Source organism: Dromiciops gliroides, chromosome 5 (assembly GCF_019393635.1).
Source record: "Dromiciops gliroides isolate mDroGli1 chromosome 5, mDroGli1.pri, whole genome shotgun sequence".
NCBI lineage: Eukaryota > Metazoa > Chordata > Mammalia > Microbiotheria > Microbiotheriidae > Dromiciops > Dromiciops gliroides.
Genome location: NC_057865.1, coordinates 221,606,323 through 221,667,270, shown reverse-complemented (window position 1 = coordinate 221,667,270; position 60,948 = coordinate 221,606,323). Strand labels below are relative to the sequence as shown.

General features: G+C 47.4%; 4 protein-coding genes and 1 long non-coding RNA gene across 6 annotated transcripts in view; all 5 read right to left on the bottom strand.

The window, feature by feature from the left end:
- Window positions 1–3,907: 3,907 nt before the first annotated feature.
- On the bottom strand, window positions 3,908–8,779 carry HOXC10 (homeobox C10). The gene is made up of 2 exons (XM_043965150.1): window positions 7,963–8,779; window positions 3,908–4,223 (listed from the first exon to the last, which is right to left on the bottom strand). Exons 1-2 carry the CDS (start codon window positions 8,711–8,713, stop codon window positions 3,946–3,948), a joined length of 1,029 nt encoding a protein of 342 aa, XP_043821085.1. The 5' UTR covers window positions 8,714–8,779; the 3' UTR covers window positions 3,908–3,945.
- Window positions 8,780–19,250: 10,471 nt separating this feature from the next.
- HOXC11 (homeobox C11) lies at window positions 19,251–22,640 on the bottom strand. The gene is given in 3 exon segments (XM_043968111.1): window positions 19,251–20,612; window positions 21,967–22,084; window positions 22,086–22,640. Coding segments are annotated over 3 exon segments (906 nt in total). The 3' UTR covers window positions 19,251–20,379.
- Window positions 22,641–24,307: 1,667 nt separating this feature from the next.
- On the bottom strand, window positions 24,308–31,591 carry LOC122729592. The gene is made up of 4 exons (XR_006353340.1): window positions 31,448–31,591; window positions 31,023–31,138; window positions 26,716–26,894; window positions 24,308–25,671 (listed from the first exon to the last, which is right to left on the bottom strand). It is a non-coding gene; the product is annotated as an uncharacterized LOC122729592 (long non-coding RNA).
- A 10,963-nt stretch (window positions 31,592–42,554) lies between these two features.
- On the bottom strand, window positions 42,555–44,229 carry HOXC12 (homeobox C12). The gene is made up of 2 exons (XM_043968543.1): window positions 43,635–44,229; window positions 42,555–42,793 (listed from the first exon to the last, which is right to left on the bottom strand). The coding sequence occupies exons 1-2, from the start codon at window positions 44,227–44,229 to the stop codon at window positions 42,555–42,557; spliced, it is 834 nt and encodes a 277-aa protein (XP_043824478.1).
- A 9,437-nt stretch (window positions 44,230–53,666) lies between these two features.
- HOXC13 (homeobox C13) overlaps window positions 53,667–60,948 on the bottom strand; it is an 8,094-nt gene continuing 812 nt past the window's right edge. The window contains exons 2-3 of one of the 2 annotated variants that reach the window (XM_043968380.1): window positions 55,235–55,583; window positions 53,667–53,740 (exon numbers count right to left, since the gene is read on the bottom strand). In XM_043968380.1, the coding sequence (XP_043824315.1) occupies window positions 55,327–55,583 (257 nt within the window). In that variant the 3' untranslated portion in view covers window positions 53,667–53,740; window positions 55,235–55,326. Of the gene's footprint in view, window positions 53,741–54,990; window positions 55,584–60,948 lie in introns of those variants that run through there. The other variant, XM_043968381.1, reaches the window with a different exon arrangement.

Here is a 60,948-nt window from a genome sequence, read left to right as displayed (position 1 = left end):
AAGAGGTCCTTTGTAATATAGCAATAAAAATAAGTGTATATATGCATCAATTGAAATATATGTATATGTTTCAGTATACATTTACATACATATACACGGAGAGGACCTACAACATGTAAACAGTAAATATGTATCGATAGATATAGAGAGATATACACACACATGCACCACATATACAGATACGTATATATAGATCAATATATGTGTAACTGCATTATATGTTGTGTGTTGAGGAGAAATTTAGTTTTATTTCTTTTCTCTTTCTCACTAGGAAGTTTATAGGATGTAAAAAAAAGAATAATTAATGGAGCTTCTTTTTCCTGCCTTTGTCTGTCCCTATCTCCCTAGGAAAAGGGGGTTCATCTGCCCCATTTTCCCCGTGTCTACTCTACTTCTTGACAGGAAGTCCATGCCTTTGAGAACTCAGAAGTGACCTGGGGACTCCAGGCCAAACTGGGGGATCTGGAGGCAGTGACTTGAGGAGGAGTCTTTGCAAAGTTTTGTATCTCCCAGTGCTCCTTTCTCTACACACTATCCAATATCTCGCTAAATAGATATGCTAATAGATGAAGAGGCAATGCCCAGCCATTTATTGCCTAGACATTTCTTTTAGGAAAGTGGGTCAGATGGACTCACAGCCACAAACAAATAAAAGACACAGCCAATTTCCAGGAAACATTGGCCCTTACTGTCCAGTAGGATTGGGGAAGGTCGCTGTTACTTCTACTTGGACTTGGTGGCTTCTTTCGAATGCAACATCCCTCAAATCAACCCACATTCTTTGATTCGGAGATCAAATGGGGGGGGGGAGTGGTTTGGCTAGAATCCAGAGCTCTCATCTCTTCCTTCCTCGAAGTCACCCCCAACTTTCCTGCCCTGTATAATTATAACTATATCCTTAGTTTTCTTCAAACAGATTCTTTCCTGGGGACATAGGTTGGAGAGAGAAAAGAGAGAGAGAGAGAGAGAAAGAGAGAGAGAGAAACCATCTAGGAGAAACTCTACTCCTAATTTCCGGATCTGATTCTCCCCTTTGGCCCCCCATCTGAGTTGGACTGGGCACCAGTCTCCACAATTTCATAGAAATTCAACAGCAGTTTCTTTGTCTAGTTAGATCATATGGGGGGACTGGAAACAATAGCTGGGGGGATTCATCTCCCTCAACAACTAGGATTGGGTAAACCTGGGGAGGGGCTGGTATAAAAGAGGGGTTCCCCAAGACCTGTATCTTCCGTCCTGGTCTTCTCCCCCGTTTATGCCTCACCCTCCTCAGTTTCCACCAGCTTGAGCCCTGGTGGGGTGGTGGTAGCAGGGTGAACCCCTAGGGAAGGTAGGGGGCGGGAGTGGGGGTGGGGGCCCTCGACGAAAACCGACTGATGTAACTCAGGCAGTTTCTTGTTGCCGAGTTCAAAACTCAATCCCAACAACATGAAACTACCTAAGCCACAGATCAGCTGAGCGAGTAGGGCGGGAGACTCGGCTCTCCGGAGGAGAAGAAGGGAAGGGGGAAAAAGGAAGAAATTCGCCCCCCGTCCCCCCTTTCCACCCCTCATAACCTCCCTGTTCTTATCCTTTTGTGAAGAAAGACTAGCTTGGGGGGGTGGGAGTGCCCAAGCATCCTGATATAACACTCCTGATATAAGAAAATCTCCCAGAGAAAATAATGGGGGGAAGATACCTTCCTTCCTACCCCCAGCGCTCCCCGCCCCCGCCCCCAAACACTGCAGTGGAGAGATTGTTCTGTCTCTGTCTCTAGCCATCTATGAGGAGAGGTGGGTAGTTGTCTTCTCCTCATCAACAGAACCCAGTTCCTAGAGTTGTCCTTCTGTCTAGTTGTCTGACTGTCTGATCTTCCATCTGTCTGCCTAATCGTATCCCTTCCCCCACCCACCCTTCCCTCTCTACCTTTGGCTTCTTTCCCCCCTCTGCCTTTTTTTCCCTTCAGGGCGCACACACTAATTTGCCCTCATTTTGCAGTGCAACTGCAGGCGGGTGGACTGGCGACCAAAGCGCCCAGGGCCGCTCCAACCCGCTAGCCACTCGATTTCCAAACCACAGCGGCCACAGGAGTGAGGACAGAGGGAAAGGGAAAACGTCAGGAAACACCAATTCGACCAAAAGACACCCAAACACTAAACCTTAAACCCCACTGCCACACTCCCTACTCCTTCAGTCCATTCCCAACAGGCGATCAGACCCAGCAACACCTAGACAGAGAATAACAACACAGAGGAAACCCCTCGTGCCCTCGAAAAACCCGAACAATCTGCTCCCAAAGAGGTCCAGTTCTTGCCTCCTAACCCCACCATTCACTGTTGTTCCGACGAAAGGAAGAAAGGTGGAAACCGAGCTGCTCACCGTATTTCCCCTTCGCTGGTAGAAGCTGATAGAAAAGTCCCCCGATGGCGCCCTTACACGGCTCAATCGAGACACCTTAGCCTCTTCCCTTTCCACCTTGCTCCTTCACCTGGGGAGCTAAGCGAGTCCCACACTCAGCTTCGAAAAGGAGAGAAAGAAATCTCTTCTCTTACCTTGGTGCTTTCTGCTAGTGCTGTCGAGGTGGAGGAAGGAGAGAGGGGGGCTGGGTTCTTCGCCCCCCCTCAGGCGGTTAAGTTTATTCCTCTCTTTAGGTGGGTGGGTGCGGGGGGGGGTGCCTCTCTGGGTCCCCCCCCCAGGAGCACTGGGGAACGGCTCCTAGCCCCAACACCCCAGGCAAGCAGATCCGTCTGCCTCTCAAGATTGCAGCTTCGTCTCTGCCTCTCTTTCCCTCCTCCAGTCACCTTTAAATGCATCTTTTACTGCGGCACCACATTATATTTGCAGATCATAAAATCCACCTCTCGCGCGTACCAAGACCGTCCTGACATTACTGTTTTATGACCTTGACTTATTGTGGTCACCTGGATAATATTTAAATCAGCGTTATGGCCTCTCACTTATATTAAACCCGCCAAGAGACGTTCTAGAAGCCTTTAAAAGATGAGTCTAACACACAAAACATACACACACACTCACACACACACACACAAGCTCCCTGGGAGGAGGAAAATGGAGCTGAAAATCACTTTTAAAAAATATACCCATTTGAGGAGTAAGATTCTGGAAATTTATTAGGATTTTTTTTCTCCATTCAGGAAGCTACATGCAAAAGATACAACATACAGAATATCTTTAAATAACACGACGACCAGAGCTGGACTTGTTTAATCTTGGGGGGAGGGAGGGAGGACAGTCATTCTGTCTATGCCCTTTCCTTTTCTTCAGAATTGTTCCTCTGGAGGGACTCTCTGAGATGTCATTTCTCAGCGTGGAGGTGGGGATGTCGGTCTGAGGGCTTGGGGGAGGTGGGAGACAAAAGCTGTACAAGTACAAGACACGGAGCAGATTTCTCAGCTGGACTTAGAGCTACACTCATGGGGTAGGGTGGGACTTGGGGGGGGGGCGTCTGAAGCGCTGGGTGGCTATAGCAAACACACAACACTAGCCAAACTTTCCAAAACGTCTATTACCCTAAATATACAATGCAGAGGAAGGAGCGATTCTTATCGTGCTGCTGGGGATACCTTACATTTTTCTTTTTTTTCTTTTTCTTCTTTCTTTCTTTCTTTTTTTTTTTTGTGTGTGGGCTTTTCTCTCTCTTTCTTTGAACAGTCTGGATGGCTTTAACCTTAACTCTACATGGATTACAAGGATGCTGAATGAGTGTATGCACACACATATATAGTCATAGGTATAGATATAGATCTAGATCTTCTCTTGCTTACATTGAGGTTTCTTCGCTGCACCAACAAGAAGTCCCTCCGAAAGAGAGTTTGAGATCTTTTTTTTTTCCTTTTTGCATACACAGTGTATTTATACTGGGGGGAAAAACTCTTAGCCCGCACAAAGGGGGAGGAGGGGGCGGGGACAGAGAAGGGGGCGGGAGGGGGCGGGGAGCCTGTGCGCTCAGGTGAAATTAAAATTGGAGGTCAGTTCGCGAATTCGATTCTCTCGGTTCATTTTCTTGAGTTTCATTCTGCGATTTTGAAACCAGATTTTGACTTGTCTGTCTGTAAGGTTAATCGTCTTGCTAATCTCCAGGCGGCGCTCTCGGGTCAAATACATATTGAACAGAAACTCTTTCTCCAGTTCCAACGTCTGGTGTTTAGTATAGGGGCACCTCTTCTTCCTTCCGCTCTTTGCTGTCAGCCAATTTCCTGTCGTGTTTTCTGCCTTTATATCCTCTGTTAAAAATAACATTATTGATATAAGTATCCCACTAAGACTCAAAACATCGCAGCTCACTATAGAGTTACATGGACTGCGGTGGGGAATAGGAACTAAGAGGGGAGAGGAGCTGCTCCCCACCCCCCCATCCCCCTCCCAGAGATAAGGTGTCCGTGGCTCTGACTTTAGGACAGAACAGTATCCTTAGGGCTTAGTCCTTTTTCGGGAGAAGGCAGTGGGGAAGGGGACGGTTTTGAGTTTCTGGTAGATTAATTCGTTCTCATTTTTTAGGGCACCAAATTAATGTAGAACTAGAAGAACCCAAGAGGTCCAGATTGGTCTAGGTATTCCCTTCTAAGAATGGTACCTAAGGGTCACCCCTAGCCGTCTGACCCTCCCTTGGCCCTATTTCCCTGAGGAAAATCACTAAGAAAAATCCTGTCCTTGTTTGAGCTGAGTGAGGGAGTCTGGTTTGCCCCCATCCAAGAGACAACTGCAATGAGTCTTTGGCCTCCAGTGGCCTTTTCAGACTCTAACAAGGGAACTTGCCCGAGTCCTTTCAAGTTGGTCATCTCCAGATCACTTTCCTCCACTAATCCTCCATTCCTCTCCCTTTACCCTCCACTCCCCGCCCCATAAACAGCCTCAGACAGGACCCTGACTTTCTCCAACAATACTTTCCTAACTCCTCTTCAGCTCCCCCAACAAAGGTGTGTTGGTGGAGAAAGGGGGATGGAGACTATTGAATCCCACATATTAACACAGAGACATCCAAGAGACACCCGCTTGGGAAACCTCCTTGATGGAAGGGAGCTAAGATGGAGGAAGAGGAAGATTTGGCCAAGAAACAAGCTCAACTTCATGGTCCCAGAAATATATATATATGTATATATATGTATGTATATATGTATATATACACACATATATGATATACACATATAAAATGTGTGTACACGCATATATGTGTATATGTATAACATGTAAATGTGCATATATTGGTGCAATACAAATATTTATATACATATATATTTTACACATATAAACACAAATAACGTTAGTGTGTATACAACGTGCATACATTAAGTTATATAGCCATGTCTATATTATGTACTTTGATTAGATTAAATGCATATGTGTATTATGACATATTTCAAAATACACTGTGCATATTGTGTACTTAGATTAGATTAAAATGTATATACATGTGTGGCTCTGTGACAAGGCTCTATATCTTATATGAACTTTATTTGATTCAATGAAGGCGACCTGCAGCTTAGAGAACCCTCTACCATAGCCATATGCCTTTTAACAAACTAGATCATTACCAGTCCACTACATCTGAATTTACTGAGCTTCTTCGCCAACCAAACCTCCAAATCCTTCTCTCCTGCATGTATGTGTGTTCAGATAAAATATACAGGCATAGGAATATATGCACGCATATGTATATAAAAACACTTACACACAGATCTCTTTCCTTAACATATTGCTTAACAAAAAAGAAGAGAAGGCATTGGAAATTGGGTTGTGGAAAAGCTTGACTATTGGCAAATTCAGAAGTAGTTTTCTGGAAAAGATGCATGTTGCTTAAAGGTATCGGTTTCGCTAAGTTGCAAGTCCTGGGCCCCCTCATTGCACCAAGTAAAGCTCCTATCATTTCTGCCATTGTTTGAGGAAATTAAGGAGAAAAACTAGGCATAAGAAAAAAAACAAACAAACTTGAGTATCCAGGGAAGGAGCCGAATACCAAAAATTGTCTATTGCCTGTTCTTCAACACCTCGACCTGTTTTATAAAAGAGAGGGCCACCAAGCCCAACCAATATCCTGGCTTTTAAAATTTCGATATTGGAGGGCTTTTTTTTTTTTTGGCGGGAGGTGGGGGCGGTGATTAAAACAAGAGAATGGCCTCTACCCTCTACCACAGCCCAGGTAGAAGAGGCAGAAATAGAGTAAATGTCTACATATGAAAAAATGACTGGTTGCGTGAGATATATCCATACAACCATGGGCTAAAAAGGAGAGGGAAGCCTTTGGAGTGGGTGAGGAAGGAGGAGAAGAGAGGGGTGTTGATTTTGGTTTTGGTTTTGTTTTTTTGTTAACCTTGACTTTGCATTGTGTTGGGTTGAGATGCAGCTCCCAACAAAGTATATCTTCCAGTGTGTCTGGGTGCATGTTTGTATCCATGAACTGTATTTAACATGCACGCAAATATTACATTGACTCCCCAAACTTATATATGTGCATGAATAACGCAAATACACACATAACCCTCACAGAGTCTCTCTCCCTTTGGGGATAAAAGATGGACTCTGTCGCCCTGGAGGGCTGGGCTTTATAAAGGCCAATTCAACAAGGTGATTTTAGGATGCCTTTGCATAACGGGGCAGGAAGGTTGAAAGTCTTTTACCACAACCCTTCAAAAAGCATATATGTGAGTGTGTGTATGTGTATGTGTAACACACAGGTCTTCAGATATACATGTACAGTTTTCATTTATATACAAAGCATCATAACCACCCTGGCTCCCGGGCACTCAATATTTCATCAGCCATTATACCCAAATGAGTACCCCTTATATAGAGCCTCGAGCTCACCAGCGGCGTGGGGAGCGGGTTTATTCTTCCCTGTTGTGCTATTCCGATGCATTTCTCTCCAACTTTTCTGAGAAATTCATTTCCCCCACTCATCTAGCACCCCCCTCCCCCTTCATTCCAGCTCCATTTCCTCCAAATCCTTTCTAGGGAGCCAGGGAATGATCATGATCATAGAGATCCAGATTTCTTCAGCACAACTGAATCTTGAACCCTGCACTCCAGCGGAAGGAAGCTTCTATCCCTCCAACCAAAATCACAATCATACCCAGTCAAAGCCACATTCACCCCGGACTGAGAGCAAACCGCTCTCAACAAGCCACACGCCCACATAGCTCTCAAGCCCTCACTTGCAATTTAACCTAGAAGCCAAAATTCAAATTAAAAAAAAAAAAGGACAGTAATAACAAAGAAAAAGAAAATCTCAAACCCCAAACCAAAGGATGACCAAGATCAATTCTCAGTCCCAAATCCCAGCAGTAGCTGAACTGGAGCATGGAGGAAAGAGGGTCTGAGAGCACCTTCAGCCCCTAATAGCCTCTCTCTCTCCCTGCAGCCTCGCAGCCCAGAAAAACAGAACAAAAACCGTTCAGAAATATGCACAAAATATTCTAACGAAAACAACCACGGAAACAACTTTCAACCGGGAAGACGCAACGAAGTGAATTCTCGCTCTCTTCTCTAAGCGCTCTGCCGGGCCACTCACTGCCTGCAGATCGCCATTTTAAGCTATTTTCAAGCCTCTGACCTTAGGTAAAAAATAAATAAATAAGTAAAAATAATAAGCCTCCAAATCGGCAGCACCGAAGAGGTGGAAACGCAAACACTGGAAAGCTAACAGAAAGCCCCCAATAGAAAGGAGCACCCCACCCCCAACCATTCTGCGGGCAGACGCCCAACCCTGCGCCTTCCAACCTAGCCCATTCCGGTTCCGCAATGTCCTATCCGATATTAATAATAACAAGAAGAAGCCACATAGTCCATTCCAGTGTTGTTAATATTGGCGTTGTTATTATTAATTTCGTGGTAGAGGCAGGAATCTGCCTCCTGCCCCAGAGTTTCTGATCTACTCCTCATCTCTCCCCCTCCCCCCCCAAAAAGGTTACGAAGACCAAGTTCCCACCGGTCCCAGCCGGGACCCCTTTCCCTCTAGTCTGGGCTTACCTTTCGCTTCGTTATCCGAATTATCGGTACTGGTGTCTGTATTCTTACTCAGTTCCTTCTCGCTTTCCGAAGGGCTGGTTTTGGGTCCCACCAGGCTCTTCTCCGTTTTGATTTCGTTGGGACTCGGGGTCTGGCTGTCCGACTTGGGAGTCTCCGGGAAACTCACTTTCCCCCCAAGCTGAGGCGATTCCAGATGTTCACTCCGGGGATGGAGGCTAGCCCGGGGTTCGAAACTCGCCTCGAACTCGCTCGCCCCAGAGCAGTGGGGCGGTTTCTCCAGGGTGGGGTAGCTCTGGCTGGCTCTATAATAGCTGGGGACAGGGACTTCGTGCTCCCCGAGGCAGGACTCGGGCAAGGGGTTAGGGTAGAGGGCTGTCTCAGGACCACTTTTTGCCCTTTTCTCGGCGCTATACATGCAACACACATTCTCCTCCTTCACACTAGTTGGGTAGGAGCAGGACGACAGCTGTCTGCCAACAGGTTGTTCTATACGGTACGCGGTTTTGGGATCGCACCACGAGTCCAGCTGCGAAAGGTAAGACGGGTAGGTATTGAGAGAGAGGCTGGGGCTGCCGCCCTCGTCTCTCTTGGAGAGAGAGGGCACAATCCCACAGTTCCTCATCACCCCACAGTTGAAGTCACTCCCGGATTGCATGTACATCCCTGGGTTGGACGTATAGGTCTCCGCTCTGCAAGACGCAGCCAGGGGCTCCAAATACGAGTTAGGAGTTACATGGCGAGGGCATGTCATTTTCAGAGAGAGGGGTTTTTAAGGAGCAATACTACAGCCGAAGAGCTGACATCTTTTTTTTTCCCCATCCGGGGGTGGGGGGTGGAGGGGGAGTGAAGGGAGGGACAAGGGAGGGAGGGGGGAGGGCCTCGGAGAAAATATCAGCTCCATAATTATCCAAGCACCGGGTCCTCACCATGTGACCGCTAGACCAATGGGATTTGAAAATGGCCTTGACGATTCAGACGGCCGTGACGTCAGCGGGGTCAAGTTGTAGGCAGAGAGAGCGCGCATCGTGGAGTAACAGCGCCACCTAGCAGTCGAGGCTAGGTAAGAACATCAGAGACCTTCACGTTGAACAAAGGAAGAGACCTAAGGACTGGTGGACCAACGGGCGGGGGCGGGGATGGGGGGGCTGCGGTGAGGGAGGGGAGAAGTTGAAGGAGATACGGTTGAAGGGGGTGTGGGGTAGAGGGACAGTGGGGTTTATTTACCAATAGCTAAAGTGTATTTGCTGGGTGGGGGGGAGTGAGTAAGGGAGAAAGAGAAAGGCAACTGGAAATAAAAACAAAGTCAAATTCAAATTAAAAGGTCAAGATATTACTTCAGGTACTTATTTCTTTCCCCTTCTTCCTTTTCTCTCCTTTCCCAACCCCATCCTTTCTCTCAATGTATGTGTGTATGGGGGAGGGTGTCTGAGGATCTTGGAGCCATGGGTGACCTGGAAAGGGTGGGGGACCCAAGGAAGGACTTCAAATTGAACTAAACTTTTCTCCTTCCCTCCTCTTTTTTTCTAGATCTCTCCGGGTAGTAATTTGAGATTGGGGCGGACTAGAGTAGCGTTTGTCAGGGAGAACAGTCGAGGGTCAGGTTCCTGCTGGGGTTTGTTGGTAGAAAGAAATCCCTTTGGGGGGAAGGGTAACTTGGTGGCTCCTCCCGGAGGAGTTTCTGATAAGATATCAGGGACTCCCAGAACGAGAAAGTATTCTCTCCCTCTCCCCACCACTGTTGTTTGAACCCCTCATTGCCCCACTATTATTGCCTTTTTCCCCCTCCACTTCTCTATCCTAGCCCGACGGGTTTCTAAATGTCATTCTCTAGGACCATCGCCTTATATCCGGGTTCGTCTCTACTTGGAAGGGAGTGGGGAAACCGAATTATCTCTGTGATTCGCTAACTTGCTTTCCTTACCCTTTCCCAAAATAGGGAAACATATACCTGGAAAGAGAAAGAATGGGGAAAAAAATCTGGGAAACAGTTCCATCCCCGAGGAACCAGCGGCCGAAGACAGAAATCCGGGAGACCAATCGAGGAAACAGAACCTAGTCCAGGATTGTCTAATATACGAATTGAAAGGAGGGTTGAGGGAGATTTTTTAGGAGGGTAGGGGAGAGTGTATCGTGTGTAATAAACAGAGAGAAACAGGAACGATACAAGTTGGAAGTAATTATTTTCTCATTTCCCGCTTGCCTTTCTCCCAAAGCGAACTACATTCTCTCCTTGCTTCTCTCCCACCCCACCCCCATCCTCTTAAAAAACGGGACCGAAGAATAACTGGTCATTCCGGTAGCCCCACATTTTTTCTGTGGCCGTCTGATCCTTTTCCTGGGTCCCGCTTCCCCAACGGTTCACCCCTGGCCAGCACCCTCTGCGCTGGGGCAAAAAAAAAAAAAAAAAAAAAAAGGACTAGGGCTGACCACCTTCCGCTGGGCTTTGAAGAAGCAAGTCGGGGTGCCTCCCAGAAAAGGCAGCCCAGCCCTGTCCAGCAACAGTAGTGCCAGATACTGGGGGCAAACTAAGGAAACGTGAGGGGTGGAGGGGGTTGCGAAAATAAATTGAATTTTCCGTCCTCCAGGTCAGAAAGAAACAAGATTTGGAGCGCTCTGCGGCAGAAGGCTCCGATCCAGCGGATGAGGGGAGGAGGGTGACTCAGATCGCCCCCCCACCCACCCACACACACCTCCAATTCCCAGAGGTGGAATTGGTTTGGAAATGGTTTGGGCCAAGAGTTTTCTGCAGGCGTCTCTGGACTTGCTTGGCCGGAGAAATAGATCTGTGGCCAGCCGAGCCATGTCGCGCCGTTTTCTTGGACAAGGTTAAAGGCTTTAGGCAGCAGAAGAGGCTCAGCCGGCTTCTAGCAAAGAACCATTTGTCCCCCCACCCCAAGCCTTCCCCACCCCCTCCCTCCTTCGAAAGCGACCCGACGCTTTACGGCCAGTCTGTTTGTATTATCTGCATAGTCCTTTCCCACCAGTTTGATCGAAACCGTTCGCTTTTACGAGGACCCAACGAAAATTCCCCCGTCATATTTATCAGCCGAGGATAAAAATTTAGTATGGGAACTGATATTTCCTCATTTATAGGGCGATGAAATTAAAGACCAAAGCAATTGAGAATTATATGGCTTTGGGGGGCTCTCCCTCCCCCTCTTTGGCTGTGCTTTTATTTTCCTTCCTTCCCGGCCCTCTCCCCTGTCTTTATCATCCTCGGCCCCCAAACTCGCCTAGGAATTTGTGTCTCACCCCCTCCATCCCAACTCCCCAGCCTCACTATCCTTGCGGGTTTGTCTGGGGCTTGACGGGTTCTCTCGGCGGTTTTCTGGGCCTCCGAGCTGGAGGGAAACTGAGCCCTCTTCGCCACTACATCCACGGGGCCCCTGGACTACGTAGCTGTGCTGAGTCAGCGGTCCCTTGGACCCAAGGCTCACTTGGAAAAGGGACTGGGGGGGGGGACGACGGAGGGGCTGGAGAGAAAATCCAGATTCCCCCTCAAAGCCAAACAAAACCTCCCTCCAGACCCAACCTGGGATTTAAACAGATAAAGCCAAGGGAGTAAAGTTCCCGCCCTTCAATTCTCTCCCCTCCGCCCTGCCCCCCCCATAATAATATCCACCCCCACCCCCACCCCTACCCTCACCTCAGAGCTTGGGGAGGGGGATGTACACTAATAAGAATCTTCAGGGTTATTAAGAGGAATAATAATACCCCATCCAATGAGGTGGAGACTCTGCCTTTGCCTCCCACCTCCTCACCAGAACAAATAGTGTTTAAAGTTGAAATAATTAGAAGTATGATAAACACGGTCCATTAATGAAAAAAGAAATCAAATTCATCAGCTTAAGTGGGACCCCCGGTGGGACAAATGTTCGCCTCTAATTACGCAGGATAAAAGCGAACGCGGCTCTATTAAAGCAGGCGACAGTGAGCAAGGAGGACTTTAATAACTTATGGGGGAAGGAGGTTTACAGACTTTGGGAGGGGGACGTGGGTGAGGAGCACGGACCCCAGAGTGTCCTGGGAATAGGAAAAGAGCTGACTTTAACATTGAGGGGGGGAGAGGGGGACTGTGGCTAGAGGCATCTTTTTAGGGTTCGAGATTTGGAGAAAATTCAAGATCTTCCCTGGGCCTCCGCCCTCTCTTCCCTGACTCTCCCTTTCTCTAGGCCATGAGCAAAGGCAGATTCCATCCTATTGTCCCGGCCCTGGCGTTCAAAGACACCCAGAAAGCGGCGGCCGCGTCCCCCCTGCCTGAAGGCTCTCGACCTAGGCCCTAGGCCCCAGACTCGAGGGAATGAGAGCTCCCAATCACACACTCCAAAGAATTCTTTTTTCTTCTCCTGGTTCCTGCCCGCCTGTTCAGTCTGTCCAAAGGTGACAAACCCTTTTCTGAAATTTCAAGTTTCGTTTGAATAAATATCTGGGGGGAGGGGGGAGAGGAATTTTACTATGGCACGGATCACATCATTGCCCTCCACTTTTTTTCTTTTCAGGAATTTGTTCTTTTTTTTTTTTCCCTTTTAGTTGCTACCTCACTTCCTTTCCCCGACTGGTCAGTAAAGCTAGGGAGCCCAGTTCATTTGATGCGGGTAAGGATTGGGGGGATCTTTCAGTTATCTAGGAGATCCATGTACCTCAGCTGGGCATAGGCCCAGCCCCTTCTTTGCACACACAACAATAATCCTTTCCAATTTCCTAGTTTACTCTGCTGCTTCCCTTTCCGCCGTAATTCTAGGGCCAAAAAGAGATGTATTTTTTTGGGTGGCCCTGGGTCATTTGGCTGAACCTCTCCCAGAGTTGCCTGCTGTGTACCCCACTCTCCAGCTAGGAGGTTCTTTATCACCATTGTATTCACTAAAACCGGACTCCGCTGAAATGGGGAGCTCTCTACTCGATAGTGGGGAATGTGGCTCTCTGTATAGGCTAAGTCTGATAATGTGGATAGAAAGAACCAGAGGTCAGGGATTGGGCCAGAACAGGATAAAAAGCCTTAATTTTAAAGCAAAATATGAGATGAGAAGGCAGAAAAAAATAGGGACAGGAGACCTCGAAAAGAGACTGAAGAACACCCCTACTTAACCCTCTAAAAAAACAAAAGGACTTTCCTCAGGAACAGGGATTTTTTTTTTTTAATTCCAGAGATGGTTAAAAAATATAATGTAATTCCAGTATGCACGTACATTTGTGCCTGCGTATGTGTTGGAATCGCTTCCAGCGAAAGGAAGATCGAAGGGCACAGGCGGCATCCAGGGATCTAAATTACAGAGATTTGAGAGTTTTGATTTCCGCAGATTTGTAATCAAAGAAAAAAATTCCGTTTTCTCCCTCGTGAAAGAATAGCTTTTGTCCTCTTCGCTCAGCCCTGGATATGGGTGCCCGTCTCGAGGATCTTTCGTAAAATCTAAAGGAAGGAAGCTGACTGACCCGAGGAAGATTGAAAAAAAAAATAGGTTAGTGTCTTTGGAGGCCTCAGAGCATGGATACATATACAAATTTAGGTTTTGAAATCTATATGGTTATGAAGAAACCCAGTCACGCGTTTACTTAGCGACCGTGTTTTAATACAAATAAAATAATCAGCAGCCTTTACTACATATTTGAATGAGCGTTTATAAATATACATTTTATGTATTATATTTTGTAAACACACAGAGGTATCTGCCTTTTTACAATGTACATGTTTGTGTCTGATAAACACAGATAGGGACACAAATATATCCAGAGCAGAAACCTTCAGGAAAGGGTAGTGATCAAAAGATCGTACACACCGGCCCTATATTCTTCCGATGTATTCAGATAAAACATCCTCCGTTTCTCATTATATACACAAGAATACCACCCCCCTCCCAGTCGGAGAACACTAATCATGCCAATTATTTTCTTACCTCACTCACATTTACTCGATTCCCGCCCCCCCCCCCAAAAAAAAAAACCCAGACAAAAGCTCCGAAGAAAAACAGAGCAGAAAGCGAGAAATTCTGGCGGGGAGGGAGTTGGTTCTTGTTTTTGTGTTTTTGCGGGCCACGAGTCACCTCAGGCCTTTGGTTTTATGGTTTATTTCCGAAATGCCCCTGTCTCCCAATCCCTGAATTTGTCTCTCCAACCATCCCTGGCTGCTGGGAGGACGTGAGTTGAGGTTGAGTGGGACAGGCGGGCTGGGATTCTCCGGGCAGAAAAGACAGAAAGTTTGCATTTTCTTTAACCTTATTAAATTCCTCTTCCAGGGATAGATCCCAAAGTTTTTTAGTCCGCTGCTTCTCCAGACCAAACCAAGGCACTTTTAGAAAATTGACTTTTTACCCTTTCCTTCCCATTTCCCTTTTCTTTTCTCCATTTCTCTTTCCTTTATTCTTTCTAATTTCTTCCTTTATTTCTCTTTTCTCCTTCCTTATTTCATCTCTCTTTTTTCTTTCTTTTTATCATACTTTATAATTTTCCTTGACAAAGTGAAGACTGCAGCAGTTCTCACCTCTCCTTTCTGACTGCCTTTCTTTAAGGGAAAAACTGTAGGATTTTTATGGAAGCTCTGGGGCTCCCCACCGAACATCCCAAGCCCAGTGGATTTGCTGTTGACCTTCTCAGGTTGCTCCCAGAGGGCGGCGCCAGGGAAGGCTGAGAGCTCTCCTTGGATAAAAGGTGAAGGGTAGGGGTACCATCATTCAGGCCCCAGAAAAGGCCATTTGAAGTAACGAATATGGAAAAACAAGAAAGTTTCTTCATCTTTAGGAGAGCTTATGGATCCCCAACTCCAAGTCCATATAACCTCTTATTCTAATACTCTCTACCCGCTCCGAATGGCTTCCTCACCCCACCCCCCCACCCTCATAGTAGGTCACACCATACTTCGTTTTCTCAGCCTGGTTGGCACCCTAGGACAGATATGAATTTAGGGACACTTTGTCCAAAGTCTGTGGGACTGCGAGGTGGAGAAGAAAGCACGTGAAAGATTTAGCTGGTTGAGCAAAAGAATAGATGGCTATCTCACTATCCTTTTTCTACTCTCTCCCTCATCCTGGCATCCTGAAAGTTAGTGGAGAACTGGACCAGATAATTCACCCAAAGACCTACGGGCAGAGAGAGAGCGAGAGCGAGCGAGAGGTCCTGGGTTTGCTGTTTCAAGTCCACTTCCCAACGCTCGGAGCCTTTGTTCTCATTTCTCCGCCGGGTCCCGAGGTCGACAACTCTCCGGAAGCGACTGCTGAGGACCCTGAGTTTCTTGTCTTCTCAGTCTCTCTGTCTCTAGCCTCAAAGCCTCTTCAAAGCCATTGTTGACCCTGCTCCCCAGCTTGGGGCTCCTGGCTGGTAAGATCTCTGTACATCAACCCTACCCAAATCGCTTCCTGGATTGGAGTCAAGGTTATGTTTCTCTACTTCAGGGACTGCGTGTGTGAGTGTGTGAGTGTATGAGTGTGTGAGAGAGAATACACCCACCTAAGTGAGACAGGGAGCACAATTGCTCTGTGTATGAGTGTGTGTGTGATAGAAAGTGTGAGTATGAGTGTGAGTGTGTGTGAGTGTGTGTGAGAGTGTGTGTGTGTGTGTGTGTGTGTGTGTGTGTGTAGGGGTAGGTCTGTCCCACTTATATAGGTTTCTCCTCCTTGAAGTGATCCTAGAAGCTGCCTTCATTTTGGGAAACTTTGAGGGAGGGTATCCTGAGAACAGAAAAAGAAAACTCCATTGGACTTCTGGGTCATCTCTGAGAACTCAGATCCAAGGTGGGAATTCTTGTAGGAGTATCTTCATTCCCCCTTCCCCCATCTGCTTTAGGCAGTGCTTTCTGGTTATGAACTGAGAGGGAGTAAAACCTAGGCCCCCCAACCAGCACTGACGCCCTATCCCTCAGGGAAACATCGGGCAGGGATCCAGGATTTAACTCTGGGCGTGGACAGAAAAAAAAAGGGAGGGGGGAAGGAAAAAGGGGAGGGGAAAATCTTGTAAAACTTTTATGCCAAACAAAGTTTTGAAAACTTCCCCAGTGTTGCCATTTCAAAAGGTTTATAAGAATAATAAAGAAGTGTTGTCGCGTGGACTGGTGTGGACTGATGGGAGATTGGTTAAGGGAAAGGAAGATATGAGATTGAATGGGAATATTCTCTCCAGGCACCGAGAACCACTGCCCCAAGGAAGGATCCACCCCCCCCCCCCAAGCCTGACCAGGCCTAGTCTTTTGGACTCTGCTCTGAGAGGGGAGGGGTTAGAGGTGGCGCCCTTGACTCCCTTGAAGTTCAAAGTTCTTCCTTTCCTTGGTGAGAAAACCCTGAACTCCCCACCTGAGAAAGCACCCTCCGGTCTTTCCCTCTGCTTGGGGAGGGTCGTCTGTACTCCCAGTCTGGTCTGGTAGTAGAGCCTAATAGCTGGACCCCTCTCGCTTCTTTCCAAAATGCTCCATTTATCCGATGCTCCTACCTCCCTTTGTGTCCTGTGTTTCTTCTCCAAAAATGCACTTTGGGAGGGATGGGAGGTATGAAGAACTAGAGTTCAGACTCAGTATATTCTAAGAATCCCTTCCGAGCCTCTAGATGAACATCTGAACTTGCAAGGCTCTCCAACATCCTCTCCTTGATCTTTACACCCCAATATATTTTCAAGTCCCCCCAAGTCTCCCTTGCCCCGTCGCCCTAAAAAGGTAGGGGGAGGGACCTGGCCAGGGCAAGGGGCCCAGCGGGCTCTCCCTCCAGGGCCACACCACTTAATACCCTTGTAAACTCCCACGTGCGCTATAAACTTGGATTTTACGACCAGCATTCCTCTTTAGCTCCAGGAAACTTTGAACTAGGCCTCGGGTTTATTTACTGGGGGGGGGGGGGGATAAGGAGAGGGTTTGGGGAGCCGAAGAGCTGAGAAAGGAAAGAGGCAGGAAAAAACGGCAAGGAAAGGGGGTTGGGGTGTGTGCGTATTAGGGAGGGGAGATTCAGGAAAATTCCCTCTCCGATTTGTTTACTGTTTAGTGCGGAAGCTTTCTCCCACAGGCCAGACTGGGTCGTTAAGGCCAAAATGAAGCTGGTTTTAGAGGCGCGGGGGGCGCTTTATGGCGGCGTCTAGACTAGTATCTTTTGTTCCCTGGAAGCGCCGCTGTTGGAGGGGATTAACCGAAGCTACAAAACTCGGGAGCGGGCTCCACGCTGGAGCAGCTCTGGCTTGGTCCAGTGCTTATTGAATCAAAGGTGGATTTTCTTAAGGGGGGTGGTGGGGAATAACCTTTCTCTCTCTCTTTTTGCGGGGCAGGGGATAAGATTGTAAGAATAGCAAGAGGCAGTATCGAGGAGATCCTGACCAGGGAAGCATTAGGACTTCCAGAATTGTTTTCTTTCTACCTCAACACCTCAATAAGCTGTCTCCGTCGTACCCTTTTACGCCCCACTTCCAATTCTGCCCCCGCCCAACCAATTCTCCAGCACCCTACTCCTAGGAGGCTCGGGTCAATTCCCTAAGGTTTCAATTCTATTTTCCCCAAAGCCAGCCAAGTCTCCTCGAATCACTAGAGTTAATTTATTTTCTTTCTTTCTGTGTATTTAACATATTTATCCCCATCTTATTTTATCGGGAACACATCACTCTCCCCAAGTCAGCCAACCAGCCAGCCACCTCTCTGATCTCACGACCCTTCAGCAGGGAAGCATACAGTGCACGGGAACACACACACATACACACGCACACACGCACACATTCACACTCACACGCAAATACTCTGGAATACATTCTGCACAATTACACCCCCCCATATAGACAAACTGTGTATGTGCCCACGTGTCTAAAACCATATATATGTAAAGAATTAAATAAACACACAAAACCAGGAGGAAAAACAAATCATGCTCTTCCTCAGAGATTCACCTCTCTCCCTAACTCACTCTGGAAACAAACCTTATGAATAAACTGTATATGTCCATCTGTACAGGATATAAATTGGTACCAACTTATCTAAACTAAACAGAGTCACCCGACTCCTGAACTGACAGCTTCTCCGACGTCAAACGAAGCACAATACCAGTCAATTCGCTCCTTTTCTTTCATCTAATATTGAAAAATGTTTTCTGTGAATTGGACATGTCCGAATATGGAGAGTGCTTGAAGGAGGGAATGGGATCCTCCCAATCCACCCCCCCCCCCCATTAAATTAAATTGAGTAGAGTATAACAAACTAGAGAACACTCCCTCCCCCCACTCCCCATGAATCAGGGGCTGAAAGGGTGAAAAGACACTTCAGGAGAATCCCTCCTTCTATCTTTGGGAAACCCACATGCAAATACAGTTGGGTGCTGAGGCTTCTCTCCTCACCCCACTCCAGCCATCTCCTCCTCGAAGCCCTAACCCCCCTCCCCACTTCTATGTCCCTCTCCATAAAACAAATCTTGCTGATTTTATACACTGGTAGGAGCAATACTGTAGGCAGACAGGAGGCCCCAGTGGATGGTCCGAGGACATCCTAGCTCTTGCTTGTTATGTCTAGAGAAACCGTGAGGTGTCCTTACCATTTGTGCTGGGGGGTGCGGGGGCGGGGGGAAGGGGAAGGGAGAGTGAGAGAAGGGAGAGTGTACTGGCCTTCGACTTTTTATTCCAACGGTGCCTTAGGCGGGAGGGGGTACCGTGGGTAATTATTGCTGTGCCCCATCTCCCCTTCCCCCATCTCAGGGCCCCAAGACTCTCCCCTCCTTCTCTCTCCCTCCCTCTCCCAATAATCACCATATATAAAAATTCCAATACAGTCTTCTCCTGAAGGGGGTGGAGGAAATCCTGCAAATTTAAGTGCGACAGACGGAGACATCTGGAGGGAGGGCGGCGGAGCCAAGAAAATTCCTATAAATTTCAATTCGATGATGGTTACAATTAACTCCACAACAAACATGTGCTTAAAAGCACAACGTTGCTGGTAGTTTGGACCAGGCCCCGAGTGCATATGAGAAAGGAGAGGATTAAGAAGGGAAAATGGAGTCTCCGTTTCCTCGGCCTGAAGGGGAAGCTACCCACATACACTCATCTACACACGAGCACAGAGGGCATATAGTATTCCATAAGCATACAAAGATTATATGTCACATGCATCTCTCGTATTGTCTCCCATCTCCCTGTCCCCCTCCTCTAGCCTCCCGTCCTCAAAAGTCTTGCTTTCCCCTTCTCATCCAGAAATGCCTGTATCTACAGTGTCTGTCATGACATACATAGAGTGGTTGCTACACTGAGGATTTGGAGAAGGGGAAAACCTAATGAAAGGGTTCAATGAAATAATAATTTTGAACAGAATGGAATCTCTTTATTTTCCACAAAAATTCACAGAAATCCCCTTCCCAGGTTGGGGATGAGTGGGAATTGCACACACACGTACTCACATACACACACGCATACATACGAAGAGGTGGGTTCTTAGACTTTTCATCTTTCTTTTTCCTCTCCCCGACATGGGGGGGGGCGAAGGGGGGGAGAAATGATTGTGAAATGTATTTACAAAAATCCTGGGGACAGTATGGGGAAAGTGTTCAACTTACCCTCCCCAGCCTTCCTTTTTTTTTTCTTCCCTCCTACACCTCTCCATTTTCCTTTTTCTTTTTTTTCTTTAAAAAAAAAAAAAGAGGCAACAACTGCATAGACTATAGATATAGATGTAAATGACCTGGGAGGGAAGAAAGGAAGGGTTGGGAGAAAATGTCAGGAATCTCGAACCAGAAAAGAGGGCTCAACATCTGTACAGGAGAAGACAGCTCCGTAGGTTCACAGCTGTGCAACCTAGGTGCAGACGGAGGTAGGACACGGACTCTGCACACCTAACACCAAATTGGAGGTACATTAATTTCACACCCTGGCAGGGTCGAGTTGCTGTTCCCCCACCCCACCTCACCCCCTCAGGAGGTGGAAAGAAATTGGGGAGGGGTTAGAGGAGGCTTAGGGCTCTCTAGGTCTCAGGCAGGGGACGTTACCAGGTTTTTGCTAACTGGGGTTGGGGAAAGGCATTATTTCTAATATCAGGTTAGACTAAGACGCCCACCACCCTTTTCCTGTTCCCCGTCCAAATCCAACTATTCAAATAAATTGTGTGGTGTGGTTTTCTTTGCTTTTGCTTTTTAAATAAAGAGTTTTCAGCTTGGCCAGAGAAGATTTCCACTGGCGATTGGTAACCCGCCCCTCCCACACACAAAGTCCCTGACATCCACAGCGATAGTCACAGACCAAATGTGGAGACAGATAGTTCTGGGGAGAGACTGAAGGGAGGAGTGGGAGAACTGGGGAGCCCCACAGCCCCCCATCGGTTGACACAGTCCAGTTTTCCACCCGCAGAGAGAAGGCGAGTTAGAAAAATAAAATAAAATAATAAAATAAAATAATAAAATAAAATAAAATAAAATAACCTCACACGTTCCTCCCTCCCCTGACCTCCCCCTCCCAGTTCAAGGTTTGCAGTAGAGCCCAGTCCAAGGTTTACAGTAGAGGGTTCCCAGAGAAATACTGCAGCCGGTCTCTGCTCAGTTTTTTCTCTTTCATTCTTCTGTTCTGAAACCAAATCTTCACTTGTCGGTCTGTCAGGTTCAGCATCCGGGACAGCTGCAGTCGCTTCTCTTTGTTGATATAGACGTTGAAGAAAAATTCTCTCTCCAGCTCCCGGATCTGGAATTTCGAATAAGGGCAGCGCTTCTTTCGGGTGCGGGGGGCGTCTGGAGGGGGGGTAAGTATAAGAAGAGGGGGAAAGAGACAAGTCAGAAGCCAAAGACCCCAGAAACCTGGGGAGCAGACTCCCTCCATCCGCCCCAGCCCTGACCTCCGGCCTCTTCCATCCTGACAGGGTACTCTTAGAAGCCGGTCTCATGGAGCCTCCGGACCCTACCGGCTCCAACTTATATGGAATTCCCCGGAATTGCTTGGCCTGTTTATGATAATACTGAGGCTCATCTATATTTGTTTGCATGTCTTGAATGTGAACTATTATTAAGAGTGGAAACAGGAAGGCACAGGCAGAAGGTGGAAGGAGGGACCGGGAAAAAGTAAACCAGTGTCTATCTTCACATTTGCAAATCTATTTCGTCTTCTCAGAGTTGCCCTAAATCTCCCAACCCAGGGGCCTTCTTTAACCGCTCAACCTCTTCTGTACTGCCTATTTCCTATAGATCTGTCGGGTCCTTACGCTATCCTCTTGGCAAAGGAAGTGGAACGGAAAGCGGGGAAACTGTTAGCTACAGGCGCTCAACCCACTCCAGTCATCCAGGCCCAGGAGCTGGTCGGTGGGAAGCGAAAATGAACACTTTTCAATAAGGACGCCTCTTCCCAGAAGCCTGCACTTTTTAGTTATTCAATTTTGCAGTTTAGTAAAAGCCTTGGAGCTGCTGACAGAGGGGGAGAAAGTCCAGCCAATATTTTCCCCAGACCCCGCAGAAGTGGGAGAAAATACAGCCTCCTGTAACTGTCCCCTCACCGCCGCCTTCCGCCAATGGACTCTTCTACCCCTCGCCCTAAGGACCCCCAAACATTTCGTTTCAATTTTTCAAGAAAACCTAAAAGGAGACGAAGCAAACCAGCCCTCGATTGCCTCTCTTGTTTAATGTTCTGCTCAATTGCCTCTCTAGCCCCCCCACCCCCTCTCTCTCTACTCTCTGTCTCACTCTCGCCCTCCCCTTTCTCCCCCTCCACTCCTCCCCTCCCTCCCACCCCCCTCAGCAGTCCAGTTCCCCGATCCTTCCTTCCTTAAATGCTCCTCTAAGTTCACGATCAAAGTTAATATCGCCCGCGATGGTGGCGCTTTTAAAAATTTCACAGACTAAGGGAGATGGGGGGGGGGGGGTTCACAGAGCATTTCCAAAGAGCCCTTTTCCCTCTCTCCCCACCCTTTCTCCATCGTAAAAAGTCGAGTCGTTGGGAGAGAGGGCTTTGTAGGTTATAATAAAATCCTTTGAATGCTTATAAAACTCCACATAAAATCAGACCGACCCAAAACACGAGTCAACACCCCCCGCCTGCTTCCCCCCTCCGCCCTTAACCTCCCCCAGTTTACTGGCTAGGAGACTCGCTACCTACTGGAACTGGCTCCCTTGCTGGCCTCTTTGCTGGCGGAGTGGGACGAGCCGGATGAGCTGGGGTTAGTGTTCTCCTCCTCGTCCTCCGGGTCTCCGCCGGACTCGGGCCGGGGAGCTAGGACCCCGGGCTGGGGGGGGGTCGGGTTCCCCCTTGCCTTCTCCCTTGCCCACGCATGGGGGCTCGGCCGGCCCGTCGCTCCCACAGTAGGCATTGTCGAAGAATCGGTCGAAGGCTTGGGGCAGGACGCTGTTCTTGTTGACTGACGAATAGAAGCCGGGGCCCGGGTGGGGGGCGCTGGGGTGGTGATGGCTGCCGTAGGAGCCTTCGTTTTTCATGAGGATCTCGGTCACGGTGGAAGGAGGGAGGCATTCCCTGTGCATGAGCTCGTCCGCAGCGTAGCAGGAAGAGTAGCTGTTTCTGTGATGCCATTTCCCCGAGGTCTCCAGGCCATAGGAGACCTCCCGGACTGGGGGCACTTGGGTGGAGTAAGGGTAGGAGATCTGGCGAGAGGGGGCCTGGGGCAGGAAAGAAGAGACGGTAGAGAACTCGGGCACGTAGTAAGTGCAGCTGGGCAGATAGAGATTGGAGGCGCAGCTCCCTCTTTCGCCGAAATCAGCGCCCCTCTCTTTGCGCGACGGCGAGCAGAAGTTACCCAGGTTAACCGAGTTAAACATCGTTCTCCTTTTCTGCCTGCTCTAGATGGAGGTTTTGGACCCAGTCTAGCGAGGGGGGAAAAATTTGGGAAGGCGAGATGACGCGTTATCCGTCTTAGTCTCTCTCCCCGAGCACGTGATCCAAAGTAGATATTGTCATATATCAGTTCGGAGCACTTCAGAGACGTAGGAGGGGTTCTCTCTTAGGTAAGACCGGGGAGGTTCAGACGATTGGTTTGAGAACACCGCAGAAACATTATGAAAATCAATTGCAGATTTGTATTCCTGTTCTCTCGTCACTCCCCTCCTCTCCATTCCAGGGAGCGAGCAAAAGGGGAGAGAGGGTGGGGGTGGGGGTGGGGGCGGGCGGAGAGGGGGAGTTTGGGGGGCTAGTTATATTTTCTTATCCCTACCGCTTTTCCACCCCTCAGGATTGGGGGAAGGGGAGGGAAGTTCTCACATATGGGGAAGGGGTCTCGATCCCTCTCCCTCGATCTAGACAGGGACTAGGTGTGTGTGTGTGTGTGTGTGTGTGTGTGTGTGTGTAGGGGGGGAGGGTTGACATTCATTTCTACCCCAGTACATCTGGGAAGAAGTGGATTTGTTCCTTTTTCTCCCCCAGGGTTTTAATGATTTACTCCCTCGCCCCAGTATACACAGTAACCTGTTTGGCACATTGGGAAAGAGTTTGGTAACTTCTTGCTCCTGGATCTGGGGCCGAAGTGGGGGACGGGGGAGCCCTTTCCTTTCTCTTTAGGTGGACAGCAAGGTGAGAGAAGTTTCCCAAAGGTCATTGAGCCCAGTTTTGAGCATCCTAACTTTCTCTCACTCTTCTGCTCCCTTCTCGACCGCTTTGAGCTATGGAATTAGTCATCTATCAGAGGGGCGAGCCAACGAGTCCAGCCGGTGCCTGGCTAAGTCTGAGAAAAACCTCTTCTAATGTTGTGTTAAATATTTAGTGAGAGAGAGTGGCCCTGGTGAATATTTCATACCCGCCTTTATTGTCAATCAATGCGGAAAAAGCTACATCCACTGTGGATTCAAACCCCCAAACCCCAAAGAAAAAGACTGATCCAAGCCATTTGTCTTATATTTCCTTCCCTCCCTCCTGCCTTTCTGGGTCTGGCTCCCACACATATAAACTGCCAATTTCTTATCTCCTTTTTGAACCCACCGCCCATACCCAGACGGGGCTGCGGGCAAACACTGGGGTTCTGGGAGCATTTCTCGAGTTTTAGGGTTCTCCCCTCCTCCAATTCCCTCTTCGGGGAAATGCTGGGAAATTAGAGGCTTCGAGGCCGGCCAGGGGTTGATCAGAGCTGATGATCTAAACTGGTGGGGCCCCCAACTCCATTAGAGTAGGCGGGTCTCACGTTTGGGGAAAATTTCCATCTCCCAAGGCAGGGGTGGTGACAGCTGCAGTCTCGCATCCCGTTTCCTCGGCGGAGCTGCTGGGTTGGGAAAGATTTGGGGACAGGGTGTTTTTTTTTGTTCCCTCACTTCCAGCCAGGCAGAGTTCTTTCCCTCTCATCTCTTTGATTTTTTTGGTGCTCTCTGAAAGGGCCAACAACTTCATCAGGGGGATATAGTAAAGGGCTCTCCCCTACCCCAATCCTTCTGCCACTTGTCCTATGTCCGACCACACTGGACACAATTGAGCAGGAAAAAAGAAGTTTATTTGAGGGAATGTCTGCAGTGCACTTGGTGGGGAGGAGAGAACACGGCTTGGGACTACAAGGGCATGGTAAATGAGGCTTTTCCAACAGTGTTCTCCATTTTTCATCTAAAGAAACGAGATGGCAATACCTCTAAAATTAATTCAGAACTGCTGGGGAGGTTTACTATCTTCCCTTTCTGGGGGAAAAGCTGGCCGGGCTGTGGTCCTTTTTATCTGGAGTTTCTATCTAGGCAACTTCTGTTTTCATTTTTATTTCATTTTTCAAGGTTTTGTTTTATTTTGTCCATCCAGGAAATATTGGGGACCATAGCCAGAGGAATTCCTTTAACCTCCGTCTAGGGACCCTTTACCCCAGTCTTCTACACCCAAACTAAATCTTCTTCATATATATACTCTTTGGCGCCCGACTGCTGCTGCTGCCTGTGGGTGCTAAAAAAAACCCGTATTCCATTAAAGACAACATCTGGAAGCAGCGGTGGTCTCCGTCCTAGCCTTGCGGCTGGACAAACTGCAGCGGACACCAGCATTCTATTGTTTTTGTTAATATCCTAATAAGCTTTCTAAGCCAGGGATAACTCAAGATCCAGAATCTCAACTGCCCTCAACCCCTTTCCCATTCCCCTACGTTCCTTTCATTCCATTTTTCTTTAGTTCCTAATATATTCGGAAAGGGGAAATTTTCATATTTAGTGAAAATATATGTATACACATTTGTGTATATAGAAATTAGAATATATAATAGAATTGGTAATACGAAGGAGTCCTCAGAAGAAAGAAGTCAGAGACAGCCCAGAAGCTAGCCAAAATATTGTTGTCTGCTTTCCGCTTTTCCCCGTTTATAGGGAGATTTGGACCAGAGTTTTTAATTATCGTGTTAGAGAAGTATGGATTGTAGCTTTTATAGGGTCCACTAGGACCCCACTGCGCTGTTGTCTATGGGAGGCCAGAGGATCTCCATTTGGGGACAGGACCTCGAGTAGGAAAAAGAAGTAAAGACACCCCTCTTTTCTAGAAATATGGAATTTGGGAGAGACAAAGGGAGTTGTCCCCATAGGTCAAGGCTATGCCTCTCCCTCCTTCCCCTAGTCGCACTTCTTTCTCAATCCTAGGGCCCCTAGGCTGGAGAAGTAGGGTGGGGGCAGACTAGTGTGTGTGGGGGGGGAGAGGTGGGGTGAGTTAAGGATCAATAGCCTAAGACGTAAATAGCTGTGAACACCCCGTGTAAAAGTGTGTGTGTTTGGGGGGGGGGTGCCGCCTTCCTGTGAGGAGACAGCTGTGCAGCCTTAGCACTTGAATTTGACCACCAAAGTTTATTCCGGGGCCACCATAAAAGTGAGACCAGCGACGGGAGGGAGCTGCCGGCGGCTCCATTTCCTTGAGACAGAAAAGAAAGAAAAAAAAAAGTCAAAGGAGTTTGTCCCCATTAAACTATGGGATAGCCTGAAGCAGGCTGCTCGGTTCTCGGGGAGGAGGTTACTCGCTATCTTCCCTAAAAATTAGTCCCCAAAGTTAACTAAAATCTCTCCATTTAAAGTTGATCTTTATTTGTTGCCAGTAATGTCAATTAAAAATTTTTATAAAACCTTTCCTTTCACTCCGGCCCCAACCCCTTGGAGTTGGGGGGGGGGGGTGAGAAGCACATGGCTAAGGCAGCCGAGGTCACTGAGGCGTTGATTGGCAAATATGCCCATGGAATGGCCTGGCCCTCTCTTTCTGGCTCCGGAGCCCCGCCTGGGAGCCTGGCCCTGGGACTGGGCCATCTGGAGAGAGATCGGGAAGCTCTTTCTGTGTCCCCTCCCATCCAGTCCATAGGCAATTCCCAGAGCAGCCCCTGGCCTGGCCGATGGCCCCTCTGTGTCTGTCTCCAGTTCTGGGGCTAGGGAATGGGGGCAGCCAGAGGATTCCAAAGTGCTCATTTATTTCAACTCCCAGAAAATTACTCCTGGGGTTTTTGGCTCCCTCGGCACTCCCCCCCCCCCAACCTAGTAAAGTTTCTCTCATGTCAGAGCCAGGAGAGTGAAGCAGGCTGAGGGAATAAACTGATTCGCCTCTTTTTTTTTCCCACAGAGAGAGAAGAGTTCAATGTCCCCATAACCTCTGTCCTCCCTCTTCTTCCACTCACTCCCATACGAAGGGTGTTATAACGCAGGGAAACTTGAACAATGGAATGGAGGGCAAATTCACCTCAGTCCTTGCACCGGTGCTGGCCCCTGCCCTCAGTTCCCTGACTACCACACGTTCCCTAAACTTACGATGACGACTTCTACCAGCGGCTGGCAGGCAGGCAACTGCAATTTCTTGGGGTTCCTTTGGCTATTCTAGACTATCTCTTGACCCTCTGTGTAAGATCTCGGGTTCTTCTCTCCCATCCGTACCTCCCTGACATCTCTTACAGAAAAGGTGACAAGATCCCCTCACCAGCCCTATGCTTCCGATGTCCGAGGAAGTCACGGAGTCCACGATTTCAGGGGGTTCTCCTCGCCCTCCTAGTCTCCCCTTGGTGGTACTTGTTTCTCATCTATGTTGGGGAACGCTTCCTTCTGCCCCAAGGCAGTGAGGCAGGTTCTTTGGGGATGAGAAGAACCCAGCCTGGTTTTCTTTAAAGGAAGAAGAGAATGAGTCAAGGTGGGGATCCTCCAGGCCAGCCCCAAGTGTCAGAGATCAGTGTTGTTAGAAGGACGCTAGTCCTTAGGACCTGAAGACAATTGTGTGTGTGTGTGGGGGGGAGATGAGAGCCATTTAGTTCTTCCCTCAGACCTGAGCTCTAAATTCAGTTTCATGTGGAGTCAATAAAGATAAAAGGAGAGAAGACTCTGAGCGTCACGCAAAGGAGATGCTTTGAGTATGGGGAGGGCCGGTAATTTATTTTACCTTTATTTCCTTTTCCTCCTTTTGTTTTGTTTTCTTTTCTCTTCACATGGCTTTGTGGGGTGTTTTATCCTGTCTTTTCTGTTGAGGTTGTATTTCCTGGTAGGTGAGTTATTTGGCTTTTCGAAGAGAGTCTGCCCAGATCTAATTCGGCGACCAGTGGCTGGGTGGCCGGGCGGAGACTGTCTCTATGTCAGTTTGGGGCCCTGGGGAGCTGCACTGAACAGAGCGGCAGAGAGTGGGGCGGCAGCCCAAGCCTAGACTACCCAAACTCTTGTTTCTCCTCTAGACCCACTTTGATTTTCCCATTCCCCTTCTGGGCCGAGGCTTCATCCCAGTGGGAGTGAATGAGCCAGAAACTGCCGGGACAGTTGAGGTTCAGGAAAGCCCCTAGTTCCACCGCCTCTCTCAGTCTCAACCCCGAATCCCCTAGCCCGGGGGAAAAAGATGTCAAAAAGCTTGGAGCAGAGCAAGTTCATTTCTGCCGTTTTAAAAGCCCATTTTACAAGTTGGTTTCATTGGCCCATTTGCCAAATGTCCTAAAATGAAGGAGATAGGAAACATGCCGGCTAGAAGGAAGCCTTCCTGCTTTGGAAAAAAGAAATATATGATTCTTCCTCCGCCCTATTCACTTGCTGTACTGGCACGGGAAACCGATTCTCCCTTCCCCTTTCCTTCTGAGTCACCTGAGCCCGGGCTGTAGCCCCTAATGGCATCCCGAAACTCCTCATTCAAAAGGAAAGAGGGTCCGAAGGAGAGAAGAGGGCAGAGAAGAAAGGAGAGGGGGAAATGAAAGTGACAGAGAGAGATGAAGAAAGGGGGAGAAAGAAGAGATAGAGCGAGGGAGAGGTGAGTACGAAGAGGAGAGGAGGAGAGGTGAATGGGATGGGCCGCCGGATGCCATTCCCCGCTTTTAGCGCCTACTTGAGTCTCCTACCCAGTCTTCAATGATCAAAGTGAGATGGCGGCATTTTTATGAGATCAACTTCAGGGCTCTTAACGTGTAATCAGATGCCTGGGTCGAAAATGAAAAGGGTAGAAATAACCCCAGAAAGAGGAGAAATGTGGTGGTGGTGGGGTCGCTTAGTGAGGAAAATCAAGACACTTAGAAAATTCTGGTGACCAAAAATGTTTACAAATCGTTCTTTGCTTCTAGCAAGAACTCATCTGTCCATCCATCCTTCCACCAGTGACTTTCTCTCCAAAGTGACAATTCATTTTCTTGTTCTTTGCAGAGTGGCATCGGTGGACACATTCAGGTATAGCTAGAAGCCCTGTGTTCATAGGCATGATATAGAGGTACCAGTCCTGGTACTCAGTATGGGTGTGAGCAAGAGTGAGTGCGTGTGGAAGACTATTGCATCCATCATATTCTACTTATTAAATCAGCCTCTTATTTTGGTCAACTTTTCTCTTCTGGATCACTTTCCATTATCTTTCTTGTTACTACATCCAGAAGCTCAGTATCAGGAAAATACCCCAGAGATTGATTGCCTGGCCTCAAACTTTAAGAGCCTTGTTACCATAAACGACTGTCCATTGTTTGGACTTTTACTTCATACATTTGAGAAGCAGAGGGGGCTTCTGGTTTCTTGAATGTCTGTGTGAATGTGCTGTATGCATGTGTAGGTGTGTACCCTTCATATATGAATGTTTGGGGTTGGTGTGAAGCCAATTGTATGTGTGAGTGTATTGAGCATATGTGTTTGTGAGCACGTGTGCTGTCTGAATATTAATGTGCACGGGACTGTGTACATGAGAGTGTCCTGTATGAGTGCATGTGTGTACATGTGCATGCCTATGTGCATGAATATGGTGAGTAGATTTACTTTTATGTGTGCCTAGTCACTTTATCATGTTGGTTTCTGCATTTATTTATATTATATATACATCTATAGTAACATATGAATATGTTGTGTCTAAATAGGTAGGCTAATGTGCTTTGATGGATGTGTGTGCTTGCATTGTGTGTACTGGAGTGTAATATGCCTCTATGTCCATGGACACTCATCGATATGGACAATAAGATTGGGGCATGATTTTTTTTTTCCAGTGAATCTGAGATGGGGATATTTGTATCAGTGTGCAGTCTTCATCTATCTTCCTGTATTTTATATCCATGTGTTCATGTGTATACTTTGTATTTGTACCCAGAAGGGATGGCATATCCACATGTCTAGGTGTAGGCCCAGTAATAAGTTTGGTTTCTCTGTAAAAGTGGTCTCAGGGACCTTTCTTGCTTATCTTGCTTATTACACTTCCCTTTAAGAACCAGATCTCTGTCTTGCTGAAGCTCAGAGAGCATTCACAGAACCCCTGAAAGGGTCCTTGGCAGCCTTGCTTGCTTCCCTTCTCTTCAAGTGGGCCAAAAATTATGCATTTTCTCCCAACTTTTGGTTTGAGGACAAGATATTCTGCCTTTCTGAAACATTTAAGGCTTCATTATGATATTGTTGTCAGTTTAAGAGATGAGGACAGGTGAGGACTCGTTGATTCTGATAGGGTGCCAAAGTTCCCCCACCCAGATACTCCCTTTTGTCTCAGGGGTTGATGGATGAGGAAAAGGCTTCCCCATACACCCCTAACACTTGTCCTTTCTGATGATTAAAAATACAGTATGCCTAGGGAGAGTAGAGACGGATACAGATGGAAGCAAGGAGGGTGGATTTCCCAAGTGAAAATTGTCCTATTCAACTCCCTTAACTCTCTCAGTCACACCTCCAGTTAGTCAAGGGAAACTGAGCCTGCTGTGGAAAGTCAGCATCTTGTTGCTTAGATTAGATGTCTTGGGGCACGCACTTATCTTTATATCCAAGGGGTTAGGAACTTGCCTTTAAAGCCAGGAGCCTTTAAGGACAACAAAGAAATAGAAAATCCTTCTCCTTTGTTTTCTATTTGGGGAGCAGAGGGTCTGAGGGCACCAAGGGAAATGGGGAATGGACAACAGAGATCTCAGTCTATCCCTGGGCCTCTGGTGCCTGAACTGTGGGATTAAGTTTCTAATCACAGCGGAAACACGGGTAAGGAGAATAAATGGGAGAAAAGGGAGGGTATTGGAGTGAGGTAAGAGGATGGTCTGAAAGGCAAATCTCAGAGGTGGAGAGAAGAGGAGAAATAGTTCAGCTATTTTCAGAGCAAAGTCGGCTTCAATACAAGGAACCCTTCCTTCATTTTCCCCATTTTGTCGTCTCCCTCCTTTTCCTCTCCACCGGGAGTTTATTATAATTTTTAAAAGATGTAATTCTGGATTTGAGCCCAAGAACAGTTTGGAGATAATTGGCAAGGTGTTGGGAAATGTCCATGTGGAGAAAATGAAAAGAACTTCAGTTCAGAGGATCAGAGAGGAAATCCCACTTTTCCCTCCCTTAAAACACCCATGCTCTCTGGCTCTTTACGGAGAGGACTCTCAATCCTCCCAACCACGGTTAGCCATCTCCCCGACAGGCCCAAACCAAGAGCTACGATCTAGGTTCTGATTCATTCTCTCTCTCTCTCTCTCTCTCTCTCTCTCTCTCTCTCTCTCTCTCTCTCTCTCTCTCTCTCTCTCTCTCCCCATCCCCTCCCTCTCTTTCCTCTCTCCCATCCATCCTCTGCTCTCTCCTTGATAGCATACTAAACCCTTCTTTATTTCTTTATCCAGGCTGGAGGCAACGGTGTCGTTTTGACTAAGATCTCGGTTTCCTGTCGAAACCTTCACCCCCATTCACACAACCTCCCAGCCTTTGCAAATTTTAGGCTTAAGACGCTTCTTCCTGCGTCTCACTACCCTTTTCCCTGACTACGGAGCTAATAAATGAACAAATAAATAAATAAATCTCCTCCCTTCCATTCCCTCCCTTTCTTCCTCTCCCCCTTACCGAGTGCGCTTCATTGTTTTCTGAAGGAAATCGTAATGTTCATACATTTAAGCTGAAAATGGACTTTTCTTTATGACGTTTAATTTCCTCTTCGATTCTTACGACCTGCTCAGCATCTTGTAGGAATAGAATGGATTTTGAAGTCGGGAGAGAGAGGGGGAGGAAGAAAGAGGAGGAGGAAAAGGAGGAGAGAAAGAGGAAGATGGAGGGAGGGGGAGGGAGGGGGAGGGAGGGAGGGAGGGAGAGAGAGAGAGAGAAAGAGAGAGTGAGTGAGAGAGAGAGAGAGAGAGAGAGAGAGAGAGAGAGAGAGAGAAGACGAGGGAGGATAGGAGGGAGGGCGCTACCGAAAGAGACAGAGCAGAAGAGCAGGGGACACTAAGGGAGAAAAGAGAAAAGTTTCCAGGCAATCTTTCAGTCTTCATTACCTCTGCTTTCATTTCCGCCGCTTCCGCTGGGACTAGGGGCTGCACTGCGGAGCCCCCACCCCCAATAAAGGGAGGGGGGAGGCCTTAGGGGGGAAAGGCCCCAAAGAGGCCAGTGTTTACAAGACCAGAAATGCCACGGCCATGTCCCTGGCCCAGAGAAAGCCCTGAAAATGGAGGACTAACGCCTTCCTTATAAGGTACGGTGCTAACTTGACCTTCACTTTGTAATGGCGTCCCCCCCGCCCACCCAGACTGCCAGCGGGCAGCCAAAGTCGCTGGACAAAAGAGGAGAGAGAGGAATGGGGTAGCTAAGAAAGAGTTACCAAGGCACCACTTTTGTTTTTAATATTTCTCTTCATCATCATCATCATCGTCATCCTCTTCCTCCTCCTCCTCCTCCTCCTCCTCCTCCTCCTCCTCCTCCTTCTTCTTCTTCTTCTTCTTCTTCTTCTTCTTCTTCTTCTTCTTCTTCTTCTTCTTCTTCTTCTTCTTCTTCTTCTTCTTCTTCTTCTTCTTCTTCTTCTTCTTCTTCTTCTTCTTCTTCTTCTTCTCCTCCTCCTCCTCCTCCTCCTTTTCCTCCTCTGTCTCTGTCTCTTTTCTTCCTTGTTCTTTTGTTCTTTCTTGATTGTATTTTCTCTTCTAATTTAGTTCTTTTCTTCTCTTTTCCAGGTTCTCTCTCTCCTTATTTCCCTCTTTTCCTTCTCATCTGCCCACATTTCTTCATTCCCTGTTTATCTGTGTTTATTCTTTCTCTTGCCTCTACTCTCCATCTTGTCCCCCCCCCCATTCTCTCTTCAATTTCAAAGACAAGAAAAAACATTTCCAATCCTTCCCTAGAACTGATCCCAGAGGGAGGTTTAACTTAGGAGTTGAGTGCCAAAAAATAAGGAAAATTTGAGGGAGAGGAACTTTTCTGGGAATTTAAAGGCCAGAAGCTGAGCTGGGATTAGCCGTGAACTTGTCGCTAATGTGATCATTTGATCTCCTTCTATCGAACACTCTACCTTCCCTAAATTGGGTGGTCCTCCTAGCCAGCCTTGGGAATCAAGACTAACATTTAGGTGGCGGGGTAGGGGGGAGGCACACAGAGAGAGATGAGGAAGTGGAAGCAGTTGTATATGAATCCTACCAGACCCACAGCCTGTTAGTTTGGGGCTCTGAATTAGTTTTTTCCTTTCTCTGTTGTCACAACCTGTCCTCCCCAACTTTGAAACTGTGACAGGGGAAATTCCAAAGCAGCTCCCTAGACGCATATTTACTCTCCACTCCTCCTTCCCATAACTCCCAGGGACTGGCGAGAATTGGGGTTTCATCAGAACCTCTACCTCCCCCTCCAAAAAAAAAAAAAACCCACCACAACACAAAAAGAAGGGGAAAGGCTGCTGTGTCTCACTGGCTTGATTGTACCCGCTCCTTGTCTTGAAGGCCTCTTGTCTAATAAACTCTAATCATATCCTATGCAGCTATAAAATGAGATTATCGACACCCATATAATTATGTATTATTCACTTAATTGTGATGATTAAAAAACATCAGGGGCCAGGTCTACACTGGCAAAGGCAAACTAGGAATTGAGAACAGATCATGGAGGGAATTGGGTTTAGGGACCTTAAATTCCCCTTTTCTTTAAGAGAGAACTTTGGAATCAGAAGGATCTGGAACCCTGCTAAGTTTTAAATCTGCCTCTGGATCCACTTTTAAATCTTGGGTTGGAGAAATGTCCCATTTTCAAAAGGTTGTGTGTATTTGTGTGTGAGACACACACACATATGTATGCATACACACATTTATATATACACGGGTATTAAAACTATGCATTCTGTTCCTCTCTCAGCTCCTTTCTCTCCCTGCAAATATCCAAGAAATGAGCAGACCATAGGAGTAAAAAGGTCTTCTCTACCCAAATATACAGACACAATTATCCAGGTAATTGACTGAATTCTCCATTTTACAAGGCAACGTAGACCCTCGAAGTCCTAGAGTGTATGTGGAGGGGGGAGGGAGGAAGACTGGACTTCAAATGGGAGACACTGAATAAGTTTTTCGATCTTACATTCTCAGACTTTAAAGTTCTGTCTAGTGTAACAGTTTCTTCACGCCAGGATCTTTGTTTCCCTTCAGTCATATTTTTTTTTCTCTCGATCTTGTTCCCCCCACCCTTTTTTTGGTCCCTTTAATAAAAGAGGCTCAGATCATCTCCTGCTCTTAATAGATGACTATAAAAATAAAATTAATTTCCCCCCCTGCCCTTTAATATCAATATCTCTCCATTAAGTGCGATCATGGGCGAGAATAAACAGAGAATTAAGTGCTTTAGCCCGATGCTGCAATTACACCCAAGTTTTTATTTTATTTTATTTTCATTGAACCAGGTTTATCTTGGGGTATTCGCTTTACAACGGGGGGGGGCCGCGTTTTTTTATAAGCTCTCTGGGCTTGAGCCAGCGCTGATATCTGAGAGAAAACTTAAAACCAAGTCAGAGAGAGAGACGAACAGAAACGAAGTGAAGAGAATCAGAGAAGGTGACTGAAAGGAAGCAAAATGAGGCTCAGAGAGAGCTAGAAATGCACAGAAACAAGAGGATATACACAAAGAGAAGAGAGAGCAAATGGAGCTAGATCTAATTATATGTAGATATTATATGTAAATATAATTATTAATCTCATTTTTTACATTTTTGATTTTTGAGTCATCAGAAAGAAGTAGTGAAAGGAGACTTTACCAAACAAAACTTTGATAAAATTCCAAGGGAAAAATCAGAAGGAAAAAACCTACCAAAACCTCCAGCTAATATTTCTGTTCTCAGACAAGTAAGACTGCCCCCTGATTCCCCTCCTATCAGAAGAGATTCGTCCCATCCTCCTTGTCCCCCAATCATTGCTGGGGACCCATTAAGCTCCCCTCCCAATCGCCCAGTCTCTCCCTGTCTCCCTTATCCTTTCCATCTTTATGATGAGGCTTGTTAACAAGACCAGCGAGCCGGCTACATATATCTCTGCTGAGCCCGCTCAGGCGTGGAACTGGCGGCTGTAGGTAACTACCAATGCACTAATTAATTGATTCCCTCAGATAGTAAAATACCATCATGTCTACACAGAAAGTCACCAACTCATAAAAATATCTTTACTCACAAAGCACCCGAATATGTAGATATGTAATATAGTAAGTACTTAATAAATACTTTATATATTTAATAAATACTTCATATATTTAATGATTGTGTAATATATCTTTCCACGTTGGCTTCATTTATATAATATTACATATGCATATATTACCAGATCGTTTTTATATAATACATGATATATTATTTCCATATACATGTCAATATACATATATGTATGTGTGTATAAATACATATTTTGTTATATTCCAAATTTTAGCTGCTTCTAGAGAATATCTGAGCTGGGGTAATTTAGAGGACTAAAATAAGATTATTTCTCCATAAAAATTTACTGTATACGTAACTAAATCCTGTAAGAAAAAAAAACCACCGTTGGAAGCGGGTTTGGAGGAGAGGTAAATTATTTTAAGCTCCCTTCAAGCTTTAGTAGACTCTCCCTTGGGGTGAGGAACTAACCCGGAGTACGGGCAAAATTGGGGCTGTTTGATTCCCATGTGCAGGAAAGGAAGCTTCATCAACTGGCAGCCTTTGGAAGCTGGCGGTAAGTCTTTGGATGCCTGATCTGAAACATTCCATGGACCTGCTAGGGCCTTCTCCCCTCCTCTTCCTAGCACTGGAAACCCCTTCGGCGTTTCCTGATCTATGAGAACATTGTAAGATCTTGCAGTATTTATTAAGACAGTGAGTGACATCGAGCCAAGATTTGCCCTGTATTCAGCAAAAATGACTGAAGGGAGCTGGGTCAGCCTCTGTGTCCTTTGCTCTCCCTGTTTTCTAGAACTTCCAATAATTTACTATACTTGAACCTAGGCAAGAGTGCTGTGATGATGAACATACAAGCAGAATATAATTAGATGTAATTCACTTGCCCACATAATTGTGCATTTTGACACCTGCAAACAAGATTTAGAAAAAAACAGAGATAGAAGATAGAAGCACTAAATATAGGAACAAATATAGCATATGTATAAGATACACTGTAGATAAGAACTATGGAAATCAAAAGAAGTGTAAAATACCGAAAGAAGACTCGGATATGCTCATAGATTAGATTAGATCGCTGGTTGAAGTTAGGCCATCCCAACTCTCTACTTTATGAATACAGAGAAATGCACATTGCATCCATCCATGTTACATTGTAGATGTAATATAGAGTATCTTCTATAATTGGTGGAGATGCTTGAAATTTGGGCACCCTGATGTAAATAGGGGCTCGTTCCTGAAATTGTCTCTTTCTCCTCTAACTTTTATCCCCTTTTTTTTTCTCAGCAGGAAAAAGAAGATCATTTTTTTTTACCTGTCCCTGTTGTTGGTGAGGGCCAAGGTAGCTTCCAGCCTAAACAGGACAAATCAACTTACTTGTGGCCATGCTTGGGTTCCTGCCCTACCAGGCCCCCGGTCCGAGGCAGAGAGCAGGAGAATCTTGTCTGACTGTGGACAGAAATAATGTATCACAGGGACCCAAAGCTTCCCCCCCCCCCCACACTCCTTATGAATTGCTAGAATCTGGTGTCTGGAAGAGGATTTCTACTCTTTTAACATGGAGAGGAAACATTCTTGCTAACCAGTCTCCCTCTCATAGACCCAGTGCTGGAACCTAGGAGTCTTGGCACTTCTGATACCATTGACTTCCTAAATTCTGGGGCTCCCTGGGAAGGGCATTGGAAGTGGGGGAAAGGAGTGACTGGATGGTGGGAAATACAGGCGGAGAGAAGTGCCTATCGGTCCTATTCAATCGAGACACAATTGGAATTGGGGCAAATCGGGTTTGGTAAAACCTACGAGGTAATTTCATGGTCCAGGAAGGGTGACTGGCGATTGAGGGGCTTGGACCAACAGCCCTCTCTGGATCACTGGAAGCCTTTATTTTTGATCTAGGTTAGGATTTGGTTACTAATTCCTGTGATATGACCAGTCTAAAATCTCTCATCTGCAGAACTCTGGGAGACTAAGATGAATTTATCAATGACTTAGATACCCACTCTTACTAGTTAGTATAGGTCATCCCAGTCCTTCCCCTGACTTCAAGAGGAGCTCCCTCAAGGCCAGCCCAGAAAGATGGGGGGGGAGAAGGGGGAAGGAGAGGAATAAAAACCAGTTTTTCTACAGGACTCCCAGGAAATCTATCTTCCAGTCTTTCTCTTTAGAGCCTATACCTGTTTTATCTTATTACATCGTATCAATTTGTATTGTGATGCATTACACTGCGAATAAATTGTGATCAGTTCTTTCTACACTATTATAAGCATGTGCCAAGTTAAAGTACCTGACAGCCGGGAAGAGAACAGAGAACCAGAGTCCTGTAATTTCGGCTACATTAAAGTCTTTTGCTCTTTCAAGGAGCAGGAGTAACCCATCCTCTTCGATGGAGCTGCTACGGTCTGAACCTCTGGGACTGAAGTCTAAATAGATGCTGGGGCGAGAGCAGCCCCCAGCGTCCTCTGGGTGCCCCATCCATCACCGGCTCCAACACTTCCTTTGTCTCGAAGAAGCTGCTATTTGAGTGGGCAGGGCGCCGGCGGGCGGCACTGTGGAGCCCCCGGGGCGGCTCGGAGAGAGAGTTTAGGGGATCAGAAAATGACTGGGAGAGAGTGTAACAATGTTCCCGAAGCTAACAAAACCTGCAGATAACACAGTAATTCTTAGGTTTCCCGATTACAGGTAGAGTTAGTACTCGAGGAAATTTACCTAATGTACTCCCAGGCATACACTCCTTTGAAAGACTTGCGTACACACTCTTGCACACATGGGCCAGGAGCACATTCATATACATAGACATACGAACACGGAAACATTACCAGAAGTGCGATTACAGACAGACAAGTCTATTGACTGTTTTTTTGGTTGGGATGTGGGGTGAAGGAGTGTATTTTCCTGCTAGCGTCAGGGACAAGGGACCCTTTTCTTTGAAGAATCTAGTCTAGTTCATGCTGCAATCTGCAGTAGGGAGTGAGCAAAAGACAGGGCCGAGAGAACTTTCTTTTGTTGCCGGACGAAGACCCAAGTATCAGATCCTGGAAACCGGCTCAGTAAGGATCGATTGTCGGGCTCCGCTTCGAGCGGAAAGCCGTGTGTATTAGCGTCGGTTGGGCGCTGTGGAGCCGCCGGGCCTGTCTGCGGCGGCTTGATCGTAGGCTGCTTTAAATAGCTCAGCCGCTAATGCCGTTCACACAAGCAGAGCTGAGCAATAGTGTGAATTATTAGCTCCAAAGACCGATAATTTCATCAGAATCATTTACATCTAAAGCCTGACTCTCTCCTTTTCTGTCTGTCCACACACCACCATGCATAGAATTATTTCCCCCCAATATTCAGAATGATTTTCTTCTTTCCTTTGACTGTTAAACCCTGTCCCAAACAAAGATTTGTACTTTTTTTTCCCTTCTTCAGTAAGTGTAATATTTTCTGATTAAGAGACCCGAATAGAGGCAGTTGTCAGAGTGAGTACCAGAAAAAAACCTGCTTTGGGAGAAAAATTGGAATTTTTCTGTCTTCGCCGGAATGCTCATGGCGGGGGGGAGGGATCTTATTCCCAGCCAAGCGTGGGGAGAAAACAAAACAGTCCGTACCTTTCCTGATATTCTGTAATCTCTCTCTCTAAGGGAGCCCAAACCTGTGGAGAGCCCAGCTGTTTGAGTTGTACGTCCCCATTTATCTCCTCCACCTGGTTCCCCGGAATCAGGCGGCAGCGCTGCCAAATGACTCAAGGATAGGGGCAATGAGTCGGATATTTTAAACAAAGGGGGAAAAATTGGCCTTAAATCGCTAGAAGAATGAGGTCAAAGCGTATATTTTAATTATGGGGATAATGACCTTTGCTCTGAGCTTTGAAGGTAAGGAGAACAAGCACCTTTCTCCCTCTGGTTGAAGGCAAAGACCCATAAATAAACCTATTTCCATTCTCCTGCCCTGTACCACCCGCGCTTACTTCTCTCACGTCCACTGGACATTCCCAACTAGGCCTGAACTCTACCGGCTGTTTTTCCAAGTGTCTCCTGTTTCCAAGAAAGGACGATTCAAACATTACAGGTTGAGGGCAGTAGAGAGGTTACTCCCCTCCCGCTCCTCAGTTACACACACACACACACACACACACATACACACACACACACACACACACACACACACACACACACGCGCGCGCGCGCGCGCGTTCGTACATTTTTCGGAGAATCTTTTTCTCCCTACCACCAGGCCACCTCCCTGGGACAGGAGTTGAAAGGGTAAGAAAGGGAAACCGAGGAACCCAAAACCCAGGAAGAAGAGACGGCAGGAAAACCGGAGGCAGCCGAAAGGAAACTGGAGAAAGAGAGCCGGGGCTCTAAGGAGCTAATTGTGAGCATTAACCCCGCACGAGGAATTCGAGAGAAAGAGATCAAATCCAGTATTCGGTCTGAACTCTTCCCGGGTGAGGGCTGTAAGGAGGGGACTATTTAATAAACCCAGAGGTGTGTATTTTTAAAACATATGGACCCGGTCTCTAGAAAGGTTTCTTCAACGATCAACGGCATTCCCTCCTCCTTTTCCAGAATCAGCGGTTCAAGAGCCACTCTATTATATACATCGAAGTGCTCCCAACCTGCCCTCCATAATCCCCTCTTTTCCGAAGAGACTCCCACCTTAGGGCGTTCCGGCAGGTGAGCCAGGCTTCTCCGGATCTCTCCAGGCTCTGACTTCCCTTTCCAGTCTAGCATATGCTCCCTCTTGCCTGGACACTTTCCTAATTCTATTTTCTCTCTTCCCCTCCCTCCCCTAAACTTATCGCCACCACCCTCCCCCTAGGACACACGAGTTTACCGCTCCCATTTTATCTCTGCCTTTAATTATTTGGGGCCAAAAGATGACAGACGCCTCCACACATCTAGTCTGCTCTCTGTCTTCCTATTGTTGCTGCTGCCGCTGTTATTTTATTATTATTCATTATTTTTTATTATTCACCTGGCCAGGGAGAGAGGTGAAAATAAGGAGCGGACCCGGGAGGAGAGTTTTCTGGCTTCCCCCCTCCCTGATGAGAGGCAACGGGGCGAGAGGAGCCGGTGGCTTTTATTGTTCTCAGAAAATCACATCGTCATACATTCATGTTTTAATTATTATTATTAATATTAATATCGTGAAGCGACTTTGTACAAGGACTATATAAAGCTGAAACGTGCTAGAGACAGACATTTGCATAGGGACCCTACAGAAAACTAGCGAGAAGTGGAGGGGCGGGGGACGCACTAACAACAGCGAGAAAACTAGACGAAGTACACGCGGGAATAAGGGCGACAGACACGGGGAGCAGAGACACAGACTGACAGAATCTCACGGAAGAGTCGCATTTAAAGCAATGGGAAGAGGATATTGCATATCTTTGTCGTCCCTCCCACCAGCACGCCGCCCATTCCCCACCCATTTGCACAACTGGGGATTGGGTTTCTTGGACAAATTTAGTTTTGAGATCCAATCTCAGGTGATGAGCTTTGATCTTAGAGAGGTGGCCAACTGCAAAGAACTGCATGTGGGTGCAGGGGGATGAGTGAATGGACTGGTGCAAGTGTGTGTGAGCATATGAGTGTGTGTATAATGTATTTGTGTCTATGTTTCCGTGACTGTGTGAATAGATAGGTGTGTGAGCTTCATGGGTTTCTGTATGTAAATGTGTGCAATCAGGAGAAAAAACAGGTGTAAGAAAGAAGTGTGGGGGGCCCTTTTGTGACTATATATATATATGAGGGTGCATGCATGTGAATGGATGTGTCTATTTGGGGGTATAGGTAAGTCTGCAGGAAGGTTGTCAGACATACCAGTGTGGATGTCACTGCCTGGCTTGGGAGGGGGAAGGGGGAAACTGTTGGAAAGAGGTATGGGTGAAGATCCCAGATGACAAGGTTGTCTTTCTCTCTGCAGAGGGGGCAGTTGCTTGGGTGTGTCTCCGGGTCACTCTCCCTTCCTGAGAGAACCTTACATCCTCTCCTCCTAGCCTGTTGGTCTACTTTACACTTTCCTAAAGTTTGGTACTCCTATCCCCATGGTAGATACCTGGAACCGCTGACTTATTCCTTGAGATAAGGAGTTTTATAAAGGAACCAAAATCTTAGCCAAAAGGCCCAGGAACAGGAGGCTTTTTGGAGCCAACCTAGGATACCACTCACCCTGAGTTTAGGCTGGGGCTCTGGTTTTGCTTGCTTCCAGGGAATTGGAAATTAAATTAAATCTCTCCTAGTCTTCCCAAAGACATCTCTTCTTCAGGGATCTCCCCCATCCCCCCCTATCCCCCCCCACCTTGCTGGTCCTTGTCTTTCATTACTCCACCACGTTCACTTCGGGAGAGGGTGGAGGCAGAGAGAAATGGAGACAAAGGACAGAGTTTGGGGACAAGAGTTTGGGGGGAAGAAGAGAGACAGAAGACAGAGAATGGGGAAAAGAGGAAGAGAGGAGAGAGAGAGAGAGAGAGAGAGAGAGAGAGAGAGAGAGAGAGAGAGAGAGAGAGAGAGAAGTGTAAAGCCAGAGGTGGGGAAGGAAGGTGGGTGGTAAAGGAAAGAGGAGGAGGAGAGAAGAAGGGAGCTAGGGCCCCCAGTTCATTGTCACAGGCCTGGGAAATTAGGGCTGAGAGGCTGCAGGCTCCAGTATCTCCGTAGCCCCCGTAAGCACTATCCTCCCTACCTCGTAAATTACAAAGTTCCAGCCTCCGGCCATGACCATGAACGCCAGCAGCAAAGGCAGACTGCACGGCCTCCACAGTTGGGAAATCCCGCCTCAAAGCCTCCCTTCCCCTCCCACCCTAGCTATATCACGCCTAGACCCCATAGCTTCACTTTTTCACTTTCTGCTACTACATTTAATCGTCCCTCCCTGTTCCTTTTCCACTTTCCAGCCCATTCCACAGCCTTTTACCTTCAAGACGTAGCGACTCTTTCCTTCCCCCTCCCCCCCCATAACATACCTCAATAGAAATAGGATGGATGGGTAGGGGAAGAAGGGGGCATCCTGAACTCCGCTTTGTCCTGCAGTCTAGATTGGAAGCTGTAGATAGGTAGAATGCGATCTAAGTATGCACGGGTAAATATCTCATCCAATCGGAGGAGAGACCCTGCCACCCCTCGGATTAAGCCCGCCTTGCCCATGTCTTTGCGAAATGGGGGTGGGGTGGAAAGACTACATTTTTACTGGAGCCAAAAGCAGTTTGCATCCCTATTTAGAGAAAGGAGAAGGCCTTGATGGAGAAGATGTAGGAGTTGGAGACCCAATCCGACTCTCCCCTTTTTTTCTCCTTCTGCCAGTTCTCCCCATCTCCCAGACAACCCAGGACCCATTTCCTCCTTTCTCCTCTTCCTCCCCACTCCCCCTTCTTGCTGGACTGGCCTCACCCTTTGGCCTTCAGTCTAAGAATTGGGGAAAACTCTGGTTGCTTCCTTGGCTCAGAAGGCTCTCTAACAATCCATTGGCTCCTAGCCTAAGTATCACGAAAGAACCAGGGACAAGGAGACTTCTAGGGGAAGTGTCGGACAGGACAGACGGTAGTCGAAGGAGGGAGGAGGTCAAAACCTGATTCCTAGGAGATATGCCTTCACTTCACTCGGACTTCAAATTAAGAAGCAGTACACAAAAAGGTTCCCACCCTCACCTCCATACAGACGAACAAAAATTAACAAAACAAAACAAACCAACAAACAAAAAAACTCCAACAACCTGGAAATAGTTTTGACTTCTTCCTCCCACCCCACCCCAAGCAATCCGCTTCTTATTTCTTTCTCCCTCTGTTTTTCTCTCACTTGGCCTGGCAGAGCTGATGCATGGTATGTGTTGGAAAGGAACTGATTATCGAAACAGACATAACAAAAATACCCGGAGAGGGGGCACAGCCCCTTTGCCTCGCGTTATAAGCGGGTGACAATGTCTGATGCAGGCAGTCAAGCGGCCAGGCGGCCAGGGAGTGAGGCTCTCCCCCTCTCTTCACCAGGAACTCGGCTTAAGTCTGATGTCTCCTCCTTCTGATCTCCCTAAAAGAAGGACAGGGCCTGCTCCCTGAGGAGAAGTCTTTTCTTTTTCATCCTCCGGTTTTGAAACCAGATCTTGACCTGCTGGTCACTAAGATTCAAGCGGTCCGAGAGTTCTCTCCTCCTCTGGCGCGTGATGAACTCGTTCACCATGAACTCTCCCTCCAGCTCCGCGAGCTGCAGCTTTGAGTAGGGTTTGCGCTTCTTCCGGGACCGGGTGTGCATGGGATACCAAGGGGCGCCTGGGGAGGAGGGAGTGGGCACAGGACAGTTGGCTTTGGAAGGTGAGGAGTTGACAACACAGAAAAGAAAAAAAATAACTCAGTCCTTCCCTAGTCTCCCTTGTCCCCCTCACCATGTCCTTTATTCCCTTTCTTTACTGCTCCCCAACACTCCCCACAATGTTCCCTCTCCTTTCATAACCCTTTATCTTTTTGCTCCTCTTTTTCAGTCATACTTTCTGTCCTCTCCGTCTCCCAATCCCTCTTTTTCGCCCAATTCTCCTTAGCTCCCTTTTCCTGGGGAACCCGCTCTCTTGCTCAGGGAATTTTAGGACTGGCATGGCCCAATGGGAAAAAATAAACAATATCCACTTGCTTTAAGACAGAGATAGAGACACAAGAAAGAGACAGAGACAGAGAAGAAAGGAGAGAAGGAAGGAAGGAAGGAAGGAAGGAAGGAAGGAAGGAAGGAAGGAAAGATTTAGGGAGCCAGGGTGGCATGGATAGGGTGAAGGAGGACAGGATAGTGGGACCATTGGGAGGAAGGAAATGGACCCTTAACTCCTACCCCCTGGAGCTTCCTGGCCTTCAACCCTCAGGCAGGCGGAAAGGGAATCTCTCATTTTCTTTTATAGGGATATTTACATGTTTATAGGCCTTTCCCCCCTCCCCTTTTCTTTTTTTTTTTTTAAAGAAGCGCTCTCTAGCCAAACATTCTGCCATCCCCAGCCACTCCGAATACTCCCAGTTCCTGAATTCCGTCAGTCGCCCGCCCCACGCGGCTAGCCCCTTGTCGCGACAGAGAGCCCGGCTCTGTGTTGCACTAGAGGTTCTTGGCTGAAATGGAGGGAGTGATCCTTACCACTGGTCGAGAGCCCGTTCCCCTGGCCTAGGGGCGATACCAGGCTGGCCCCATCTCCCGCGCCGCCGCCCTTGTTTCCCTCGTTGAGCAGGGACGAGCTGGAATCGGACTCGAGTGACTGGCAGGAAGGGGGATCGTGGGGGGGGCCTGCGGCGCCATCCCCCCCGCCGCCGCCGCCGCCGCCGCCTGCAGCGTAGTCATACTTGAAGCCCATAGACGGCGGCCCCGACGGCTCGAGCTGCAGCAGCCCGCCCCCCTCCCGCCCTCGCTCCTCGCGCTTCAGCCCACCGCCCTCGGCGCACGCCTCGCGATAGTAGCATTTGCTCTCCTCCACCCGGGCCAGCTCGCACGTCCGGCCGAAGGACGGGTTAAGCGACACGGGACTGCCGAGGTAGGGCTGGGGATAGCCATTGCACGGCTCCGCCGACGGCCAAGGCAGGGAACAGACGTTGTCGCGCCGGGGGTAGGACAGGGAAGGCAGGCCGGGAAGCTGCCCCCCCGAGGCGCGGAAGTTGGGGAAGTAGAAGGTGTCCCCTGTGTGGATATTCACCAGCGGCCCCACAAACCCGGGATTAAGGAGATTATGTTCGCCCATTTCCGCGGGGCCCGACCGAGAGCTTCTACTTTATTGCTATCTGACATTAAACATAGTTAAACCTGCGGACGCGTCCCATTGGCCACTGGCCGGTCACATGGGTTCCTGCTGGAGGAGGGGTAGGAGGAGGAGGGGGTGGGGAATGAAAAGACCCCCCCCCCCCATACACATAGACAGCCAACACCAACTTCTCTCTTCTCCTTTTCTTTGGGGGAGGGGGGTGTTACGTTGTGGAAGGGGGTAATTCGCTAGATTCTAGTTGCTAAAAAAAAATCACAAAATCCAACCCAAGAAGCGCAGCAGTGGCTCAACCTGGGGAGAGGAAGGAATAGGAAAAGAACACACAAAAATCATACACACACCAATGACACACGCACACCCCCACACCATCTCCACCTACCTCCCCTCATGTATCCTTTCGCCAACAGCTGGCCGAACGCAGCCCGTCCTTCTTTAATTAGCTCCTTTATTAACTAAAACCGTTGGAATTTACAATATCTCCCCAATAAATTACTATTAGATATTGTGTCATATAAAGTTTACTGGCTGTTTAAGGAGACGGATGAGCCCTTTGGCTACAGGGTTTATTTACAGTAGAGAGAAGTGTGTGTGTGTGTGTGGGGGGGGGGGGAGAACATGTTTCTCGCCGGGTTCTCTTTCCCCTTCTGCCTCCGGGACCTGTTCTCACTGTTTTACCATTGGTTTCACTCCAGGAGTTGGGAGAGGGCACCATAGACTCTTGGGGGTGTGGGGTGGGGGATCCGGAGGGAAAATGATGCCCCGGGCCCTCTTTTCCTTTTCCTCCCTCCCACAACACACCTTATCCATCTACCTCCACTCCCTGTAGCGAAGGACGAATGCGGAAGGCAAGAGGGAAAGAGACACCCTGCTCCACACGCTTCCCTCTGCCCGAATCCGAGTGGGGTCCGCTCCTTAAAAGATTACTTGCAACAGATTACCTCCTTCCTCACGACTTGTTCTGGGGAGAAACGAGGAGGAAGGCTTCCGAGAAAGAAGACCCCAAAGAATCAAGGCAATCGCCTGCCCTAGAAGAAGAAACCAGCCTAGCAGAAGACGCGGCTTCGGCTGGAGCCCAGGGTTTAGCTGGGAGACCGAGATCCGTACGGGTCTAGAGCCGAGGAAGTAGTACTAGCCCAGACCAATCCACATCAGTAACTTCCATTGTGCACCCTGGAGTGAGAATGGGGACATGAAGAAAAGAAATTTGTACGAAAGTCTCCTTTACCTCCAAAATGGTATTGATAGCTTCAATTAAATACCTGGATGTCTGCAAATAAAGACAAAGATGCTAAGGGAAATTAAATACCGAACAGGAAAATAGATAATTTTTGACCTTGTCCACGGTGTGCTGAACCTCCAGATTAAAAATAGTAATAGCAAAACTCTGGATGTTTCATAATATCCTAGAGCTTAGAGTCGGTGTAGACCAAGTATTCGGATACTTGGGGCTAAATATTTCAAGTTTCAATGAAATTCTTGGCATATTGTAGACCCAAGCTTTTAAGAGAGACAAAAGGCAGAATGAACGTCAGAAAGAAAAAAAAAAAGCTCAGAGGAATCCAGAGACACTGGACTTATTAATAGAGGAAGAAAAATATGCAGATTATATATATATATTTCTGTGTGTATATGCGTGTGTACACACCAGTTGATAACTAGACAATTAGCTAAAGAAAAAGGAGACCTACATACAGATATTCTTTTTGCCTTCTGTCTGCTAAAGGGACATTTCATGGAGGAAAAAAAAATCCAGATTCTTCAAATTCCACTGCTCCCTGGACGATTTCATATCCTAAAACCATCGTCTCTGAGACAGACAGAAATACGTCGTCCCCCCCCCCCCCACTCCACCCGCCTGTCCTCTAGATCAGACGGGCTCTCTTACTCTTGGCAACATCTCTCCGCTTCACCCCTTTCCCTATGCATGTCTTCCTATTGGTAGTGGTGGGGTGTCCGGGAGTTTGCTTACCCACCCTCACCTTCCATCCCCGGTTAAATCCTCATCCTGAGAGTGCAAGGAGCCCTCAAAACGAGCGCCCGGGGAAGGAGCCTGGCTCGTGGAAAGATGCTATTTTAATATTGGTCCTTTCCAGTTGCAGCAGAGCCTTTCTGGCCCAAGGAAGGGAAAACTAGAGTCGGGGACAAGTCTCTGTCTTTTTCCTAACTGGGGACAAGCCCGCATGACAATCAATTCCACATTCAGCCCTCCGATACTATCCTTCCCAGGTTCTCATTGTGGGAACCACAATGACAATTATGCTCAAGTGAGACTACCGTCAATATTTGAAATGGTGCTTCTTATTATTTTAAGCTGTTTTGCTAAAATGAGCAATATCTTATTATTGTTATTTTTATGAGAAGGATCCGGTGCAAACTCACACTGACACCCAGGGCCCTGTTGGGCAGGTCCCTAGCAGTCGGCTTTTGTTTCTGTTAATATCATTGAAGGGGCTAGTTATTAGTACAGTCATATTCCAAGCTCCTGCAATTCCTATGTGGGGAATAGGATTCTTCTTTCCCTTCTTTTCGAGTCCCTTCCCTTTCTCTTTCTCCGAGGATAGAATAGGGAAGGGTTCTTTGCCTCTCCCCGTCTGAGTAAGCAGTTGGAAAGCCTCTCTTCCTCGGTACCCAATTCTCCTGGACTACCAGCGCCCAGACAAAGCAGAAAACTGGACAAATTAGCTATAGATGAAGCCAGATGTATGGGAGTTGGGGGTGGGGGCGCTTGAGGATTTTTTTTCCCCACTAAGGGATCTGTTGTTTTTTTCTGGGTTGTCTTGACAAGAATAAAATTATCATTGGTGGAGTCAAAATGTGCCTAAGTCATCAGGGCTCCAGAGGGGGTAAAAAAAATCTCCATTTACACCAAAGACTGTCGTCCCCTCCCTTTTTTTTCCTTCGTTCCTCCCTCTCAGAAAGCAGAATGAGTCTAAGAACACAGTGCAGGGAATGCCATATCCCTTCCCCACCCCCATCCCCACCCCCTCCTGAGTTCACTCACGCCTCCCTCCTCAGCTCTTCCCTCGTCTCCTTCCCTTTATGTTAGAAAATGAAATATTTCATTGTGTGGAAATCAGGGACCCAGGCAACCAAAACCACCCAATCTCCGCAAAGTCCCTTTTCTCCCCAACCTATTTTGCTTTGATCCCACCCAGGGTCCAGTTTATGTTGACCCGAGTCTCCTTTGCCAATCTACCCCCAACCTGCCTAGAACCTAAGCAACACTCCCTTTATATAACCCCAACTCCCGGGTTTGCCCATCCTATCACGGTGGCAGACCCAGAAAAACAACGGATTCGGGACACCACCAAAGACGCCGGCAGAGCAGCGCATTCCCGGGAAGCTACAGCGAGGACACACATAAGGCTAGGTCCCTAGCCGTAAAACAGAAGGAGAGACACAATTTGATCCTATTGTGGAAACCTTTCTACCTCAGTCAATTCCGCGACGCAGGATTAAGGCGTAAAACAGAAGCGATTCAGTCTTAGAGATGGATAAACGGCCTTGGACCGAGAACAAGAACCCTACGAGGATTATTGACTGATGCCGACAGATACAGGGAGATATTAATCAAATAAAAGGCAGAGACAAAAATCAGCTTCCCAATCTTGGTCACCTAAATTCAGCAATTCCCTCACTAATTAATTCCTGGATTAATTAAAACGGACGGAATGGATAATCTCCTATAAATCCTTTTAAAAATCTTGATTATACACTTTCCTGAGGTCCCACTCAAGAGAGACACATACACAGAGACTCTCTCCACGGCCACACCTTTGTTTCTGATCCCATTCACGGCCCTAAATCGGTGTGAGGCGAAATTTCCTACAGACTCAGCTCGCAGCCCCACAGGCACTGTCCCCACTGGACCCTCCAGAAGGTGTTTCATTCGCCAACCCGAGCGGACCTGCTTCTTGCCTACCATTGGAGAAGGGGCTTCCCAGAGACAGCTGGGGCACCACCGCATCTTTACTGCGGCTGGGTTTCGGTTTGGAATCATTGGGGGTGCGATGCTCTTTCCTTCCTGGCGGGCCCAGTTCAAGGTCACTGTCTAGTTTGCAGAGGGGAAAGAAAAAAAAAAGGGTCTGCCATTTATGCAAATGGTGCTACTTACTTAGACCCCCCGGAGGGAAGTTAGCTAGGGAAGAAGGGGGGAGGCGGAAGAGGAAGGAATTTAGGATGAGGGATGGAGAATGGAGATTGCCCTCGTCAACTGAACCCCCTCGATTCCTATACTTCGATGGTTTTGCCTGGCTGGGACATTTGGAATTGGGAAACTAGCACTTGCTTGTGAGGTGTGGAGATGGAAGGGTGTGTGCTGTGAGGTTGGGGGGGGGGGCGGGTAGATGAAAAGAAATCTCCTAAGGAGCCTCACTACATGTATCATTGTTTTTCCTAGAGCTGGGGGTTAGGGAATCTCTTTCCCCTTTTCTCTCAGTTGTCCCTCATTTGAAAGAAGCTGTATGAAAATCAAGTGGGTGATTCTGAGGGATTCTCTTTTTTCAGAGAGTGGTGCTGAAGAATGTGAGAGAGAACCCATGGCGCAAGCCATCTGATGGGTTCACTTATCTCTCCAGGTTTAGATTGGTAGAAGGTGGGGATGGAGGTGGAATTGGAGGGGGCGGGGGACGAACTGTCCTAACTAGGGGAAAGGCCAAGGCTGGGAGAATCTGGGTTTGGCATTAGGGGCCAGGAGCCCATCTTCACCTCCAAGAAATTAACTGATGTTGTATTAGTCTACCCCCACCCAGAGGCGCACCTAGCAGCCCCAGATTGCAGTACAGAGGGACGGTATGGAAGCGGGGTGGGGTTGGGGAACCTTCATAGTCCAAGAGACTACAAGGGCCATATTTCAGTAGAGAGGAAGTGAAAAGAAATTATCTGAATATTTTTTTCCACCTTCCCAATCCTGGGTGAAAGGGGAGCCTGGATTCCTTCTCCAAGAAGCAGGGTTGGCAAGCTAACAGTTAAATATTTTCGTTGTATTACATTTTCCCCTCCGCCGCCAGTAGAGGATCTCCTCCGCCTAGTGAATTAGTGTCGGGACGGCCGAGACTCCAGAAAGGTGCAGGGATTAAGCTTTAAAAAAAAAAAAATCTCCCAAACACCACACCCACACACCACCACAGACGGCCCCATAAGACTAATGCTTCCTGGGCCTTAGCTCTCCATCGTCGAGCCTCTGCCCCCTTCCCTGGTAGCCACGCTGCCTCTGGCACTCTTCCCCTCCCCTCTGCCCTTTGCTCTTTGCTCTCACATTGCCTTCCGAATGAAGGTGACGGGGTGGTGTAGTGATGGTGGAAGAGAATTGGCCCTATATACCTCTGCTTCAGCAGGCTGGCCATGACCGTGGCCTATGGTAAAGCGCCCAGACGTCGGCCCTTTTCTTGCCCAGCTTTTAGGCTTCTGCTGGGTTCGAAACCCCTAGGAAGGTGGCCTCTCAAACCTTTTCCCCTTCCCTCCTCCAATCAAAGGAAAAGCTATCCCGACTTTCTCCTTTCTTTTACTAGGAAAGTTGGGGGGGGGGGAAGTGGAGGTGGTGGTGGAAGCTAACCGTGGGATGGGAATAAGAAGAGAGATCAAGACCCCAGCAGACAACCCAAATTGCCCTCTGGCTAGTAAATGGCCAGTTACCCTGGAGTGTAGCCCGGATCTAGCGCGGCGAAAACTTACCTCTGTGACTATGGTCGGAGGGGGATGAGGGGGGTGCTGTTAGCATCACGAAGTTCTCTTTTCTCTTCACCCCCCCCACCCCAGCCCCAATTGGAAAGTTAAATCCGGGGTGGCTGAGGAGGGTGGGGGAGGAAGGGCCCAGGCCAAAGGCTGAAGAATAGGGAGAAGACTTAGGGACAGTTTCTCTCCTCCTTTTATTGGTGTTATTAGCTTCCCTGTCTAGACTGAAGACGACACCTCCTCTATCTGTAAACAGAAGCGGGCGGGCTCCCTGGCAGGGTGGGGGGAGAGGAGGAGGGGATGGGAGAGAAGAGGGGGACGGCGACTCGGCCCTCCCCCTCTCTGGCCACCGGAAGATCAAGGCTTTCTCCCCTCCCCCTGCCCTCCTCCTCTCCATCATTCACCGCTCCCTGTGATGTCAAGGTCAGAAAGACCTAGTCACGGTCAAGGCTAAAAGAGGAAGAAACCTGGTTGGTTGCCGGTTCTCCCCCCATAACTCCCCCCTCTCATCGGTTCCTTCGCCTCTGAAGTCCCCAATCCTCCCTCCCAAGTGTCTCCAAGCGCCCAGATATTGTGGTCAACAGACACATCTGTCTGAACTTTGCTATTTGTGGTGAGGGGAGGGGGAGGAGTTCAGTACTAAACTAGGGATGTGGGGCGGGGTCGTGGACAGTAATATTGGGGGTCTGTCGCCTTTCTCTCTCCCACTTCCTCTTTCACAGAGCTTAGGAATGAATTTCACACAGGACCTGACCCCTGGGCAGAGAGGACAGCCCAATAAACAGGGAAAGGTTTAGGAAGATAATCGTGAGCCTCGGACAGTCTGTGCTCCTTTTGAACTTAATGGGCACTGGTGTCTTCCTTCCCCACCCATGAACCTGCCTTTAGTAGCAATAGATCAGCAAGATGGCCACTGGAGAGAGTAGGGTGGAGGAAAAAGTGATCAAGGAGGGGACACACTGATGGAAAATGTAGTGGACTTGATCAGCTCAAGGTGCGAGTGTGTGTGCGTGTGTGTATTTCCCTTTACAGGATATCTCTGTGTACTCTGCTCTAAATCCCGCATCCTGCGGTGGAGTGAGGAATGCCCAGCTTTTCCAGGAATGCCCTCTTCCCCGTTCTTGGATCATTCTGGAGGAGGGCAATCATAGAGGATAAAGACTCTCAGAAATGGGGAGAGCAAGGTTTAGAGGCCACAACTGAGGGCCTCTGGAATTTGAAAAGTTGGGAATTTCCAAAAAGGGGATGAGGAGGATCCCAGTTTTCTGGAAAGAAGTTCCCCCACCTTGATATTTTTATGTGACTACACACATTACATTCTTTCATATACAATTTTCTTTATTTCACATGCTCTTAGCCACACCCTCTGTAGACTCTCAGCCACACTTATACCAAATATTCCATCCTTTATAGCCACATTGTCCCACACAACGGCTATAGCACAAATTTGGGAACTATCTGAGAGAGGGAAATGCACTTGTGGATGCAATTTAGAAGAAAACATAAATATTCATTTATATATTCACTCCAGGCACATGCATATTGACCCAACATATTTACACATCCGCATGACACTCAGGTATGAATCAAATTAAGAAAGAATACTGGATTAGTGATACACACATCCTTGTAGGCACGTAAGAACATTTGAATGAACTTACACTTAGATATATGTAAATTACCCAATAATAATACCATAAACATACTCGTGCAGGAGAAGAAGCCTCTAAGACAAGTTAAGAAAGCACAAGTGTTTTTCTAGTTCCTCTCACAACACCACACAGGACCAAACTAACATTACAGATAATCATCTTTTCACACAGCACCAGTCCCTATGTGTGCTGGTCTGTTTGTCTGTCTTTCAGCCATACACACATTGACACATCTCCTTCTTAAGTCACCCAATATACCTGTTGGGATGAGAGAGGTATGCTGCCAAATCATCCAATTTAAAAGTCCAACCCCTTCCCGCCTTTCCCCCCATCACATTCACACTAATACGAGCTTTTGGACGAAGGGAACACAACCCCTCTGAATATCTAAAAAACACCAAAGAACCAGCCTGTCTCTTCCAAACTAAAAGTCTTAACTTTGTGGTCCCCCGTCCCTCTCCAAGGGCCAGAGATGGGTCCTGGGTATGTTTGCGTTTGAAGGAGAGATGGCTCCTTTCCTGGAGCTAGGGACTATCCCTTCCACAGATTCCTGATTTGTTAATTTGCTGTTCTGTCTTCACAAACCAGTCTACTCGGTACCTTTCCTGATAAAGCAAATGAGAGCCTTCTCAGGAGTTCTGGGGACCCTCATGGAATATCCTCTTTCAGGGCTCAAGACCTCGCGAGCCTCTCTTCGGCTCTCCAATGGACTCGGTTGCTTCTTTTCCCCCAATCATCTCCACCGTCAAAGTAGAACAAAGTGATTTCTGGATGGAGGGGAAGGCTGAGGGACACAGTATAGTAGGGATAAACTCCCTTCCTGGGGGGAGCGGCCTTCCAGCGCAGTTAACTCCCCAGCTCATTTAGACGCAAGGAGATAGTCCCCTTCTCCGAGTCCCCCAGAAAGTTGAGACTACTTAGACAATGCCGACTGGGGAGGGAGGGGGAGAATATGCTGGAGGAAAAGAGGAGAAAAATAATTTTTGTTGGTATCTGAGATCTCCGGTTTGGGGGGGGGGAGAATCTTGCTACCCCCGGGACACGTTTATTTAAATGGAATTAGAAAAAGCTTGAGGCACCCGGCAATCAAGGCAAATCAATGCGAAGTCTAGAGAACTTCTCCGATTTCCAACCCGTTGCCTCGGGTCTTTCTGCGTCTCAGGAGAAAAGAAAATATTATATATAAATAAAAATTGCCGCAATAAAGATTTAATCTGAGATAACATTGTTTTAGGCTATATTGCTTTTTAAAAGTCTCTTAACCTGACAACTTAACGATCTCATTAACTCCGCCAGATAGGGAGATAGGAATTGAACGAGACCAGAGAAACAAATTAGCGGCCACGTCTACACTGGCAAAGAGGAGGAGTGGACTGATTCAGCCGTTTGGTCCCCCGATTTTCCTCCCCTCCCCAAGAAACTACAGGAAAAAATGGGACAGATTTAACCAGCCATTGGGTTCTGAAGGAGCTCAAGGGAAAGGTCTGAAAGGCCCTTTCACTGCTGTTGGTTCCATTTGGTTGGAGGGGGGGGGGCGGGGGTGTACTGGAAAAGGGGATTTCTGATATTTCGAGGGGGGTCTCTGTTCTCTGCACTTGTAGCTTCCAGCTCTATTTGGGAGTCAGACACTGGCCCCCTCCCTATCCTCCGTGGAGCTAGACTCATTTGAAAGAGAAAATGGGTCGTAGAGATGGTGGTTTCGGATAACTTCATGGCCCCAGTTGACTGCCATCTGACAACTGGAATCCCGCTTGGAACACTTGCCTTCTCCCTCGCCCTGGAGAGGGATTCTATCCACAGTGGTTTATATCCCCACCTCTATCTAAAGTGAAATGCCCTTTTCATATTCACTCACTTAACCATCTAAGTTCCCTGGGCTTTTTTTTTTCATCCCACAAAGCTATCAAACCCGTTTCAACATGTATCATGTCCCCATGATATCTTTTTCCTCCGATTTCTAACCTCAGAGACCGTGTCTACATAGCCACAACAACCCAGATTATTCTTCAGACGGGAAATCCAGGTTTAGGCTCTAGTCAGTCAGATGTGCTGCCAATTGGGTCCCAGTGAAGTAAATTCCTTTGACTTTGTACTGTGTAGATGCTGCAGTGAAGGGGGAGAGCCCTCAGTGGTATCAGTGAAATAGAACAGGAATTTTAAGGAATCTGAGAAATAAGGTCAAGGCAAAAAAAAAAAAGATATTTTATTTTAAAAACAGGTTTGTTGTTATTTTTTTCTTTTTGCATTCAGTACATTGTCATTCAGACACCACGATACTATATACAGATACAAGACATTTTTTTAAAAAAGAAAGAGACATTTTAGAGTGATGTTTTCCAAAGAACACTGTTTTGTGGGGTACTAGTGGAGGGTGGAAGAGAACTGGGGAAAAGCCTGGAACTGCAATAGCCTAGAGCTGATCATCATGGAAGGAACTATTAAGACATGTCTCTTTTGCCCGAGAAAGCAGGATTAGTTCAGCCCCCCTCCAAGAAAACATTTTTGCTTGAAGAATCTGGATCTTGGCTGGAGGAGGTCAAGGAAAGTGTTGGGGGCCAAAATGATTTGGCCCAGAAATGATTCTCTTGGTGTGGAAGCAGCCTGAGCTCCTGGCAAAGAGGAAAGGAAACCTTGGGTGTGTGAGATTCTCTTCTGCTCACTTTTAAGTGAAATTTGTGTTTTTTCCCTTAAAATAAAAAGGATTCCTAGCCCCACCCCCTCCTCATTCTCAATGAGAAATAAACATGTTAGCAGCTTGGTTGTCTCGGTGTCTTTCTTGGACTTCTAGTAGAGTGAGGAGAGATTTCAGGACAAGAGATCTATGGGGTGGTCCAGGACTGGGGCCTTAACATCTGGAAGGTTCTCCAGATTAGGACTTTTGAGGGAGCCACAGAAGCAGGACGAGGCCACAAGGGGTGGGGATTGAAGTTTGGGACGGAACGATATAGTACAGAGATACAAAAGGCAGGTTCAGGCACTGGGTCTTGGACTCCTCCTAACCCCCAGGCCAAATCATAATTATTATTAATATTAATATGAATTTTAAAAATATACACACAACTTATTGGGATACCTTTCTAAACAATTGCCCAACAGGAAGTGGCAAAGATCTGAGAGGGAAAAGTTAGCCCTCTACATCCTACCCCCACAAACCTTCATTGGGGGAGTTTATATTTCTCCCAGCAATACGGGGGGCAGAGTAAAAAATCCGGATTTTACTGGAATGATACTAACCTTCATCTCTACCCTCCCTATCTTTTCCTGGGGTCTGGAAGTGAGGGTCAATGTGTGAATGGCTGGGAAGGAAGATATGATGAGGAGGAGGAGGAGGAGGACGACGATGGAGAATCAACCTTCTTGCTGAAGGTTGTACCTAAACTGCTCCCCATCCACTGACTGGAATCCAGCCCCCAAAACCCATATGAGCCCAAATATTTCTGGATCCAAAACTCTACTTTCCACCTGGAATAGTAGTGGAGTGGGGAAAGGGGGATGTGTATATCCCCTCTCCGCACTCACTACCAGGGTTCCTTCCTTCCTTCCTTCCTTCCTTCCTTCCTTCCTTCCTTCCTTCCTTCCTTCCTTCCTTCCTTCCTTCCTTCCCCTCTTTCTCCACATTAATATTATTTATTAGTATTAGTATTAAATAATCGATTCACCGGCGAAGTGTCCATCGGTGGGCTCCTTTCATGGTACAAAGTGGGATATAAATAGGTGGGGAGGCATGGGGGAGGGGCTCAGGACTCCATGGTCAGGTAGAGTGGAGATGGGGTGCCTTAGCTTTGCTGACCACCTTCTTCTCTTTGACTCGACGGTTTTGGAACCAGATGGTGACCTGACGTTCTGAGAGGTTGGTGGTGGCTGAGATCCGCCGCCTCTTCTCTTTGGTAATGAACTTGCTGGCCGCATACTCCTTCTCCAGTTCCTTCAGCTGCACCTTGGTGTAGGGCACTCGCTTCTTTCGGCCCCTTCGGTAGCTGCTGACCTCAGGCTGCAGGGGGACTACGTCTGGGGAGAAACACGGGAGAGAATCCGTCAGATGAAGCCAACACCCGGGATCTACCTCCTCCCCGGTGGGAAGTGGGTGAGATATAGGAGGCAGGAATCCTCGAAGGATTGGGACAAAGCCCCTCCAAAGACGTGGCTCCCTCAATGATTGGGCAATTCCGCAGGGCCTTCCCCATCCCCAATTTTGGTTTCAGTGATCTGGGCAATTCAAGTGCTCTCTCCTAGCCCATTACACCTCAAACACCAGCCCCCAATTCACCTTGACTTTTATAATGTAGGTAATTCAAGTGGTTTTAAATAATGAATTTATCTCAGGTTGTTAGATAATTCAAGCCTCAAACCTAGCACGTTTTTGGTCTTATCGTGACAAACAAAACAGGAAGAATCTTGATGATGTTTTCTTTGATTTTGTGTAGGAAAAGGAGGACAAGGGCAAAGGTAAAAAGGGGAGAAGGAGGAAAGGGAGAAACTTTATTGTATTGCCTCTTCTAGATCAGACCTCCCCACTCCTGCCAGGAAATCCTGACACAATGATAGAGGAAATTCACTTTTGCCTTGTCCTCCTGGTCTTGGGTACTAACTAAAACAGGTACGGTGAGAGGAAACAAAGCAAACCCTTGAAAGGTAACACAATGATTATCAGGAATGGTGGGCCACAAACTGGTCTTAGGTAAGAAAGTCCCAAGTGTGGTATCCTATGGGTGGCCTTTCTTGAGTGGAAGGTTTCCCCGGGCATGCTCTCCCTGCTCACCACGTGTCTTCAATGGCTTTCCTGTTGTTGGGTGAGTCAGAAGAAGCCCCCTACCCCACCCTGTTGGGTAAGATGGAAGAACATCTTTTTTTAAGTTATTGCTCCTCCCTTCCCCTTCTTAAAGATCCAAACATTGCTTCTAACTCCCTGCAGACCATTAAAAAGGTGCTGGTTCCTTTATAGGCACCCACATTCAATCTTCTCTCTCTGAGTCTGAGAGACTCTGTGCTTTCCCACCACACACACACACCTCTTTCCATTTCCCCCAATATTCCCTTCGCAAAAACAGATCAAGGAAGAAAAGTAAGTTCATCCTTCCTCCCCCTGCCCCATCCCCTCAACAAGCCTCATAGACCTTCCATAGAGAAATGGAAAATGGGGACAATCATTCAGATCCTTTAATTCCCCTTCCCAAATAATCACAAACAACCCCAGCAACAAATTCTTCCTAATTTTTGCATTCAGTTTTGTGGATATTTCAGGACAAATTGTGTTGTGAAATGGATAGGTTAGGAGGGGAAAGTGCTTCCACTCTCTCCACTGCCAATGTAGATAAATCTCAGGAATGTAGGCAAAAGTTCTGCCAGGGAGAAGAGGGTATGAAAAGGTCCACAGGAGAGCAAGCCCTTGTTCTTCTCACCCACTCCACTCGGGCACGTTCCCAGTCCCACAAAGTCCTGTCTGCAATTACTTAGGTCCTGTGTATTACAGGGACTAGATGGTTACTGTGGGGGTAACCAAATTGTTAAAGAAAAATAATCTCTGGAAATGAAAGAGTGGGAGTGAAAAGTGAAGAACAGAATACCAAATGGCCATGACGACTGTCTACACAACTCTAATTCCAGCACAATTGCTGGACAACGAGGAAAACATACATTCAGCATCTCATTCTCCTTAGGTCAGCTGACTTACTGAATTGAATGAAAATTTTCTTCCTGTGAATAATCATCCCCATTTTCAGATTCACAAGGTTAGCATCACTATCTGTATGATCAGAGAAACAGGCATAGAACTTATCTACCCATTGGTATGTTGAGGAAGGGGGACGGTTTATGCGTGTAAATTAGCCAAATAATTACTCCCGAATAATTGCAACAAACTTTCTACTTAGCCTTGAAGCAGACATCCCTTTATATGTGTGTGTGTGTGTATACGTTCAGAGAGTATATAACAAGAACACAACCCATTATTTTGTATATATTTTGCCAAAGAACCAATTTGATGGAGGTGTTTGTTTTTCTTTTCTTTTCTTTTTTTTTTTTTAAACAAATAGGTTGCTTTGGTCTCCATAGAAAGCAGGCCCCTTTCCCGCTTCCTGTAAAAGCCCCTTCTTCACTTCAGCTGGGCTATTTGGGATGAGTGTGCAGACGGAGACATGGGGGAACCTCTGACACGGGAGACCCAGAGTTCTGTCTCCTCGGCACAGTGCAGAAAGTCGGCAAACCTGGCGGCACTCCAGTTAATTCGAAGACCAAGCCAAAGTATTCATGCCCTCCTCCAAAATCCACTTGGCAGCCTGAACTATGCGGTTTGTGGATCAAATGAGAATTAGAGAATTCTCCAGTCCTCAATGGACTCAGTGCTAAAGACAAAAGCTGTATGAATCTTTGTGTACCCTCATCTCATATTCTCAGCTCACCAAGATACAGTAGACCTCCCCCCCCCCCACGTGTCTGACTCTGGGTATGTTTTGTCCCCATTTTGTTCCCACATTCTCAGTGGCATCAGGACCTTGGTCACTAAAGAATGTAGTATTTGTCAGTGGGATCTTTTTAAAGTACATCCAGGAGCCCAGCATTTCCAGTTCCCTTCTATCTCTCCCCACTTCTCTCCCCCTGCATTTTCTCTTTCCCCATTGTGCCCCTCTTTTCCCCCTCCTTTTCAACCTCTCCCCCTTTCCCCTCTTTTTTTCTGCTTCTTCTCTCTCTACCCCTCCACTCCCTTTTCTTCTTCCTCCACCTCCTTCCTCTCTTCCTTTCCTTTTCTTCTCTTGACCGTCTTTCCCTCTAGATCTCTCAGCAAACGTTGCCTTTCTACACTAGCACCAAAAATGAAACGTGGAAGAGGGGCAATTATGTGGATAATTTCAACGGAGGAATTGGAGTAGAAAAAAGATTTAAACCACTAGGAAATGTCCCCCCCCCCCAACACACACAATTATCTGTCTCTTTCCAACTAATCATCTACCGTTCCCATTCTATATATAGAGATCAAGTCTCATTCAACATATACAAGAGAGACAATCATGTATATACCTGTATGTAGGCTAAACAAACAACACTCTCACTGATTAACCTTTAAATTCTGGTCCTTCTAAAGGATTCTAAAAGCCTAAAGATCTGTGCAAAAATATGGAGACACATTTAAGATAAATATGTGTTTGAATTAATCTATTTTATTTCTCTGTACTAATTCACCACCAATTCAGTCATCTATATGTATAGAAGTGCGCAACATACAGACATGCACATGTCAGTATATACCCACATATATACATGCTAACGAATATATTTGTATGTGTATACATCACCATATGTGTATATAATATATAGCTATACAGATGTAACTGCTGAGACACTGAATTTTACATATGCTTTACATTATACATTTAGTAAATCTCCCAAGACTGTCAATTTAGCTTAGTTTTTTTTTAAAGCTCTATTAGGTTTTGTGTGTGTGTGTGTGTGTGTTTTCCTAGGAGGCTAGGCTAAGAGGTGACTTGCTGGAAGGAAGATATTTTCAAAGTTCTTCATTTTCATGGAGATTATTTAGTCTCCGGGCAACTCCAAGGTTTCACATTCCCCCTAGGCCCCTTAGTCCCCCTAAACTGTCTCTAACTCCTTTGCCTTACTGGTTCCCATCCTCTGCCTGCTATGCAGTCCTTGGGAGAGGGTGGCACAGTGTCCATTACTCTGGCCTGTTCCTAGAGTTCTCGAGGAGATTCCCTCTCCACCCACTCCTTGTTGGGAGCTACTAATTTCCAAACAAGCTCCATATGACTAGATGGTGGAAGGATCAGGAGCTGCAAATGGAAAATTATTGGGACACACGTCCAAATGTCTGTGTGTGTTTAACGTAGGACTATGGCCCTGGAAATTGATGCTGTGTGTAGCCTGTCCAGCAGGATTCCTCTATCCTATAATAGAACTAAAAATTGAGATTGATTCAGTGTGGCCCATTGTGTGCAGTTCTATTTATGTTTCTACAACATCTAGCTCATCTTCTTCCAATCCCGTATACCGAGGATTCTCAGGCCCAACCATAGAGAGGACTTTTATTTTTTTGTTCTTCACCCCTAGCACGGGAGATCATAGGCAGTGATCCCAGAGGGGGAGTGATTGTAGCCTGATGTTCTCCCCCTTACAACCCCCAAGCCCCGGGCTCTTTAGTAAGGGTATATAGTGGTTCTGTAGCTCTCTCACGCTGGTCCCTCCGACTTCTCTTTCTTGGCATAGAAGGACAACACTGTCCTCATCCAAACGAAGACAGGTTCTCATCACCCTTGAGGTGCCCAGGTCTGCCTTTCACTCTTTACACTAGAGCTGAATCTCCTCTATTGGGAAATCCCTCCCCCCCGCCATTTCTCCCCTCGCCTTTTCTTCCTATGGGGTGGGAAATAGGGACTATCGAACGATCCCTTCCTCTAGGAGCATCGCTTTTGGTCTGTCTCAGGTGGAAAATGAACGCGTCCAAAAGCACAGCAAAAGAGGTGACCGGAAGATCTAGGTCTTTCCATCTCTCCTCCTCCCATACAAAAGAAGACACACTGTTTTTGTCTCACTCCCCCCCCCCAAACCCCCAGCCTAGGTATCTGTTCCTTCTAGTTATCATCTATGCCTCTCGCTGCTGTGGGGGTATCCTCCCCAAAACTCTCCCCATGTTCCTTGGATCAAGGGGTCCAGGGACGCTTCCCCTGATTATTTGGTTTTGTTGGTTTTTTTGGGGGGGTTGTGTTTTTGTTTTTGTTATTGTTGTTTTTGAAGGGAGAAAGTTAACCAGATTTGAGCTCTAAGAAATTAGAAATGGGACCAATCTTCCTGACAGGCAAAGGCGTTACAGTTACACCGGTGCCCAACAACTAGGATAATTAAGTCAGAAAAAAAAAGAAGTCCTATGACTAAAATGTGTCCAAACCATCTGACTAAATCAGGGTCTTTAAAGAAACTGAGTGGAGCCCGAAATACCTGGGCAATTCGGCTAGAGGAGGGTATTTTAAAGTCCGGCATAGTATTTTCTTTTTTTGTTGTTGCTGTTTGCTTTTTTGTTTGTTTGTTTGGGGTTTTTGGCTTTGTAAATCAGGCCAATTGTGTGTCTGGGCCTGTGAGTATGAAGGGCGCCGGAGCCGGTACTCCCTGGGCGCTGGAAGCCCGGGGAGCCAGGCGCTCGGGCGCCTGCTATTGCTTCACTTTCGGCGGGGCAGCTCAAGGGAACGTGTCGGAGCAGATTTCCTTCAGCGGCGCATTCCTCAACCCAGCTCGCCCGGCCGGCTCCCTCAGCAGCCGGGCGCGCCGGGGCCAGACAGCGGGGGTGGCTGGGGTGCGGAGCCCCAGGGGGTGTGTGGAGGGGGGTTGGGGGGGTGGGAGGCGGGAAATGGCGATGAGGATGGGGATGTGA

Excerpts from the sequence above, each read along its gene's own strand:
- HOXC12 (XM_043968543.1), bottom strand. The coding sequence starts at position 44,229 with ATGGGCGAACATAATCTCCTTAATCCCGGGTTTGTGGGGCCGCTGGTG. Across the intron at positions 42,794-43,634 it reads GAACGGGCTCTCGACCAGTG|GCGCCCCTTGGTATCCCATG; the intron begins GTAAGGATCACT and ends CCTCCTCCCCAG.
- HOXC10 (XM_043965150.1), bottom strand. The coding sequence starts at position 8,713 with ATGACATGCCCTCGCCATGTAACTCCTAACTCGTATTTGGAGCCCCTG. Across the intron at positions 4,224-7,962 it reads TTCGGATAACGAAGCGAAAG|AGGATATAAAGGCAGAAAAC; the intron begins GTAAGCCCAGAC and ends TATTTTTAACAG.